This window comes from Haemaphysalis longicornis, unplaced genomic scaffold, assembly GCF_048455015.1.
Source record: "Haemaphysalis longicornis isolate Haplotype H1 unplaced genomic scaffold, Haemaphysalis longicornis Haplotype H1 scaffold_7, whole genome shotgun sequence".
NCBI classification, from domain to species: Eukaryota; Metazoa; Arthropoda; class Arachnida; order Ixodida; family Ixodidae; genus Haemaphysalis; species Haemaphysalis longicornis.
Window position 1 is genome coordinate 73,858,308 of NW_027526422.1, and position 71,547 is coordinate 73,929,854.

Consider the following 71,547-nt stretch of genomic DNA (forward strand, 5'->3'; position numbering starts at 1 on the left):
TCGAAGGTGAACGAGCGTAGCATCGTCGACACCGCAACCTGGAATCGGTAGGCGTCACAGGAGCGGACTGGTCGGAACTTCGGCGCCGAAAACTTGGGAAGTTACCCTCGTGCGACTAAACTTGTGCGCGTTAGTAATAGCAGAAGGAAAAGTTATTCATGAGAAGGGGCAGTCTGCAATCGAAGATAAAACCGTCGCCGCTGCTGCAGGGAAGCACGCTCGTCGTCGTCTTCTTAATTTTTCGCGTTATTTTCCGTCGTCCTTCCCGACAGCGTTCTGATGTGCGCAGGGTAACAATAGTGCACTAGAAACATTGCGAATCGTGGGAAGCAGCGAAAAGTATTTAGGAAGATGAAAGGTTCCTAGCAATGTCATTTCTGCAGCCTGCATCACCTGCGTTCGCCGATACTTCGGTTTTTTTTCGGCGAAGTCTCATCGGCAAACTCCAAACCTTTTTGTCTGCAAGTAGCGCCTAGGGAAGAGAAGTATGCGATTAAATTACCTCCCAAAATGGCAGAAACATTGGCCAAATATGTGTGCCTAAAGATTTAAGGCCACCGGTTATATTTTAAAATGAAAAAAAAAACTGCATTTGAAACCCAGCGAGTTCATGCAAACAAAAAAGGCAACCCGCCTTTCGTAATCACCGTGAGGGCAGGCCCACCGCTTAATTGCGTTCCTGGCACCCGGTTGGTATAATACGCGGCGGCAGAGCTCCGTTGGCTGCGCTACAGTTCCTCAACAGGGGCTTTAACGAGGAAGGCGTGAACGCAGAAACCTGGCTGTAGAGTACAGTAATTATGTAATAATCCCTTCTTTTCTGCATAATGACTCATGTTAATTCGATCCCCTGGTTGGGTATGCGCCAATACCAGAGGAACAACAACAAGAAAAACAATGCCTGGACCAATACTGTGTATTCCTACTGTTCCCTCTGGGTGCGATAGTGAACATTCAATTTGAAAACAGTCCTCCCTGCCGGAGAGGACGCTATCTGGCCTTTTAAACAGCTGCCTACAGGATGTTTCCGACTTTTGTGGTTGCGGCCGCAGATGCTTCTCTTAGGGACAAGAAGCATGGCATAGGTATCTTTTCACCTGAGCTTGAATGAACATTTTCTTTGCGCCCACCCGATTTCAAAGCATTATTCTGGGTAGAACTACAGCGCTCGCTCTTTGAAACCTCCGTGAGGACCATTCCCAGGTGCCCAGTGGACGGATTCTCTTTCTGTCTGATGCTCTCTATTTTCTCCATCCGTTACTCATCTTCGCCGAACGCTGCCCATTGTCATACCTGCGTAGGTAAGAGAAGCCACCTCGTCTGGTGATTCAGGTCATACAAAGCATGGACCTCGATGAAACTGCTTATTACGTGGGAGGCGTAGCGCCGAAGGGGCCAATCGTTGATGCTGTTTCCCCGATAGCCCACGTGGGTTGTAACTAGATTTGGAACCTGCCGTTCAGTGGAAAGCTTCCCGCCAGAGAGCACGTCCTGTTTCCCCCATGGGCCTGTGGCTACGCTGGCGCTGTGGGGGAATCACTATGCTCGCGTACCGGTATGCGAAGGTCTCTGCCGCTTGTTCTGCTGACACACGCGTCTGCAGTTTCTGCACTGTTTTGGAGCTGTTCTCGATCCCCCCTTGCTTTGCTCAGCATAAGGTACTTGATTTTATTTTTCAGCCATTGGCAATTCGAAAGGAAATACATACATAGAAATGGGGTTGATGATTCTTGTTTTATTCATAAGTAGCAACCGGCAGACCGAACATGATTGTACGAGCCATCCACCCGGCCAAGCTAGATGATGGGTGAAGCTGCGCACTTGTGTTTAACGAAAGGGTAAACAAACGTACTTCACAAGCATTGGCATATTTCATGGCAATGGCAGTGGAGTTGTGGTTACTATAGTAAGCACTAGTTCACCCTGTAGTGCGTAAATTCTTCGCAAAACAATGTACGCGCGTTTTGTTCGGCCTGCTCGCCTGACTGAAGCCGTTGTCACACTCACCAACTGTAATGGCAGGTCTGTTTCGTTCTTGCTTGCCTCATGCAAATTGTCGTATTATGAAATTCTCCATTCCCTTTGCGGGGGGACGCGTGGTTATGTAGACGTTAAAGATTGAGACTGTCACTCAACCGCACTTCGCATACCACGTGTATACATATGCAGTCTCGTTAATTCGAACTTAAATAATTTCAATAATTGGATAATTCGTAGTGTAGGATTTCGTACCGGCAATACTCCATAGAATCCTATATAAAAAAGGCCCTTTAGTTTGAACGCGAGGAGGTTCCTTTTCGGATTGTTCGTTCTACGCGCCAGCGAACCGACGGCTGGGCGCTTGACAAACAGCCAGAGAAACGCATCCGCTACCAACATCCCAGGCATCGCCGCGCCCAGAATGAAAAAAAAAAAGCAGAATGGAGGTAAAATCGGTAAAAACAAACTGATGCCCTTGTGGTGGAAGGTATGGAAAAAGCATTCTGTCCGGATTACGAAAATGCGGGTGGGTGTGCAGTGGTGTATGGTTGCACTGACAGATGGAGATCCTCTCTCATGTCATGAGCGCAGTATATGTAGTTGCCTGTTAGGATGAGGAAGATGAGGATGAAGACCGCTACCACTGTCCACACGAAAGGGGTGGGTGGAGGGAATGCCGCCTTTTTTTTACTTGAGGAGAAGGGGAAGAGGAGGGCTAGCGTTACATTCGCTCATTGGAGCAAAAAGTGCTGACTACCGTCTTGAAGGACGAAATGCAGACGTAAATCACGGGTTTTTTTTATGATCACATTGTCAATATGGCGACTGCTTCAACATCGCAGTGTAGTGTTGTTATTTTTCATTTTTTTTATACTAATTCGAAAAGCTTTCAAAATTGGACTTGGCCTCCCCGCTCAAACCTCTACCTGTCGTTTCTTCCAACTCGGAATCCACAACACCCTCGAAGACTCCTGGAAGCTCAACGCAACACTCACCAGACTCCTCCTTACCAGCACCGGCCGACACGTCCTCCAGGTTCTCGGATACCCGACCCCACCTGCTTCACAAGCCCTTCTGCGCATTCCATCTTCAATCCGGTCCCACATTACTGTATCCAAAATTCCTAACAATATGCACCCAGAATTCAACCAAGGTAGAAGGCTCTCCCGGGTTAAGCATCTGCGATCACAATTCCCCTTTCACCCCGATACTCGCTACACCGACGCCGCCCTCTACCCCACACGCCAGGCTCATGCTCTGGCGGTTGTAAACTCAGAAGGCACACTTCTCACCTCCCTCACAACTCTCTCGACATCAACCACCACTGCCGAAGAAATTGCCATAGCCATCGCCGCTACAACTGGCTCCGAATACCTTACAATAATTACAGATTCCCAGCAAGCCTGCCGTAACATTCAACGTGGACGCATCTCCCTTACTGCATTACGCATACTCGCATCAATCAATCCCATCCCCGACCTGTACATCGTCTGGACCCCTGGCCACTCGTCCCTCGAGGGAAATGAGGCGGCTCACGCCGATGCCCGCGCCCTTCCACACCGGGCATTTCCCTCAGGAACAGAACCTACGGTCCAGCCTCCTCCAACTCCCGCTGTTCCATCACGCTACCACGACATCCCGCACCATTATCGAAACCTTCGCCTCACTTTGCCTCAACCTCACCCTCAACTAACCAAGGAGTAAGCAGTCATCTGGCGCCGATTACAAACAAACACATATTACAACGCACCCATCCTCCACGCTATCTCCCCTACCCAATACACCCTCACCTGCCAATTCTGCCCCTCTCTTAATACTACCTACCACATGGTGTGGGCCTGTCAAAACACCCCATCGCTTACCCCCAATCCCAGACCTTCCCCAGAGCAGTCGGAAGGCCTGCTGACCAGCTCCCGTCACGCTGACCAGATCTTTCTGGTCACCCGTGCCAGGGCTGCATTTGCGCTACTATCACGTAGGAAGTTGGCACGTGTGAAATATGAATTTGTGTGGAAACGCGGAGTGATATGGTATTTTTTTTCCAAAATTCTTATTTTCTGGTTTTTTTTTTTCAAAATTCTGTCCAAGCATTTGTCTGCAGTTACGCCATTATAACGACAAAATGTGGAATTTCCGCGAAATATGCATTTTTATGGAAATTCAGGGCGTTACATATTTGGCAATTTTCGATGTTGTTTTTCTAATATTATTCTTTGACGGTTTTTCAACATTGTTTCACGAATTATCTGCATTTACGCTATTATAACGACAAAATGTGGAACTTCCGCGAAACATGCATTGTTGTGGAAATGCAGGGCGTTATACAGCAAGCCATTTTCGATGTTCTTTTTCTAATATTTTCTAATATTCTTCTTTTCGGGATTTTCAACATTGTTTCACGAATTAACTGCATTTACGCTACTATAACTACAAAATGTGGAACTTCCGCGAAATATGCATTTTTGCGGAAATGGAGGGCGTTACGCAGCTAGCCATTTTCGATGTTGTTTTTAAAATTTGCGCACTTACAATTAGATTAATCCTGTGCAGGTATTCTTACAAGGCGAGGTGAACCACGTGCAGTAGATTTTAGGGATCCTCTTTTATATTCACTCCAAAGCATTATAGTCGTGTTCCATCAAAAACAAAACCCGCCGCGAATGCTCAGTGGAAGGCATTGCGCTCCTGAGCTTGCGCTCCTGAGTTCTATTTCCTGCCGCAGCACAGAGCTAGCACATCAGGATGGCTAGGTTCCGCTGTCTCACCCTTCGAAAGGCGCTCCTCGGCGTTTTCTTTGCGCTGACTCACGGCCGGGCTACAGCGGTGTCATCCGGCTTCATTAAAGATCGCTCTCTCTCTCTCTCCGCCGATCTACCAGTAGGGACGGCTCTCTCCAAGCTACCTCTCTGTAATATATCAGTTAATAAATGTTCGCATCCTCCTCTTAGCCCTGCCGTGGCTGTACTCTGCTGCGTTCGAGACGAGGCCCCTGCGCATTTTAGGTAACGGCTGGCAGAATCTCTTGTTTCACTATTTGTAGAGCCACGTGTGTGAATCCAAGTGACTTCCCATGGGCAATTGTTGTGGGTGTCGTTTAAAGCTTCGGTTTCCAACCACCTTCACTGCGGGGGTTGGAGCCATTTTTTTTTCTTGGCAACTTGCTGACGATGAGCATCAGCACTGGCGTCACAAACGCCAGTGATATTTTAACGCATCATTAGCAATAATAAAAAAATTGTGGGCATAGTATGCAGATATGAAGTTCGCAATAAATCATTTGAACAATACATTTCGTGGTCCTATTTTGTGTAAAGCGAGACAAGAACCGGTGACCGACGAGGTCCATTTCTTCTTTCACTTTTCTTTCGAACCTTGCGGACTTCCGGCGTATGGTACGATGAATACATATACTAAGACGGCTATCGTCCCTGTAGCGAATAATCAATCAAAAGATCATTCATTCGCTTTCCCGAACAACAAGATGGCCTTTTTTCAACATATTGACGACGAAAATAATAACAATAATCACTAGCATTATTATCATGAGGGACGCGAAAATATATTTGCCATGGGCGTCATCCTATCTGGTTACGCCACTGGGCACAGCAACATAACATGAGCCCCCACGTGGCGGGTGACGCAATAAATATAAACGGTACCTGTGAAGCCCTGGCGAACCTTCCCATCATCTGGGTTTTTACCTTTTTGCGGGCACAAGTGTTGGTGTAAATAAATGCATCTCTATGACGTTGAGCATACTGTAAGCACCTCTGGGGAAGATGCAGGTCGAAGTTTTTGCCGCGTGCGCTGGCGGCCATGTCGAGCAGCAGCCTGGTGACCGGGTGGCTGTCGTCGTGGAAGGTGTCGTTGCGGCGCTCAGAGTAGAAACGCAACAGCGTCACGTCGCAAGAGGAGACCAATCGGATACGCTCGTAAGACTGGGGCAGGATGTTGAAGACGCAGATGACCAGGTTCTTCCCTATGGGCTTGCCTGCGGGAAACACCGGTCGGGAAAATCAGGAAATAGGCCGTAGCACTTTTTACTTCAGCTCACAACACATAACTTGTCGCAGATCTAGATTTTGAACTGGGCCTGTTTCGCCTTAGAACCGAACCGAACTTAGCGAAAAACATGACTTCGCCATCGCCAAAATGCAGCGCTGACACATGTTACGTCAACACAGCTGACGACAACGTGGAATTAATCTAGATTTCCATGCCTATCAGTTGCCTCTTTTACTTTCACTGCTAATTTGGGCATCGACCGTAATTATTAAACACAAGTTCCCTCTAAAAACGCTCCCAGTAGTTATTTATGCAAAATATTGTTACAGTGTGTCAGCAGTCAAAGAACAGTAATGTAATACATAGCCCCAAGCAGTGCTGACATGTGCTAGGAATCAACTGAGTAGTCGAAGAGGTTCGTGCTAGGTCCAACACGGTGCTCGCTTCCCTGTGCACACGTGTGTAAAATACACCTTCATTTTCATGTATTCCTCTTCGTAACAATATACAAATGTCCGCGCACACAGGTATAAATTCGACTTCAGCTCATCGTTCAATCAAGGGTGCGCCGAGCATGGCGCAAGTACGTCCTTGTCTCCACTACCAATTAACTGTACGACCCTTACAGTTAATTAGTAGTGGAGATTCATCCACAAGCCGAGGAGAACGCGGGGTACTCTGGATGACCGGTTGTTAGCAGAGATTTCTGCCACTTCGGCGAACGATTGATTATGACCAATGAACTGCTCACTGATCACAATGTTGATCAATAGTGATCATTGATGACCGCCACCACAGCCACTGTGCTATGAATAAGATGGCAGATTTTTCGCCACAGGCACGCAGGCTGCTGTTGAGATACGTTTTGGTGGAGGGCCACTGATGTTTCTGGTTCGACCAGCACGAGCCCTGACCATTTCGGCTGCCCCTGCATCTCCTCCCAGCGGCTCTCCTTGAAGGAGCCAGGCAGGAAGATAAGACGGTCCATTCGAAACACTTTAAAGAGAAAGGCCTAAAAGCGCGGAAGTCGCCAATTTTTTGGCCCGTCCGCCTGCCACCTTAAGGCGTTTGCCAGTCCTCCGTACTAAGTCATACACTTGCAACTAGTGGATCAGTGTGAGTCACTGGCAATTTTTAGATCACGTGGGTCACCTGTCGGTCACCAACTAGTGACCCACGAGTGAATCACTTGACCTATAGGGAGGGATCAAGCCGGACAGCGAATGCATAGGGAAAAAGGAGAAGGGAGGGTGTGATAGAGAAAGAAAGAGAGAGAGAGAGAGGAAAGGGGAGGAAGCAGGTAAAGCAAAAAGACAGGACAGATCCCTACTTTGAAGTTACGAGCTCAGCCCCAGATTTGTTCACGTGATGGGTGACAAAATACAAGCGCATCGCCTCAGCCGCAGGTATCTTGTCGTTATGTTATTGTTTATTAATTCATTTGAAGTGCTCACTAAAAGCGCCGTCGGCATGTGCCACTCTGCCACTCTGCCCTTCGGGCATAGACGAGCAATACGATCGAACGGTCTGCTGGTATATTCGCCCCGAGCGCGAACGCAGTCGGCCCCTGGCGGCGGCGGGACGAACCGCTCCTAGTGTGGATGGCGCTCTCGCGTCGTCTGCTTTTTCACGTTGCGTGCGGCGCAAGACGCGTGCTACACACGACGAAACTACCAATATGTGTGCTCATTTGGCAGTAAGCAATGACATAGTTACCTCTACTTGCGTATTTCCTCTAGAAACGCAATAATCAGTGGCCGTTGCGGGTTAATGCGCTGGTTTAATTCCACGAAACATATTCGCCCTGGTCACCGCTTGAGTGTGAAACGTGTTATAAACATTGCTTCCACACATTGCACTTTTCTTATTGTTGAGTGCAGTCGTCTGCCGTTTCGAGAACGTCGAAGGGTGCTTTTTGAAGGTGGCGTGGTGATTATTTAAAGGATAAAAGTTTAGTACGCGAAACGGGTAAGAACCGACAAGACCTGTGCATACGCGTGCAAATTCCACAACCTTGTAAAATTGCGCTGTGTCCTTATAGAAAGAAGAAACAAACAAAAACATTTACACTGCACACGACCCGTGCGCTATCGCCCATACATTACCGGACACGTATTTTACACCCGCAAGCGCCTGTGTGATCTGTCCTTCCCGTACCTTTTCTAAAATAAATACCATTTTTGGACAGTCGTCGTTTATACTGCGGAGGAGGAATAAACATTTATTCAACTGTATCAAGTTGCTAATTTTCAGTATTATTTAAAATACGTTTCTATGGATGGGCAAGAGTACTTAGGGGGGATTTTTCGGTAAAATTAAGCAGTTGAGTTTGCGTCTGTCATGTGGCATTTCGTGTGTCATTTTCATATATATTAAGTGCGAATGCACTTCTTAAGCGAGCCTGAATCGTCCGCCGCCGTCGTCCGCATAGCAACAGCTGCGGGTGCGCGCGCTCCTCGTCTTCCCTAGCAACGGGGGGAGATGGGCGCGCGCTACTCTCCTCCTCCTCTCTCCGCTCAGTGACTGCGGGTGTTGGGCGCCTCCTCTCCACTTCGGGCGGGAGAGCTCTCGCTCGCGTAGCGGGCGCTCCGCATTCCAACGCGTGAGGGCGCTCGTGTAGCCCTCGCCGTAACGGCGGGCGCTACTCTCCTCCTCCTCTCTCCGCTCAGTGACTGCGGGTGTTGGGCGCCTCCTCTCCACTTCGGGCGGGCGAGCGGGAGGGCATTCGCACTTACACACTCTCCCCCTCGGGGAAGTGCGAGGGAATTTTTCATTTTCAAATCTGACATGAATCCTTGTACAGAAACGTGTCTCACTCAGCATAACCAAATGCCTAATATGATCACGACTTAACCTCTTGAGGTGGACCTAAGTTTAAAGAAATAGGAGAAAACGCGTAATATAATGCACATTGTTGTCCACATGTGTGAGGGGTGTGCGCCATGACTCGCTGTTTTTTTTTTTAATATTTTCCCACAATGCTTGCTTTCAATACAATTTTGAAAAAGGCGAGCCACAATTCCTGGACAATCCCGGACCAAAAGGGGGTTAATCAGTTTCGAAAATACGTACTGCTTTTTCACCGACAGAACACGACGCCTAGTGTAGTTTCGATTGTAAGTAGTACTGATAACCACAGTTTGGCTTTATGCGTTACATGCGTTCTCTTCTCGTTGCTCTTGCAATGTTGGCAGGACCCCCCCCCCCCCCCCCTTCCCGAAAAAAAAAACTAAATGCACAGAATTTCATTTTTTCACCAATCCTCACGAATTAATAGCCAAGACGAAGGCGATATCCAGGTTACAAAACAAAGTAATTACCGGGAACCCGTTGCGCTGATTCGCAAGAAGAAATAAAAAGGAAGTGTTTTACTACATCTGCAACAGCGCAACTTCATTTATTGCCATCTTTAGGGTTCGAAGCGACCTTATACGCAAGAATGCAAACACATCTCGCTGTTGCAGGCACCTGTTAGATTTTAAAAGGAACGCAAATGGTCAACAGAGCAGCCGTAACGGAAAATTTGTGCTCACTGTGAGGTCCCAGAAGCTTGATTTGCACACTGTAAACCTGCTTGTCACTTTGCGAAGATCTAGCTAAACATGAGATGTTGATTGTACTGCGTGCGTTGACAATTCAATTCGCAAGTTCACTTGCGACGAAAGCCGTAAATAAGTGATCCGAAACCGTTATTCATCAAACCTTCCTTCAGAGTCGTTCAAATTTCATTTAAAAGACCCGTTAGAGGGGTTACATTTATATCTCTGCGCTGATCAAAATTCAGTAATTTTATGTTGCCTTTTGAACACACAAAAAATATCGTCAGCTCTTAGAAAGAATTTCGGCGCAGTTAAGTAGTGTTACCTTTACAGGGCATCCCACAAATGCAAGAATGCGTCATGCTACCAGTGAAAGCGATTGAGATTGCCGTTGTAAACTGAATTTCAGAGATCGAGGCTTCCTGATTGGTTTCTATTTATGCTTTTATTGAAGGCTCAAAGCCATAGTCTGAAAAGATCGAGCTTGCTACGAGCCACAGCGTACAAGTTCATTGTCACAATCACGGCCATTCTGAGATTCCCGATGAGTCGTCGCTTTTTTTGGCGTAATAATGAAAACTTACTGCCGCTTTCATGCTATACATTGAACGTTGAGGAACCGAACTACAGCATACCACTCTTGTTTGCACCTTTCGTGCGCACATACGGCGGGAAAAAGGCACGAAGCGCGCCCACAGTGTGCATTCTTACGGGCCGCTCAGCGGAGCATCCACACTAGCAGCGCGACGCTGTCGCCACCTACATGTCGAGCTCGCGGCGAATAGAGAGCAAATCGTTTATGTACAAACGGGCACTATACTCGGGCGCGTGTTGCCAACACAAAATTTACTAGCTTATTTGAATAATACATGAGCGTTTATTCCTTACGTATACAGGGATCTTTTTGTCCATGCTCAAACAATTTGATTTACATATGTTGCTGATCTTTTGCGTGTTTTCCCAGACACCTTCCGCCCTTGCTGTAAGCTGTAATGTAGTGCTTATGTGTCAGCTGCAGTGTAGTTTATTGTTGCGCCATCAAAGGGTCTCTCAGGAACGTCTCATTCACTCGCAAGCTTCTCTTGCAATCCCGCTCCCCGAATCAGTCGTGCCTCCCTCGTGAAGAACGAAGATTTTGCTGCTGAGTTGTTTCAGTGGAGAAACGTAAATCCTCACCGCTGCGTTGTGAACTGAAAGACACCCATCACACATTGGATTTGCTCACGGACCGCGCCATGTCTGCTTTTTCTGACTAGCTTGTGAGCAGAATTACTTCTTTAGGGGATTGGCGAAAACTCTTTCCCATTATATGCTTTATTCATATACGATAGTGTGCTTATGCAAACCTATGCCCGCCGTTATCACTTGATTTGATTGATTGATTTGATTGTGGTGTTTAACTTAACGCACCGACGCTACGCAGGCGATGAGGCGTTCCGTAGTGGAGTGCTCCGGATAATTTTTACCACGTGGGGATATTTAACTTGCAAAATCTCGAACCCAAGGGCGTTTTTGCTTTTCGCCTCCATCAGAAAAGCGGCCGCCTTGGGCGGAAATCGAACTCGCGTCCTTAGGCTCAGCAGGCGCCGTTATCACTTGACCTGTGCTTCACGCGGCAGTGCTCTGTGCTGCCGAAGAGGCTATTTTGCTCCCTTCGGTGCTTGGTTAACACTTATAATTGTCGGCAGATGCGGCAATGTGGTTGCATCATCTGTAAACTCCTCCTCTCTACCCTTAATTGTAGCACCCCTCAACCTGTTTGTTCTCCTCATTGAGCATGCGCATGGGGTTGCGCCAGAAGAGTTTTCTGCGCGAAGGAGATCGCCAAAGTTGGCTTTCGCGTAGCAATACAAGTTTGGCTCCAAAAAACTCCAAACGCTGCCACGTATAAGACGACCCACATCCACATCACCCGATGCACGCCATGCCTCGCAAAGGAAACAACCGGATTATTTCATTTTTAAATGCAGAGCATTTCTTTAACTCGCACTGTCACCCGTCGTACCTCGGCGTTGTCCGCTCTCAACAACAGGTGCGGGCGCGCATGCGCGTGGGCCGGCGCTGAAAGAGGCGTTGCAGCAGCAGGTGCTACCTCCTCTCTCTCTACTGCGCGCGCTAAGGCAGCAGCGAAGCGTCAGTGTCGAGCGGCCGATCCCGAGCGTCGAGAACGAGAGGCCGCCGCCAGTCGTCAGCGTCGAGCTGCGGATCCATCGAATCGAGAGCGAGACACGGCTTCGAAACGTCAGCGGCGAGCGGCGGACCCCGCGTTACGAGAACGAGATGCCGCGGTCGGCCTTCTTGACGTAGTCCACGACGTACGCCGCGCACGCGTAGTGGTCGAGGATGATCTGCAGGTCCATGTTGGAGTCGAGAACCCTTCCGATCCACGGGTTGAACGCGTTTACGCGCTTCTCGGCGGGGGTCCTCGCGTGAAGCACGCACGGACGCGACGCGCCAGCCCGCAGAATCTCCGAGTACTCCTCCGCGGACCGCACGTCGAAGGCGCGCAGGAACTCGTCCAAGCTCGCAAACTCCCCGTGCTCCAACGCCTCGTGCACTTCGTCGTACTTGGCCCTCAAGCGCCGTCGACGCACCCGTACGACAACAACAACTACAACTACCACCGCCAACTACCACAACCTACGCCACGTGACCACCCCCAATGCTCTGCATTTACTCGTGTCCCTCGCGTGGGGGCATGCGACGGAGGCACTTTTTTTCCTTTCATCTGTCATTTCATTTCTATTTCGTTTTGGTGAAACAGCTGAGAGGCACTACACGTAGGCGAACAAATATGCCAACTACCACCGTAGGTGAGAAACTTGCCATTAGCAAGTTGCGCTCGCGTTAGCGATTTCTTCCCTGTGTGTATCATGTTTTGTTCACTTAGTTTGTCACGACATCGCCTCCTGTATAGGCGATGGTCACGATGGATGTATACCAGCTTACCCAGATGGCTACCCTTCTGAACAGCATCGTACCTATGCCACCATTTCTCAATGCAAAGAAAACTTGCGGCTTGCTTGGGCTCATAAGGTCGGAGATTTAGTAAATAGAAACATAGGCAAGTAGAAATACAAGTCGCGTTGAACTTCCGAAAGCTGCTGCCTGCGAAGTCGATCCGATCACGCGCTCACCTCGTGACGCTGCGCACAGTTGGTATTATAACCCATGGCGAGACGGCACATGCTATGCCCATTATACAAAGGGGCTGCCTCAATCAATCAATCAATCAATCAATCAATCAATCAATCAATCAATCAATCAATCAATCAATCAATCAATCAATCAATTCACAAATCACTCAATCAACAGATCAATCAATCCATCAATTAACCAACTACGCTACTCTTAAGGCTCTGACAACCACCACATCTAGACCATAGAGCTCCCTTGAAGCAAGGCGCACAGGGAAGGCACAGAAAGAAAAGCCCAGAAAGGAATCCGCAACAACCCGCCTGCCCGCAAACAACCTTGAACTGGGAGGGCGATAGTTCTAGACAGCGCCATTTCATTCCTTGGCGTAAAACAAACACACAGTGGCACGTATTTGCAGCCCCACCTATGAAGAACAGCGTCACAATAATTGCGATCCCGACATCCCCGGTGAGCATGGTTTTCGAAGCAGCTCTGGAAACAGTGGTTGTGCCGAAGCAGTGGTAGAGCCGATACCAACGGCCGGTGCGGTAACGAATGTTTTTCCGCCTGCATTGCGGAAGGAGGGGTATGGGATTATTTCAGCGCATCATGACGAGCGCATATATAGCTTCGCACATTGCACTCTTGGTTCGCTATTGTGTCTTTGCCCCGGAATATAGAAACTAGTTACTTACAGTAATGCAGGCTATAGTGTGAACGTAGAGGCAACCCTACTCCGAAGACAGCGCTCTTTACAAAGTGAGATTACCGCAAAAGTATTCCTTGTAGGGTCTCAAATGGTGTAGACAGAAGGGTCTTACCCAGAGATCACCGCTGGGTTTAACCGTTAATGAATAAATAGACAAAGAAAACATTTGTCGCCCATCCAGACACTTAGGTCCACGTCGGCTAAAAAGTGGAGGCTGATGCTTTGCTGTATTCAAGGCAGGCCCGCTTCAAAGTAGTCTGGAATGCCCCCGGAAACTTGGAAATGAAGGATCCCCCGCCCGCAACAGACGTTCGTGTCACCCACGAGGCTCTCGGCATTAAGGGTAGACCAGTCATTGCCATCCACAGCATGCTTAAGTGATCGAACTCGCGCTTTTCAAAATGCGAAGCTATATACCGAGCTTCCCCATATCATTGCTACCATTACGCGCGCAATGCACGGTTTTTCGATTTCTCAGCAGTTTTCTTTTAGGGGCCAAGCCCCTAAGGTGCTCAGGTTAGCAGCGTCTCATGTCGTACTATCATGCAGTCACGGTGTGCTAAAACACCTGGAAAATCTTTTTCCAACGCTCCGCGCTAGAACGTTTCATCTCCGTGGAAAAAAACGCGTAGTAAAAGAACACACCGGGTCACCCATTTTCCAACGCCTCGCGCTAGAACGCTTCGCGGTTCAAAGACACAGGACTTACGGCAAAACTGTATACCTCTACGACCTAACGGTTTCATCTCCGTGGGAAAAAACGCCCGGGCACCAATAATACACACACTGCATTCTTCGCTCCTCCCTAGGCTTCAAGTTACGGTTTCATCTCCGTGGGAAACGACGCTAAGGCGCTAATAATAGACATACACTTCATGCTCTTCGCTTCTCCTCAGGTTTCTTCTTACGTTTCATACCCGTGGGTAAAACGCCAAGGTGCCATTAGTACACTTATACGCTGCATTTCTCGCCCTTCCCAAAAGGGTACCACGTTGTCATGTTGGTGGTCAGATACATAGGAAGGAACAGCGCACATTTTGACGAGGGACAGACAGAATGACACACCACAGCGCTTGTGGTGTGTAATTCTGTCTGTCCCTCGTCAAAATGTGCGCTATTCCTTCCTATGTATCGCCCTTGCCCATGTTTCACGTTATGGTTTCACACCCGTGGGCAAAAACTAGAAGGCGCAAATACTACAATTATAGACTGCATGTTCTTTGCCATGACTCAGGTGTCACGTTATGGTTTCATATCCGTGGGTAAAAGCGCCATTGCGGCAAGGATATAGTTGCACACTCCCAAGCTTTCAAGTTACGGTTTAATATCTTTGGGTAAACACGCAAAGGCGCCAAGGATACACTTATACACTACATGATTCGCCCCTCCGTGAGTGTCACGTTAGTGGAGATGGCCAGGAATTTTTCGCTGGAAAGCCCCTTAGGAGCTCGGGCTGTAGGCGTCTCCTGTAGTCGTCGTCGTGCCATGTAGTCACGGTACTAAAATACCGGGACACTCGTTTTGCAATGCCTTGCGCTAGAACACTTCATGCTTGAAAGACACGAAAATTTTACAGCAAACTGCATACCTCTATACCCCAATCCGTTCGTCTACGTGGGCAAAAACGCAAAGGCGCCAAGAATACACTTATACACCGCATGCTTCGCCCCTCCCCCGGCTTCAGATTAGGGGAGAGGAGACGGCCCGGGATTTCAGGTGTTGCAGAGAGTATGATTGCACTGAATAGGCCCTCCAAACGGGCAGCGACACTAGACGGACGTATTTTGCACCTCTTATCGCGGTGCAACTGGACACCTTTTTATTGAGCTTCAAGATGTAAATAATTGCATTTCCCTACGTGCTCTGTGTCGTCCTTCTTCCATTGGGCATCCCCCTCAAAATGCCCCTCATGCAGAAAAACAAATCTGGTCACTCTGGCAGTGCGCTGCTGACGCAAGTCTGCGCAGTACTGTAGTACCCTGTCTGCGCATTATATCATGCCCCCCCCCCCAAAAAAAAAAAAAAAAAGATGTAATCTGCAAGGCCACACTACTAGTCGGGAAACTTATTTGGCTATCTCATAGCAAAAGATGTAAGGCTCCATGGGACAGTGCTGGATACAATAGTGGGTTGAATAACTTACTTGTGCTTCTATCAGTTTCCATGGTGCTAAATTAAACGCACTGTCGTGGTTGTTGTTCCTCGGTGGACGGCTTGTACGAGAACTAAGCCTAAGGTTTTCTTCTTCTTCTACGCCCCTTTTTTGGTCGCATGGCCTTCCATTTGAAATAAAGGATTGTTGTTGTTGTGGTGGTGGTGGTGGTAAACTTTATTCACAAAGGTAGAAGAGGAGGGGGTGGAGTCAAGGGTGGAATCCTATTTCCAGGACTCCAGTGGCGAAAGCCCCTAGCTTGGCTCTTTCCAGCAGTTCTCGCTGACTGGAGAGGTTCGAGCTGGACAGTGCCGCTTCCCAGGACTCTATTGATGTCTTGTAGTTGTTCTGTTGCCATATGGTCGGGCAGTTCCATATAGTGTGGAAGAGGTCTGCCTTCTGATGGCATTTCTGGCATTCTTCGTTATATTTATCCGGAAACATGAGCGCTAATCTAGATTTATGTGGGTAGGTATTTGCCTGAATTTTCCTAAGATTTCTGGCCTCCTCTGCGTCTAGTAGAAGATGAGGTGTCGGCATTCTTTTTCTAGTTAGTCGGCATAACCGGAGTCGGTCGGTAGCCGCACTGTATGGAGGAAGGGCGTATGAATGCTCAGACTCCCCGCGGTCCATGATTTGCCTCGCGAGGGAGTCCGCTTTTTCATTTCCTTCCAGTCCCTGATGGGCCGGGGTCCATATTATTTTGTGTTTGCCTTTCGGTGTCAGAGGCATTATATTCTTTGCTGTTTTAGGAATTATTACGCAAATTATGTTTCTAATTGCTCTCGTGGAGTCAGTAATTATGGTGAGATTTTTCTTTTTGTGCTCGCCCCACCTTATGGCCATTAGGATGGCGGTGGTTTCGGCTTCTTGTATGTTCTGTTTGTTGCTCATTAGGAAGTCTAGAGCTTTCCCGTCGCAGTTGACTACCACCGCTGAGGCGTTGCCACGGCTGTTAGTTGCCGCGTCGGTGTAGACTGCGTCCGGGTCTTTGCCGTATGTCTTCCTTATGTATCTTGTTCGTGCTAGTCTTCCGCCTTTGGGTATGGAACGTAACCACTCAGGGGATCGGCCAATCAACAGAAGGCAGTGAAAATGAGTAGAATTCCTATTTAATTACGAGCGCTTAGAAGAGATAATTTAGACCGGTTGGAAAGAGTTTTGGATCCATAAACGACAGGAAAAAAACTCTGAATAAATTCAGAGGATACTCTACTAATGCGTAGCATTCTTATGCCAACTGTCTTGAGTGGGAGGTTTCTCCATCCAATTTTTTTTTTCTAAATCCAATTACGTTATTGTAACGATTTCGGGTGGAATTTTCGCGAAACCTTTGTTGAGCCAAGGAGTCGAAAAATGAAGCTCTCCAAACAGAAGCAGAGGGTTTATTTTCGTGGCACCCAGTGGTGTCTTCGTCGTTCGATTCCGCGAGGAGCCAGCCTCGTGCCGCGAGAGCGAGCTGTGAGCGCGAGCTATCCCTCAGCATCTCCGTCGCATCTAGGTTTATTCTTCGTCCTCTTCATGCATCGGAGAAGCATGGCGATGATAATTTTCCACACCTTCATTTTCGTGGAAATTCAGGCCGTTACACGGTTTGCCATTTCCTGTAATTGTTTTATAGTTTTGTTGTTTTTTTAGTTTTTCAGAATTTTATTTCACCAATTATGTCAATTTAGGCTATTATAAAAATTCCAAGTGGAACTTTCCCGAAATCTGCATTAATGTGGAAATGGCATGCGGTATACGTTTTGACATTCTCCGTGTTTTTTAAATATTTTTCTTAATTTGTTTTTCGGTATTTCGTCTGAAAAATTACTTCCATTTACGTTAATACAACGATTACATTTTGAATTTTTCCGAAATCTGCATTATTGTGGAAATACAGGGTGTTGCACGGTTCGCCATTTTCTGTAATTATTTTATATTTTTCTTATTTCTCGCACTAGGTAGAAACCTCATTTCATTATTCTGTTGGGAGAATGCTGAAGGCACTTTTGTAGAGCCGTTGGTTTCGGGCGTTCGGTGGAGAGTCACTCACCTGCTTCAACTGTCTGTCCGCGTCTGCACTAGCGTTACTTTGGTGCAATCATGACGATTGCCTTAAATAATGCGCCTTTAATATTTCGCTTTTTAATTGCTTGGAGTCGCTTCCTCACGTCCAAGGGGTGGAGGAGAGGGGGGAGTGAAAGTTCGTTCAATAAAACAGTTCCTGTGCTGCTGGATACCTCACCTATTCTTTCCTAACTGTTTAGTTTCATCCTGGCTAGCTCTACCAGCTGGTAGACATCTTCTGAGAATATATACTGCCATTGTGTTATTCTTGGGTTCAAGGTATGGCTGAGAATTATGTACACGTCCTATATCGATCACGTGCTTGATAGTTACTACGGCGCAATAAAACAGGGTAGAAGAAGAAGCCCTCATAACAACACAGTGCCGAACTTCCAACGAGATTTTATTGAAAAAGAACGCTGCTTATATACAAATAAAAATTTAAGAGATTGTGACGTCAAACTACATCCCATTTCTAGGAAGGATACTTATTATCTGAAAGCGATATGGACAGAGTACTAACGCAGTTATCCCCCGGCTGCCTGATAAAATGAGCTTCAAGAGTTTCGCGCTCAAGCTTTCCGCTTGCCTTCCTAAAAAAACTTCTGGTGGAACAAGGATTTTTTGGTGGCTTGAGCGCACAATTATTGAAGCTAGGAAAGAGTGGTTGTGTATCTACTGTGTTAGGGCCGTGTGCAGAAAGCGCTAGGAGAGCTGTTTGACCATCAACACATCGGGCATGAATACCGGGTGCCTTCGAGTGCAAAATTCATTCGTTTTGGAGCAGCGAACCAATGCTGCCACTCTTCATTATCCTCGAACATAATGGCTATTGTTGCTGTATTGCTTCGACTAATCTCTTGCCATACAGTAAACCACTTCAGTCTGCCTTCGTTTTCTTGTCTTCGTCACTAGACAGCTACCTTTGCTGGTCGCTCACTACCACGATAACAGACGCATGACGGAGGCGACGGAGCCCGGTTCGGGGACGCCTTCCAGAATGTGACAGGATATATGAGATTTTTAGAGACAACGGGATTGTATTGCGAAAAAATTGTTTATTTGCGAGCACTCGGGAAATGGCGAAATTATGCCTCGATAATGCATTGCTTGGTGTTGATTATAACTGTATATCAAACTTTTCAAGGCATTTCCAAACTTTTAAAATAATTGGCTTCGTGCCAGTATGCAGTCCTTATCTAAGGTTCATCTGTTCAAATGCGATTACTATAATGGCGGAGTATGCGCGCCCACGGGCTAAATGTCACCCCTCTAAAATCTGCCACGTCACCTAGTGTAGGACGCGACACCTGTCCCCAGCCGCCATTGGCGAATCGGTTGCGCATTGGAACGCATGCGCGAATTTCGTCGAGTGGCGCAGCGCCAGGTTGACGCGCGCCGCCGCGGGAAGGCGGCGCTCCGTCTCGAACTGGTATAACTGGTACACGGCATCGCTTAGTTCGCAGTTGTCCAGTGCGTAGTACATGAAAAATAGCTGGTCGGAAGTGGCGGTGGGAAAAGTGGACAGACGGAAGTCGTGGTGCCAAATCCGCCGCACAGCCAGGAGCCGCCGGAAGGCTAAGAACCCAAGCTGGAGTGCCAGCACCTGCAAGGAACCGCAGAGGGTGAGCAAAAGAAGAAAAATTCCCCGCATTTCCCCGAAGGGAAGAATGTGAAAGTGCGAGTGCACGAGTTGAATTTGCGCGGTTCGGTAATGTTCGCGAAAGAGAGATCACACACACACACACAACTACAAAGAAAGAAAGATGCATTTATTCACAGACACCTATTTGTGTTGTCGTTGTACTTGATTGCTAGAGCGGATCTCAGCTTTGAAATTTCGTGTCAGTACTCCTTTAAGCAGGTGCATTAGCCCTTCTCACGCCCGATTCTTGGCCAATCCCCCACGTGGGTATGTGCCATGTCAGCGGCCAGGCAGCGCGCGCCCATCTCCCCCCGTTGCCAAGGAAGACGAGGAGATTCCTGGCCAATCCCCCACGTGGGTATGTGCTATGTCAGCGGCCAGGCTGTGCGCGCCCATCTCCACGTGCGCGGACATCGCCGGTGGACGCAGGTTCAGGGTCGCTTAAGAAGTGCATTGCACTTAAAACCTTTATGTAAACGGGCGTCAGCACTGCGCCACAGCTCATTTTGGCCGCGTCTAGAGTGTCGTCCGACGGTATTACAGGCGCTCTATTATATCGACGTCCACCGGCGTTTTACAACAACATTGCCGCGTCTGGCACAACATCGCTCTACATAACGTAAAGCTAGCCAACCTAACCTAAACATCACATAACATGACCTAACACACACAGATAAATCATTTAAAACACCAAAACAAACCGAAGCCGTAAAATTGTAGTTCAATTTAAAAATGAAAAAAACAATAACCGAGTCAAGAGCCGGATTCGAACCACTGTCATTGGATTAAAAAGCTAAGGCGGACCCTGTACACTACAAGGACAGACGCTTTGGCCGGAGCTAGCCTGGTCTTCAATATGCTAATGCAGGAGCTAGGAGAATCGGCAACCCCCCAACCATCATAGTCGCCTTCGAAGGAGAACGGGTACCAAGACAAGTGTATTACGGTTCAGGATCCTTACAGTGCAGCTTATACCGGAAGCACTTCGATTTCTGCACGATGTGTGGTGAAGACGGGCACCGGAGAGATGTCTGCCCAACACCGAACGTGCGGATGTGTTTCAACTGCGGCATGAACAATCCAAAGGAGGGACATGACGAGGTATGTCAGTCCAAGTGCAAGTCGTGTAACGGCCCCCACCCCACCGGGAGCAACGGTTGCAAGAACAGATACAAGACACCTTACGTGGTGACCAAAAGAAGATGGGCAAGGAAGGAAGCTGAAGAAGATCGGCGCAGGAAAGAGCAGGAGGACCTTGCCCCTAACTGTTTCCCAGAACTTGAAAGTGCTTCAACTAAGAATCAGGGAAGGCAACCATGCTCGTTGAGCAGAAGATCGGAATGAGGTACAAGTAACAGGAGAGACCTAAGCAGGGGCAGATATAAATCGAAGGACAGAGTGTGCTGGAGCCAGGTTGTTCAAAACGATGCTGGGAAAGGGGAATCTACGAAGCGGTCCGCCATACCGAACAACCACAAGGTAAGTCAAGACAAGGCGACACAAAATGAAGTGGATGTACTCCGCAAAGAGAACGCGCAGTTACGCAAACCAATGGAAAGCATGCCTGAACAGATCAAAATGATCAGTCAGCAGCTACAAGCTCAACAAGTACAACAGGGAGGTCAGATACAACAACTGCAGCAAGGGCAACAAGAAAAGCTACTACAACAGCCGCATCAAGTGCTGGAGGAGCAGCAAGCTGAGCCGATGAATGAAGACGTGGGGACTAACGGAAAGGAGCACCAACAAGCAGCAGGGGCCTCGGAACCATTACCCAAGAGAAGGGCTATCGAAAGCCTAAAGGAACGCAAACTAGTAGACAGGGTGAACAAGTTAGAAGACATGGTGGCAAGCCTAGTACAGTCGTTCAACAGCTTCAAGAAAGAGATCCCCGAAGATTTCGTGGAAACAGTCAGGCAAAGTGTGGAAACGATCATACAACGGAAGGTTACGCCGGCCCTGCAGCAGAATATCAGCACGACCGTCCAGCAATACGTGCCGCCAGTGGTACAGCAGCACATGACTGCAGCCGTACAGCAAATAAGAGTCGATTTAGGCATCAGTCCTGCTGCCGTACCACAGATAAGAGATGAGGTACACCTTAGCATGCCACCATGGACAGGAACACCCCAAGCACAGTAGATGACAAGACCCTGGTCATCTGGCAATGGAACTGCCACGGTTTTCATTTCAAGAAGGCGATACTCCAGGTCCAAATCATGCAGTCAACCAGAAAACCAGACATACTATTACTACAGGAGACCCTACATGAGGACGTACGGTTACCGGGATACAGGGGGCACGCCTGTTCTCCGAGTGGAGCAATCAACGGCTCAGGAAGGGGATTATGTACCTCGATAACGAAAGGAATATCGTATGAAGGAAGGGATAGTCTGAAGAAATCATCGGCTGAGCACATCATCACAGAAGTTGTCGTCGGAAAGAAGAGGAAGCAGAGTATATACATCCTCAACCTATACAGCAGCCCGAGCAACCACAGACAGCGATTCAAAACTCTCATGAGTAAGGTCAACAAAATAGCAGGACACAATGCCAACCTCATTGTTTGCGGTGACTTCAATGCTCAGCACAGGGAGTGGGGATACGATGAGAGTCCGATCAAGGGAAGATACCTCCTGGAGGCCACCCAGGAAGAAAGCCTCATCCTAATCACGCACCCCGCACAACCAACGCGAACCGGCTCCATAAGAGACAGAGACACAACGTCAGACCTTACTTTTGTCAGGGTTACCAGCAATAGCAGACTTCCAACATGGTCCAATACAGGCCTCGATCTCGGCAGCGACCATTACATCCTAGAAATAAAGGTCCCCGTCGAAGAGAAGCCGCTCGAGAAGCGAATACACATGCTGACAAATATTGGGATCTCTATCGCACCCTATTACCGGGGAAAGAAGAAGAAATCCAGGACATAGGCGCGTGGACAAGTAAAATATTGGAAAGCGCCAAGGCCGCAACTAAGGAAATCGAGACGGTACCGGAAATTGAGAAAATCGACAACCACCTAGCACACATGATAGAAGCGAAGCTATCAATCTGCAAGAGGTGGAAACAGCAACGTAACAACAGAAAGTTCAGGCGGAAGGTCGCCGACCTCAACCGCGCAATCCAAAAACACTGCACTGCGCTCTGCCGGCAACAGTGGACAGATATCTGCAATGCAGCAGACGGTCAACTACATGTGGGTAAGACGTGGGCGTTACTGCATCATCTGCTGGACGAGACCAAAACCAAGTCTCGCCAACGTGACAATTTAAGCAAAGTGTTGAACAAGGCAATAAGATAGATAGGGCAGGAACAGATGTACAAGCAGATTTAACAAATATCTACCGGACAACTCCGAGGAAAGCCACCCCGACTACTTGGAACCCACCAACGGCAAGCTAGACAGGGACATTGAAGTCTGGGAGGTTCGCATGCCGGTTCAGGAATTGAACTGCCACTCAGCAGCCGACCCCGACCGAGTAACAAACACGGTGCTCAAACACCTCAGCGAACCGGCGATAGCCAGCCTTACGGCCCTGTTCAACAGGTACTGGAAAGAAGACAAACTACCAAAACAATGGAAAACAGCAAAGACCATTCTAATCCCAAAGTCAGGCAAGCCACTCGGCATCGAGAACGTACGCCCAATCTCCCTGACATCGTGCTTGGGGAAGGTGCTGGAACACGTCCTCATGAATCGATGGCAAACGTACCTAGAGGAGAACGACCTATATACGGACTCTATGCTCGGTTTCAGAACCAAATTGAGTACTCAAGACGCTGATACAAATCAAGGCGGAAATCATTGACAACAAGACCAAGGACAATCAGGCCATACTTGGACTGGATTTGCACAGTGCCTTCGACAAAGGGAAGCACTCTGCAATCCTTTCCCAGATATGCGCCCTGCGGATGGGAACACGGACGTACAACTACGTAGGCGACTTCCTCTCGGAGCGCACCGCACAGATACAAGCAGGTGACCAAACCCTCGAAGAAAGGAAGCTAGGAAGTGTAGGAACTCCCCAAGGGTCGCTGATTTCACCGTTACTCTTCAACCTTGTAATGATTGGCGTCTCATGACGACTGGAAACAGTATATTATTACACTATGTGTGCAACAGTATATATTACACTATGGGTGCAAGGCGGATGCGACGGACACATCGAACCCTTCCTGCAACAAGCTGTAGAATCCATAGATGATCAACTGCAAGTCACGGGCCTTGTCTGCGCCCCAAGTAAATCAGAACAACTGATTATTACACCGATAACACTGCTCAAGCAAGACAGCAACATCAAGCTACGAACTAACACCGGGCAAAGGGTGGCTGAGTTCACAAAGATCAGAGTTCTGGGCTTCCTGATTGAGAGGGACCGTAGAAACAAGGATACAGTCACCCGTCTCATTAGTAAAGTCGCGGCAGCTATACAGCTTATTAAGCGAGTAGCAAATAAAAGATCTGGTATGCAAGAGGACAGTCTGTACGGCTGATCCAATCCTTCACAATCAGCCACATTGCTTACGCCGCGGCTTTCCACGAATGGGTACTACATTAACGTAACCGTCTGAACGCTGCCATCGAAAGACGTACAAAGAAAGCAGCTATTGGTGTCCTCCATATGGCGAACACCGAGAAGCTCTTGGAGTTCGGTATCCACAACACGCTAGAAGAACTCAGTGAAGCCCAGAGAGTAGCACATCTCGAGCGCCTCAAGGGATCCAAGACTGGCAGATCTATCCTTGCCAAACTAGACTGCAAACGGTATCAAACACTCGGCACCTCAACAAGCAAGAATATATTCCGGCTGATATCAGGAATGCAACCAGGGTCCATCCTATCCCCCGCAAACATAGACCCTACTCACAACAGGGAAAGAAGAGTGGCTAGGGCAAAAGTCATGCTTGAACAACATTCTAACGTGCCCGGTATCAGATTTGTGGACGCAGCCGAGTACAGTGACCATAGAGGCTTCCCGGCTGTGGTCATTGATGCAAAGACCGGGGAAACAATAACAGCAGCCAGCATCACAACACGCTAAGCACAGAATGCTGAGGAGCTGGCCATCGCCATGGCCATCGCCAACCCGGAAACAACAGTGCTATGTGACTCAATGGGTGCAGTGCGTAACTTTGCCAAAGGCCGAATGTGCAGTGGAGCAGTGCGGGTGCTCACCGCGGTGAACCTTCACAAACGAAGGACAACAGTAAAGTGGTTGCCCGCCCATGCAGGGGACGATGTGTCACAGACAACGGCCAACCACAACGAGACGGCTAATACTGTACAGCGAAAATTAGCAGGCCGCGCGATAGTAATGCATTTGTCTGCAGAGTGGTGGGTGGAGACCAAAGATAGGTTCGACACATTTCAAGGTGCAACCAAGTATTACAGAAACAAAGGAAGGGTGATGGCATGGCCACACCCCTAGCTAACTAGGGCGCAAGCATCAATATTCAGACAACTGCAGACGAATGCATTACTTACCCCGGTCATAATACGGCACATATATAACCAGAACTGCACCCAGACGACACGTGAGTGTTGTGCAACAACGCCAGAGCGACTGCTGCCCATTGATTGTGGGACTGTGAGGTTAGACCAGTAGAGGCTTCAACCAGGACCGACCTCCCGCCGTGGTATCAAAACGTCACGCGAAGTTACAGCAACAAGGACCAACTTTCAGCTGTCCAGCAGATCCTGTCAACTCTCGAACGGCAGCACCGGAGTGAAAGCTGCGGGGCGTCATCCTTCCTCCGGGGAACAGGGCGACCACCACCATAGTGAGTAGCGATGGTGCCCGTCTAGTAGAGTGGCCAAAAGACCGACGAGTGGCTCCGGCCAGGCGTAATGCCAACACTACGTCAGTTGCCGGCACTTAAAGTCTTTTTCACTGACTCACTCAGGCACTATAGCCATGCCTGCAGCGATCAGCTACAAGTGTCATCGGACGGAACTCATGACACTGCGTCTCACTTTTTCTATTGATCTTCCGCGAAAGAGCTGATCACTGCCTGGTTTCGCTCGGTGTAGACCTACTAAGGGAGTGAATGAGTCCAGAAATAGTTTTCAGAGTTACACATATGTAGGTACCCGGCATGGTGGTAACAACGTCCAAAGGTGTTCCTGCCGTCGTTAGGGGATGACGTAAAAATAACCACGACAGTGTATGGCTGCAGGTGGTGGCGCCGGCAGTGAAAGCCGTCCGAAAAGCGGCGGCTTTCAAGCTGTACCCCGTCATATTGCTGTGGCGTCTCTACAATATCCGTAAAGCACACTTCGCACTATGCGAGTTGCAACGGCGACCGATGTCAATAGGGGGGAACACAAGCACATAACGAAGTCGTTAGAAAGAAGTTGATGTCTATGTTGTGCACAGGGGCATCCATGACGCCAAAATGTCGAAAAATGTGTACACAGCAGCGAGCGGCTACCTAAACTGCTTACGCTTCTGAGTAAGTTCCTATCAGCTGCTACCTGACGTGTATTCAACATTCTGTGTTCTCACACGGCCGCCCGGTGCAAACCGAACGGCGGTGATTTTTGGAGTGCAGTAGTGAATACGGGGGGTAACAATAACAAAAGAGAAAACAGCAGCATCGATCAGAAGGCAAACACGTGTGGAAGGCATTCTTGTTCACATTATGCTAAAGAAATGGCGTAAGCAGGTTGTGCCACAGGTGGTCTATCCGTTTGTCGGAAGGGTATTCAAAAGATAAAAAATGATACAGGAGAACAGCAAGGGTTCGATTTGAGGTTTTAAATTGGAATGTTCGGGGGAAACATGGACTCTGCACACCTACCACAGAAGTGACAGATAGTCTCTGGGAGAAGCTTCGCCCGGCAGTGGACACAAACGGGCGGTGGTGATGGTGGTGGTGGTTCTAAGCTGGTGCAAATCAACTGGCCATCGCGGAGGGGGTTTTTGCACGAGTCGCATGAGCAAATCACGTCGATTTAAAAACTGTCAATAAAATGGTAGATGTTGTTAATGGCAGAAATTAGGGATGGACAAAAATCCGTAATGGCGCAGTCTTATGAAAACTACATGGGTGCATGATATTTTTCTTAATTAAGCTTCTGGAATATATTAGTACCGCTTTTGCCCGAGCGATGTCGCCGAGTTGTGTTGCGGAGTTTGGTGGCCCGTAGTTTCTTTTTTATATTTTACTGATGCTGAGGTCATGATGTGGCGATGGAAACAAGACTACAATTTTTTTTTTCATGAGTGCGCTTCTCTGCTCTAACCAATGTGCGAAAGCCAGCAGAACAAACACCAAGCATTGCAATTACTCCTTTAAAGTAGGCTTCAGTATTTTGCAGGAATGCCTTGGTGAGAAGGGATTTCGCATTGTGCCAAAGAGGCATTCTTCTATTAAAATATGCAAAACATGCAAATCGGCCACAGAGAAGACTGTACTGGACACAGTTCCTGGCCGGTATATTCCGGAAACGTCGTTCGGGCACGCTGATCTGGGGAACGCGTGTTTTTCGCCATATTAGCCATCTAACACCTAAGTAATGCTCATGCGTTAAAAAACATGTCAGAGTGCTTTTTATCAGAGAAAGATGGTCAAAACGCGGCAGTTTATCACATGCAACCTTAGTCAGCTGCGCCCGTGTCGGAATGGCGTTATCGGATGGACGTCGCCTTCAGAACGCCAAGCCTGGACAAAGGTTCGATTTCGACTTCTGGAAGCGTCCTTTTTTTCTTTTCTGAAGAAAGGTTTGCTATTTATAATCATCATCATATTCATTATGTGCCCTCCTAATGTGTCAAGTTGGCCATTGTGTAAAGTTGTGACGCTCCACGCCATAAGTCAGACATAAAAAGCTTCGCTTTAACAAAGGAAAACAATGAATAAGGAGCTATACATTTGTTTTGCAAACGCATGAACATTTACTTCATTTTGCTCGGTTGCATGTATGTCCGCGTGCACAAAGGGGCACTCATACACACGCGCGCTCACATTGGCGCATATAGCAACATACATCTGCACTGAACTTGCCCGCAACTTTGCAGACAGGTACCGGGGCCACATGCATGTGCACATGACATATAAAGTGTGTGCACATAAAAACGTGGATACATAAAAAGGCACAACAGAGCCCCAGTGAGATCAAGCACGCATTCAAAATTTCACGCGCACACACACACACATACACACACACGCACGCACGCACGCTCATGCACACTCACGCACACTCTCGCACACACAGGGTGTCTCTACCTGTTCGAGAAGTGCGTTCCGAACACGGTCCGGTTTTAGGCCGTGTGGGAAGCGGTTGCCCACGTCTTGCGTCAGGCACCCGATCACGCTGTCGAGCGTGCGCTCCGCGACTTCGGTGAAGTAGAGCGGAATCTCGAGCTCGTACACGGTGCCCTCGTATAGGAGCTGAGCAAGGGCCGCGTACAGCCGCACCGCTAGGCGTGACAGGTGGAAGGCGAAGACGGAGCCGTTGCTTGGGACAGATCCGTTGACCACGCCGACGGGAATCTGCACAAGCTGCATGCAGAGCCGGTGCCGTGGCCACACCGACACAGGGGAGCCCGTGCTCAGCTTCAGCCGAGCCTGGTGGAACTGGAAAAGCAGAAGCGGAAGAGGAACAGATGCTCACTTTGGGGATGCGATGAATCTCGGCGGATGGTATACGGATGACTGAATAATAATCAACTTGTTGCGCAAATGCGGCATGCCATGGCTCCTGCTTCTTGGACAAAGATTCCCTCCAAAAATCGCCACACAAGAGAAATTCTGCCACTAATTCTGTTAGATTACGGGAATCAGAGGGTATCATCACTAAACACATGAGCCCAGTCCGCCCCAAGTATCACACATGCAATTTTGAAGTGAATGGCGCTGCGTTAGGTCTGTGCAGAAATGCGGGTGAGACCGATTCAACCGATTCAACACCGATTCAACCATGGTAGTAACGGAAGAACAGCTATCTTTTCGAAAAAAAACATTCCACGACGAAGGCATCATGTAGACACAAAATATAGCTGAATTGAATACTGTTGCCACCGCAGTATCAAGACGAACAGTCAATCGGAAAACACCACATGTCCGAAACCTACATTATGCCATCCAGGGTGCCCCTCCCCTTTGCCTATAGGAAGACTCAAAAGTCATCATTACAGTCGTCACTAGGCATGCACGGCCGTAAGGAAACCCAGTCCTCCCCACTGCTGCGTGCGATCATGAGTAATTAAGCGCACCTGGTCTAGCTGTTCTTTTTGACGCAGTTGGATGGCCGCAACGTAAGCGCCCAGTGCGTTGGACGTGGGCACATCCTTGGGACTTCCGCATTCACCCAGGGGCCAGGCTGGGAAAAAGCGCGCAATGCGGTGATTGTGCATTTTGTAGCGCACTAGCAGCGACGTCAGGTTGTCCATCCAGGTGACGTCATGCGTAAAGCCCACAAACAGTGTCTCCAGCTGCGACAACCACATGTCGCGGTGCACGTCCTTGTGCACCTCTTTGGACGCTTCCGCTATACATGCAGGGTACGCCTGGCTCACGGCTCGCAGGCAGAGGACCTCGCGGCTTCCCTTTTCGGCTCTTCCCAGAGTATGCACCGAGTGGAGCACCCGCAAGGACGTCAGCCCCTCTGGCAGGAATGGGGACAGGGCTACGAGGGCCAGGAGACCCAGGTAGTTGAGAGTCGCCCGGGGAGGGTTGCTCTCCACCGTTTGGTCCAAATCTATCCGCACCAGGCGACCGCGCTTTACCAGAATGCGCCTATCGCTGTCGAGCACCTTGACATTCTCGAAGACGAGTTTCAGAAATGCCTGCACGCCCGTTCCCAAGGCGTCGAGACGCTCGACCTCGAATTCAAGTGGTGAGCTTCCGAGGTCTTCGAGCTCGAGACGCGCGAGTGCAAGCATGGTCATCCTGACGTCATTGGCTGCTACGTTGGAAGCTCTGGCATCTCCAGCGCTGAAAGCCCTGGCTGCTTCCTGTGTTGCTTCGCGAAACAGTGTCATGACGCGCTGCTGAGATACGTCATTGGACAAGAGTACGGCTCTCGTAGGCAAAATTGATTTCGGAGCGATCAACTCGATGATATTCTCGTCGAAGTTCCTTGGATCGAGGCCGATCTCGACGCCGATCAGAGAGGGAACGCCCAGTACGCGCATCAGCTTTGCGGCAAAACGCCATACGTCGGCCGAGGAGATGCCGGCGTCGTCCGTGAGCGGCCATTGGTGGCCCCAGCTACGAAAGAGATCGTTGGCGGCGTCCAGGAGCTCGGCATCGGTGTTACCTCCTTTCACGCAGAGATCGTAGAGAACACGTGCTGGGGAAACTTTTGAGTTCCTTGCGTCTGCGACGTACGACAGTAACTGAGCTTCTATCGACGCCTGTATTAGGGTGTCAGTGGAAACAGCCGCTCCGGGGTAATTCTGCGAGAACTGTGACGCGGCCGTCCGCCAGGCCTCACATACATGCTCATAAAAATTTTCGCACGGCTTCTTTGAGGACTGAGTCGTTAACGAGCGCAAGTGGTCCCCTTCTTTTTTACAATAATCAGTGTCGCAGTAGAAGATTCCTCTCAGCGGCTCCTCCGTAGTTGTCCTTGTATAGGTTGGGGTGTTGATTGGGTGTCGTGTCATAGTAGTTGTCGCGGTAGTCGGTGGCCAAGTACAATTTGTCGTCCCATTGCCGTCCGGTGTATATACACCATGCTTTACCACTACCGTAAGAACGATAAAGATAATCCAAATGATGCAGAGACACGCAAGCAAAATTACAATTCGGCTCTCGGGGTACAGTTCCACAGTACTCAACGCCAACTCTTGCATATCCTTTTCTGTCTCCTCTGCCTCCCGGTCGGCCTTCCCAAAGTCCACGTCCACCAGTACCGCTGCAGGCTTTATTATCGTTGGTGCAACCATCGGCGTTTCAGTCGGTGACCCTGTCGGGTGTCTTCCTGGGGCAGAGTGCCGACGGTCGGCGGTTGCTTCGGGAAAAGCCCCTGACTCTGGGTGCCTCTGCTCGCTTGCGGTCTCGGCGACGATTTCCCCAGACTCCTGGGCATCCTCGACAGATTCTTCGTCCTCCAAGTTTGTTTCGGTGGCCTGCAGAAAGGGAATCCCAGAACGTACATAAAGCGTTTTTATTTCTTACATCAGAAAATAAATGACCACCTGAAATATACCGTATGCCTTGTCTCTTCGGCGACTCCATCGACTGCGTCGTTGCATTATATTGTAGCTATGGTGTACATTCATTTTTCAAAGGAATCTACAGTGTACATTCTACTTTCTATTAAATTCCCCCTGTCGCCATTTACACTAAGTAAATAAAGGCCTCTGCGAAATAAAGGCCGTGCATGTACTTTTCCCTACCTTCGGGAAACCCAATCGTACTGGCTCCAGCTGATGTGGCAGCAGGCTTAACACCGGAGATGGTGATCTCTGTCCTCGAAGGCAGTGACGGAAGGGGCGAATTGGAGATAATATTTGAAGTGAAGATTTTGTGTATAACTATTTACATTAATCTTGCTCAGTACACCAAGTATAAAATATTAAAGCCATCGGAACACTTAGCTCTACTCACGTGCTGTGAAGGTGAATGCCTGGCAAAATCTATTAACAACGTCTAAGCGAAATCACGTTTGCATTGCTTTCTTCGCTTTCGTTTGTTTTTAATCGGCGCGCATTATGTCAACCGCCTTCTTTCCTGCTTCACCGTGTAGGCGCCCCTCTTTTCACTTTCGTTTCTTTGAATTACGAAAGAAATTAGGTCAGCAAGCATACTGCCACGCGCCAAATCTTCCGGACAATGGAGGGTTTGCTCGGCTGGTGTGTACCTGTTTTACTCATGAGCCATGACGTTCAGCAATAAGGCAGCACGCTGTACTCTACTGCTTTTACAATTGTAATTCAGAGTTGTGGGAGTTTTGTAATGCGAGCTCGTGTCCCCTCGGAGCTCGTGATTCTATGCCAATCCTACGAATTTCATGCGCCGGGAAGAAAGGAATAACAGAAGCGACAACGTATTCGTTTCTATGCAGGCAACAGGCGGAGATAGCATAGTTGGCTATCCACCTCCGCACGTTGCCAACGCACAAAAAAAGTTCTGTCATTGTTATTGTTCCTTTCTTCATGACACGTGCACACTTGGGAGATTGGTCAGCAATCGTTGTCTTTCAGGGGGGTTGTGCCCACTTAACAAAAATTAAAACTACATATGGCAGCGTGCGGAAATAGCAAAGTTGGACGCGGGGTATAAAAACGTTTTTATTTAGGTTTCACGTTGGTGTGCTAATCAATGTATCGACCAAAGCTACTCAATCAATCAAATCTAATCAAAGTATCAAGTACCAAAGTGTAGGGAAGGGTGCATGAAAGAGTAGGAAAGAGTGTGTTAGAGTAGCTTTGATACTCACCTTGTAATTTATTTGAGCACGTGAGCGTGTGTGATTGATTTTCTCTCGCCTTCCTTTTCTGTACTCCTGTTTTTTTAATATTCATTGCTGACTGCCTCGGGGTTCCCCAAGGCCGCCATGTGCCGACCGGGTGTATACCTCCACGTGTGCGTCGTGTGCGTGCACCATGCCTTCTGTTATCTTTTTTTCATGACCTCTCCCCCCCCCCCTTTTTTTTATTATTTTCTTTCTTCTTCTTGTATAGTAATGTACTCTAATTTCCTGTCGCAGCCTAATGTCTGCCTTTGTGTGCGCTTCAACGCATGTGTGTGGCCAGATGGGCGCTATATGATTGCACGGTATTATCTTGTTTTTATAATCCATGACTTCATGTAGTGCCAACAAAACCATAGAGGACACAGGGAGGCGATACACGAAGTCATGGATTACCGCTACCAACTAGTCCAAACCAAAACTCTAATAAGCTTCTTTCGACGCCCGTCTTGCCTCCTGTTGCGACGGGAGGCCGAAACTGGCAATTACCTTTTTGAGTCGATGCTTTTTATCTTTCTCTCATGTTCGGTTTTTTTTGTTATTTTTTCAATTTTTTCTTCTCTCTTCCACTTGTCTCATTTTTTGCGGCCCTCCAACCGAACTTTCCTACCCTTGCGAACTAGTAAGAACTTTCCCTGCCCTTTCCCTGCCCTCTCCCTTGCTGCATTTTGATATATAACACTCAAATCAGCTGACCCTGTACTAAACGAAGTCCTCTTCCTGAAACGTAGTTAACTTTCATGTTTTAAAAGTTTTTCTCGTGTGTCCCTGTTTTCACTTGCCTTCCTTCTTTTCTCGCGCTCTTTGTTATGAGTTTTTTGGATCTCAATTTGTGTATTTATATATATATATATATATATATATATATATATATATATATATATATATATATATATATATCACAAAAGAAAACTTCGAACACGTTAGAAACCAGATGGTTACCAACGTTTCAGCAAAGTGACTTGCCTTCGTCAGGGCAACCACTCGCCTGGCTGGCATGATTTATATAGGAGTAGGTCCCTAAGTGAGAGCAGAGAAGGAAGCAGAATTGACAAACCAGTAGTAAAGCCCGCTTATATCGAACAGCGCGAGGATTTGAAAAATAGTTCGATATCACAAAAATTCGATAAAGAAAGTGAAGCAAAAAAACTGACATCAGAGCAATCCTGCCGACGGAGTCGCGAGCTAACATTGATACGACACTTTCTCGGAAAGAAAGCAATCATTTATTAGGGCGGAAGAACTGCGTGAGTGTAGCCACCTGCTTCTTTGAGCGCAACGCGTTGCTGGTGGCTGCTTGTCCTACGTTATCTAAACAGTCGACAGGCACAAGACCGCTGACCTTAAAGGAGCCATGAAGAGAAAACACAAGTTTGGTTCATTCGAAAGATTGCCTCGTTAGAACCATAACGACACCACTTATAACGCAAACATCGCTCAAATAAGCTACATAATTAGGAAAAAAGGAAATGACCATGCGACCCACCAGATCATTTTCCGCAACAGAACCTGTGATGTCACTTGGGAATGCTCTGCGATTGGCGGAGGCCGGCAAAAGCAAACGCATGTTAGGCAGGGCTTACAGTTTGAGTAGCGAGCTAAATGCCCGTGAAACATACTGCACATTCTTTTTATGACAAAGAACGGTGGAGTAAACGGTTGAAGGTCCGAACGAACTCGCACGCGTGTGCGCCAATGCGTACGAAACTAGCGCCGGCCGAGCTCGACATCTCGCCGTCGCGCAGACGAATTTTCGGGTTCGAGGCTCTTCGGGGCCAACGAACCGTTCCAGCACGCACAGCCGCGACCTTGCTTCGTATCGTAATCCCTTCACAGGAGGTTGGCCGTCATATCGTCAACCAGCAAAGGTAAAAATAGAAACGAGGGGAGTAAGGAACAGCAAGAAGCGACGAGATAGTGCCAGTCGTCGCGTAAGTTTCGAATGGTGTTGGCTTGCTGCTGTCGTTACGAGCTCGTTTCCAGTTTACAACCACTGAAAACTTCAGTTTTTTCGAGTACTTTACAATGAAATTTCGTTGCTGCGTTTTGAAATGCCCATGTAGTACGGGCAAATCATCGAGGGAGTGCGACATCCCCGCCGGTGAGGAGATCTCCTTTCATGCGCTGCCCAACGACGAACCTAGGCGAAGCAAGTGGCTACGTTTTGTCAACTTTGCAAACGGAGGAGAAAGAGAGCTAAAGGAAGTACGAGTGTGCTCGCTTCATTTCCGAGGAAGTGATTACGGCAGGGACCCTTACGTTAGCTCACTCCTGGGACATGCTGGCGCTCGTCGCAGACTTCGTCAAATCGCTTTGACCTCGGGGAAAAAAATGCCGTAAACACCGCGCATTGACGCTCGTATATTTCTTGTCGAAGCAGAGAGCTCGCGCGAACGGCTTTCCATACACGACACCGGCCAACTGGCATAAGTGATACTGCTACTGAAATTGAACTATTATTAACCGTAATCAAAATACGGCACATACGTACCAGTCTATATTCGTCCGTCGCGACGGGGCTGACGAGGCAGCGGTGCCGACGGCTGGGCGTTCGTCTGTTGTGGCTATCGCGGAATGGTCGCTTTCCCGTCCACCGCGTATCCCACAACTCCTGCCGCTCGTGCACTTAGAAGCATTGAGCGTTTTAGTGGTGTGAGGTTGTTAAATGCAAGCCCGAGCTCCTCGGCGAGAGTTTTGTTCTCCGGATCAGGCGATTCCATGACTAGGGCTGCGGGTGCACTAGGTTTTACTAGTATTTTTAAAATGGCCGCCGTCTCGATCGGCTCCCGCGTGTGGGTGCTATATGGAGTCGACATACTAAGTATCTGTTTCATGGACCGGCTCTATGACGCCATTGTACACGTCACGGAATGTTCAATTTTAGCGGGAGATTTAAAATTTTGGCTTAAATTGCCTTATTTCTCAGTGAATAAAGCATCATTTGCTTCCGGGAAAGCGCTTGGGGTACTATGAAACACCTAATCTTTCGAATAAAACAAACTTTTGTTTTCTCTTCATGGCTCCTTTAATGACACTGCAGTATCGCATTAGCAGGGCCACGGCAGCGACGGCTTCGCTCATGCTCGGAAGCGATACGGAGTCCTCGGTGTCTTCGACAGAGTGGACACAAGCATGGATACAAGCGAATAACGGCGAACCCAGCGAACCATGCGTGTGCGCCCAGCGAGTGGCGCGGACTGAAGATCGGTAACACCGCAGCCCGCCGCGCCCAACGGGGCGCTTTCGGAACCAACGGCATGCATTCGCGTAGCTGGTCCAGAGTTACTGGATATAAGTAACTCTGGATATCAGTATATCTGTAGTTGGCCCACTCTGCCACGGCCGGTTTGGACACGCTCGAGCTCACGCGGAAGTCGCAAGCGACACCCGCGCCACCGCTGTGCGCCGATGTATTGCGCGAAAGCCTGCCCCATGCCTATAAGGACAGCGCAAAATCCGGTTCGATATAACCATTGTGAACAAATCGCGTTCGAAATAAAAAGTTTAAAATGCATGTAGTTTTTACCAGAATTATACAAGGGTTCGATATAGGCAATCATTCGATATATCCGTGTTCGATATAAGCGGGCTTTACTGTATGTAGGATGAGATATTGAGGGGGAAAGAGGTTGTATAGTTTGAGCCGCGAAGTCGGTAAGAGGGAAGTCAGCTGGAGGTTGATATTCCGGGAAATTCTCGGATAGAAAGGATGCGAGGGTGCCTGTTGTCCCGCTTCACGGCCTACCGAAAGGTTCTCAGAAACGCCGGAAGCAGAACAGGTGGTCAGAGGAGTTTTTCTCAGAAGCTAACTGCAAGCATAAGGTCAAAAGAAAAGGTAAAGAAGGGGGAGAAAAACTGTGTCCAGGAAAAAAGGAAACAAAAAAAACACAAGCAAAAAGGGAGGAAAGATCCCACACACACACACCTCAAATGGCACGTGTCGCGAACAGCAAAATTTGCTGTTGATGTTCCAAAAACGGATATTTCGGAGAGATTAGGGAGAAATACGTTCATGATGCCCCACCCCTACGCCTTCTCCGTCTTCAGTGCCGTAAAATTCGAGACTGTGTGGACGTATGCCACCCTTTGATGCTACCGAGCCCACATGCAATGTCTCACCGCTGGGTAGCCATTGCTGGAGGGGTGATTGCGGAATTGAATGATTGTGGCTGGATATAAAATGAAATATCAATTCATGGAAAGCATCTGACGCATACGCACTACAAATATTTAGTCGATTATTATCAGGTAATTTTGGCATCACTTTTCGCACCAAGTTTCAAAGGCCCTGTATAGCTGCCTTGCTTTTTGTCCTCATGTCCAAAGTGCGCCTCAGTACGCCAAAACCGCTAGTATAGGCGTGAGAAGCGACGAGAACACACACAGACACACAGACACACACACACACAGACACACACACACACGCACACGCACGCACGCATGCACGCACACACACACGCACACACACGCACACACACGCACACACACGCACGCACGCACGCACACGCACCCGCGCAAGCACGCACGCACGCACCTTAGCACACACACACACACACGCGCGCGCGCACCCGCGCAAGCACGCACACACCCCTATACAGATACACGAACAGTACACACTTTCCTGTACGAAACCAGACATTCTGAAATGTGGCATCCTGTGAGGCAACAGGAAGCAGTTTTCGTCACCAATGATGTCCCGACTGTAAAGACCCCTCTGGTTGATAGATCGTGTCCAATTGTTTACATGACCACTGAACGCCGCACTACTCAACTGTGTCTATCGTGACTTCCAACCTATATCGAAGGAGTACTCTTTTTGTTGTTTGCGGATTTGTCCAACGTCAGTTCGCAATCGAATTTGCAGCTCGGGCAGCCAGTAAGCCATTTGTAATTGGTTTTAATAAACACTCATAAGCGTAGCCTAGTCATCGGGAGGCCGATAGCTCGCCCGGGAAAAGCTACAACGAAATCTGTGGCCTCGCAACTGCGCACTCGTTGCACTGAGCTGCAGCTCATCAGGAAGCAGTCTTTCAATAAAGAAAACAACGTTTCATCAATGCTGAATTCATAAATCCTGTTGAATCTTCACGGTGGCGCTGTTAGCTTCCTTACTGCCTGGAAATCAAAGATCGTCACGAAGGCGGGCGAATTTCACAAGAAACGCCGCCTCGCTTTGCTGAAAACAAGAGCCATCGACAGACGTTCAGTTTGAAATGAAGTGAAACTATGACTTGCCCTTACTGCCCATCAGGTGACATGCTGTCGAATTAAGGCTTCTTCAAATTAGATATTAAACGTAACAATTAAAAAATCTGCGGAAGTTTGCAGAATTGTCCACAAACGCTCATCATTCTTATGCCGCTGGATTGGAGTGCGAGTTCTTTACAGCCATTTTTTTTTTCAAATTTATGTTCAACCAATGATGTCCATTAAAGCTATTATAACGATCACAAGTCCAACTTTCGCCAAATTTGCATTTTAGTGGAAATGCAGGGCGTTGCACTGTCCTTGCTGTGCAGGTACTCAGCAAAGAATGCTACGCATTAAAACAGTGTCAATAGCACAGACTTTGTGTCGATTGTGTGCATCTGTATCGACGAACTCTTCCGTCTCTGCTAGACATTTCCCTCTGCTCGCCACCTTTTACCCGAATACCGAACGTTCACGTAGCGCTCTTACTTTGCGTGCGGCGGTGGTCGACTTCTGAGGGACTGGCTTCGCATGGGCGACCTCTTTTTCAGACAGGCTGGAACGCAGAGTTCTTGTTTTTTGGGCAACCATAACGGGTTTGGACTTTTTCTCCGTGGCTTTTCGTGATCCATGCTTGGCCGTAGCCTCCTTGTCTTCTTCTGGTTCCTCTTCCGGTTCCTCCTCTGGTTCCTTTTCTTCTTCTTTTTCTTCTGCTTCATCCGCCTCCCCCTTTTCGGCTTTCTCTGTCTTTTCCCAAGGGACTGGCGCCGACTCGTCGGTGGCCCTGAATGAAAAAAACCACGTGACTTCACTAATCACAGAAAGGAAACGTTGATGCTGTAAAAGGCAGCGGCCACTGGCCGTAGACCCCCCGCGATTGGGGGAGAATGAAAACACCGTCTTTGAGATCATAAAAATGGACGTTAAGTAGCATTGTCTTGTCACACATAATTTTCTAATCCCCACACCGCCCCATGCGTCGTTGACAGCCGGGAGAGGGCGGCTGGCGTAGCCCAGGTGGTGGCGCAGGCCTGGCGTAACGTGGGAGTAGTGGTTTCGACTTGGAGTTGTTCCTACGACATACGGCCGACTATTTGTTGATTTAGGTCTTTGGTCTATTGGTTAAAATTCATAGTTGGGGTTTTCGAGCTATTTCAGAAGCCTTATTACGAGGAAACGCGTATGGCATAGCTATTCTCTTCGCCATTGCTTAGCCCATGGCCACTCCAAAATACGCAGCATGTGTGTGTCCAGTTAAAAAGAAGTCCGTGAATATTTAGCCAAGCCACGACTTCTCACTCCGTGCATCTATTCGGCAGAAAGACAAAACCAATACTATTTCCCCGAAACATGCCTCCCCTTTTGTTTAAGCCTGTGTCATTTCTGCGAGTGTGTGGCCACACCAGGCTGTCTTATCTATGCTCGAACCGAAACGCGCGTTTCCTTCTGTTTCTTTTGCATGCCGAACAAGCTATGTTATTTGATAGGGAGAGTATTTCGCCCGGTAGTCACTAGACTAATTGTTCTTCTTGAATCGTTCACGTTCTCAATCTAATTCGATGGTTGCAGAAACCTTAACGTGAGGAAATAAACGCTCGCAGTGCAGACGCCGCATCATTCTTTCCGACAACGATTGTCGGTGTACGTCCTTCAGTTGACTTCTTCCTGGACGCTTGCGTATGTTTTACCCTCTTTGCGGAGCCTCAGTTCGCCACAAAAAATGTGCTTTACTGGAATAACTCTGCATAGTCCTTGATTACGGGACACCCTAAGCAAACGTCGACTAAATCTTTGTTATAATATTGGAAACATACCCTGGTGTGTCAACACATCAACGGGTTCAACGCACATGGAGAATCAGCAAGAACGCCTAGATTCACTCAAAATCCGGATTCATCCTAATTAATGTTTGTTGGGGCAAACCCTAAAATTACTTTCTACACATCATTAAAGGCCAACTGCACTCACATTTTGGGCAATGTAAAAATAATGCCGCCTAGTACACATAAAAATTTCTTTTGCAGTGCGCAGCCAGAAGTGGCGAAGACCGGAGATGCCGAGCAGAACGCGTTCCGCTCCCCGCTAGAAGACGACGCTCGCTTTCCTAGCGCAACTCGCAACCGCAGCTCCGCGGTGGCGAGAGTCGCGGCCGGCCGCCTCCTCTCCACGGCCGCGGCGGGGAGATACGGAACTGAAACTAAAGCGCGGCAAACTGTTCGTATGGAGACGCAGTGAAACATCCCCCTCGCGAGGGGCACGATCAAATGCAGAGCATTTCCGGGGGCGCACGACGTTAAGTAGTTTGCGTTACGTTAATGTTGTTGCACTTGTGGCAACTGCTGACGAGAGAGCGCTCGTCAGCAGTAAAATTGGCAGCCTCGGCGCACGTTGAGTCCGAGAGAGGGGAGAGAGTGTCCTTGAAACGTGCCTGGGCGCGCTATCGAATGTTGATCGCGCCGATAGCGAAACATCTGAGCCGGGCATGTCGAGGCGAGCGATGCGGACAACTACGGACGCCAAGAGCGGGTGACATCGTGAGGTGAAGAAATTCTCTGCATTTAAAAGTGCGAAATGCAAAATATTGCATTTCAAACACCGACGCGCGCGACGAAAACGGGTCGCGACATTGGCGTTTCCGGAACGTAAACTGAATAAAAAAGGCGGCCATTAACGGCGGCCATTAACGGCGGCCGGACGTGACGGAAGCGGGCGTGTCAGAACTGGCGGCCGCTCAGAGCCGCCTTCAAATGCGCTTGGTAGCGTCGCGTTTCGCAGTGTTATTTCCACAGAAGAACTTCCACTAAGGTTTGTCCAGGAAAGGCGCAATTCCAACATCGCGTTGCTATCAATCGAGAGGAAGTAGACCGTCCGGCAGCTATTTTTTTACATCGGAATAACTGCCGGAGTAGCAATTCTTGGCATTGCGAGTAAAAAAGCGGGCCCTGACTTACAAAGCTGCTTGTTCAAAAAAATATTGAAAAGCAGCTTTCGTTATCCGGCACCTCGGCTGTCACATCACTCTTTTTGAAGGGAACAAAGCGCCCGCGGGAGATTTTTTCTATACATTACGTGAAATGAGCCTTTTGAATATCGGCCCAGTACTTTTCGCCTTGCTGCACATCAAAAATGAAATTATAAAAGTGGTCTGAAACTATAAGCCAGCTCCCGCAGCTAAATGATGCACTACACGAAAAAGTTATGTGCCGCTGTTTTCTACTTTCACCAGAGACATGTGCTGTTGAAAACATTTTACTCTCAGGTAAACTAAATCTAACGCCCTACAAAAGAAAACACTTCACTTGGGAATGAGAAAGAAAATCTAGTTTATTGCTTAGGAGAGGAGCAGTTTCGTTAGCTTTCGCACTTCGCGAAGACGACGGCCGATATTTGTGTGGTTGTATTTGTTACTAGGAGAGGCTGATTTTGGTTCACTTTGCGAGTGAAGCAACACGCACACAAATGTTTATATCCGCGAGTGGAACAACCCTAGTTTGGTTTCAATTCAAACTTTGCAAAGGTCTAAAGGATGGAGGTGGCGTTGGGCGAGCCCAAATATGCCAAATATTGGGTGCCGATTGCAAGTGGTCAAGTATTTATAGAATATCTTTTTGTCTGTGATAGATGGAACAGGAATGACAAATGTAAGGCCAGTGTGCGTATCGCGCCATTTTTTTCTTTTAGTAGAAATATTATTTTCAAGTAGAAAAGTTTTGCTAATAGTTTGTAGACTTCTAATCTTTCATTACTTTGAAAAAAAAAAGGCGGATATTGCTGCGTATGCAGTTACTTCTAAACATGTGATGGCGACGGCGGTACAACGCGGTGGTGTATCAGAGAACCCGGGCGAACGCATCCCTGCGCCCGGCGCAGCGCCGTGCAAGTCGCCGGAGACGCGCGAGCTTCACGGGACAGGTTCCCCTACCTCCGTCACAAGCCGCTCGGAAATTGTTTCGGCGACTCTCCGCCAGGTGCAAACGTCATTTGCTGGGAGGTACTTTGAAAGGCAGCACCTAGCGTGCTCTGTTATTACGAAGCTTAGGATTTCCCCATGGTGATTTTAAGAGCATAGACTACATATTTGGATCAAATTTGGGTAAAGAAAAAATTGAGTGCAGTTGGTCTTTGAGCTTTATGTACATGAGAAAAATGTAGGTTGACATCTGAAGGCGCATGCGAGTTAATCAACAATTATCGAAGGAAACATTTTAGCCTTTTTACTTCCTTCAGGGGGCCGTAATTTTCTTATAAAGCCGGCTATACTGACCTCTAGCGCCGTGATTGGAATCTTCTTCAGAAATTTCTACTCAGGTCCAGCAGCTTGGCTGGGTGTTGATATCACCTGTTAGGCGTTTTCTCTACGGTGGGCGAGTGATTGCAAATAAGCCCGGCTTGTCCTTTCAGAGGATTCTTATGGCAAAGCCTAAGTTTTTCCGTGTTTTTACGCATAATATTTTTCATGAACACTAATTCGATATATCTCCGGCGGGAACATATAATGAGGAATGCATAGAAAGCGCAATTTACCGGCAAATTCCCATTCACCTCCAGTTTGTTTTTTTCTCTTTATGTAGGAAACGCGTTAATTCGAACCTAATTAATTACAATTTGCGGCGAATTTCAACTGTGTGATTTGGTGAGGGCAATTCTCCATAGAGGTAGATGTATAAAAACTGCCGTTAATTTAAACGCGAGCAGGTTCCACCACGGGTAATTCGATCTATGAGTCACCGCGCCGGCGGCTTGGCCATTTCCGAACGGCCGTAGAAACACACCAGCTTCCTACACGCGGGGTTGCATCAATACGAAAGCGCTAGAATAATGAAAGGCGCAGATAAATAATAAAAAGTTATTTTTGCGGACTACGTCAGTGAGCGCTTGAATGTGGTGAGGTGGCAGGTGAGAACTTCATTACACAGGTCAGAAGCACAGAACTTGTCGCTGACGGTGACGTCTAGGCGGCAGAGGACAGCACCAGCGCGGCTGTCCGCTCGGAAGGGGTGGCTGATGGAATGTCGACCGTCCTATCTGCAGCGTTTAAGAAGGCGACGGGGAGACCTTCTGTTATGTTCGGGCTCCTCATTTAATTAAGGAAAGCCGCCGGTGGCTCATGTTCGGCGTCGCGTACGCTGGTTGCGGCTATTCCGTGTCCCTTTCATGTAGCCGCACGGACGCCAAGTTCGGAGCCGCGGAGAGCGTGTGTTGTTCCCGTCCTTTTGTGTGTCAAAGGACGGGGGTGCTTAGCCTGAGTACCTCTGTCGCGCCGGAGGTGGCTGGGTCATTCGGCATAACAAGCTGACGGGAGGCCAGATGATCGTATCTCTTAGTGTTGAAAGCGCGCGCGGTGCAAGTTTGGAAAATCTTCGACTCCGGCGGCGGGCGCTCTTCGTCGACGGGTCGTTCGCCTCGACGATGGTCGCCTCGGCTGGCAGCGTCTCTCCCCGTGGTCTGTTCAGGTGGCCGGCGGCGCCCCTTTGTCTGAGAGGGAATTAGCAACCCTCGTTGTCCCGCGACGCGGGCGTCGCGGGAGGCGCCGCGCGGAGGGAGGTCAGCCGCGCGAGGACCGCTCCGGGCCCTCGGCTTGGCTGTTGTTTGTGCAGATGCGCGCCCGCTGAACGTAATGGATGGTTCACTTTAGGCCGCAGATGGCCTGTATTTTCTGGCCGGGTGCAACAGCGTGCGTAGGAAACGCACTATGAGTGTGTAAGAGAGAGTGTTAGGTCACGTGACCGCAGGTGGGGACATGTGTGTGATTGGCTGGTTCCTGTGGCCAATCAATGGTTTCTATTAATTGTTTGAAAGGTTTTTTCTCTCTTTCTTGTACGCCCCCTTCTTGGAGGCGGGGTTTTTCGTATCAAAACCGGAGTGTTGGGTTTTGTCGAGGGTCGGTCGAGAGGGGATCTAGTTCAGGATAGATCTCGGCCGAACAGGCTGCTGCTGTCAGAGTGACAATGTAGCCGTTACTCTGACGTGATGTAAACGTGGAGTCATGTAAATAATGTAAATAAACCTAATATCCAGCAAGGAAGGCAGTCCTCATCCCTCACCCGCTCCAAGCATCGGTCGTCGGTCATCGGAGCGAGTCGAGATCGTCCTCTCGGCTCGCACATCAAAAGAACATCACTATTTCGCCTCCATCAGTTCGCCAAGAAGATGGAGAGGCGAAATTTAACTGGCGCAGTCGACAGGATGACCACGACCATGGGCTGGAGCTGGTGGGGCATTGCGGAGAGACTCCTTCAACGCAAGGTTCGGCTCCGACCAACTACGAGCCAGACTCCAAGCATCGACGGGGCGCACCTCAGCGGGAGGCCTCGTGAGCGTCGGCTCAGTGCGGCAGCAGCCGGGATTCAATGGCAATGGGGCGACACCTCAGCGGGAGGCCTCGTGGGCTTCGGCCCAGGGCGGCGTAAGCCGCGGTTCAATGGGGCGACAACCTCAGCGGGAGGCCTCGTGGGCTTCGGCCCAGGGCGGCGAAAGCCGCGGTTCAACGAGGCGACACCTCAGCGGGAGGCCTCGTGGGCTCTGGCCCAGGGCGGCGGAAGCCGCGGTTCAACGGGGCGACACCTCAGCGGGAGGCCTCGTGGGCTTCGGCCCAGGGCGGCGTAAGCCGCGGTTCAACGGGGCGACACCTCAGCGGGAGGCCTCGTGGGCTTCGGCCCAGGGCGGCGTAAGCCGCGGTTCAACGGGGCGACACCTCAGCGGGACGCCTCGTGGGCTTCGGCCCAGGGCGGCGTAAGCCGCGGTTCAACGGGGCGACACCTCAGCGGGAGGCCTCGTGGGCTTCGGCCCAGGGCGGCGAAAGCCGCGGTTCAACGGGGCGACACCTCAGCGGGAGGCCTCGTGGGCTCTGGCCCAGGGCGGTGGAAGCCGCGGTTGAACGGGGCGACACCTCAGCGGGAGGCCTCGTGGGCTCTGGCCCAGGGAGCGCGGCCCCATCCCAGCGGCGAGAGCGGCGCATCGGGTCCACGAGCTGCTGCACCAGCGACACTGCGACCCGACCGAACCCGGAGCGAGCACAGGTGGGCCCTGATTTGTTTTCTCCGGGTTCACCATGGCCACTATGCTAACGGGATGTCGCGGCACCGACCGGAAGGTTAGTGCCATTGTGCTCGAGATCGAGGAGTTGAGAGCTGAATTAGCTCCCAAAAATGCCCAGCACGCTTTGGAAAAAGCAAGGCTGGCGGGTAGCAGGGGCGCGGGTAGCCCGTCCGTGTGGACGGGTGAGGAGCTCAGTGCTCAGTTAGCGCAAGGAAGAGCGGAGATCACTTACGAAAAAGCGAAGCTTCGCAGGATTGGTAGACTCGAAGACGATACCAATGTTTTTACAGTTTTTGTTCCCTCGTGGGCGCTTCGAGCGCCACGGCATGAGGAGAGTGGGAATGTAGTGGAGGTGGCCGAAGCCACCCCAGTTGTTGTGCAACACGTTAGCGTCCCCACTGCTACAGATGAGATCATAGAATCTCGCGAGACGGAAGTCTTAGCTGCAGCAATTCTTCCGGTGGCGTCGGGAAATGTTGCCGTGGTCGCGCAGGGAATTGTCGAGAGCAGCACCGCCCCATGCGCCGAGGATGAGCTAATGCAGAGATCGAGCGAAGCTGCAGAAAGCATGCTCATCTCGGAGGAGGCAGAGGAGGCGCACGGGTCATGCAAGGGCAGCGGAACGGCGCGCCTAATCGTTGAGCTTCCGTGTGCAAAGCAGGAATGTGCAGGCGGCCCGCGGCGTCTTGCGCGTAGGCCGATTCTGACGGGCCCGAGAACGCGGGACGCGGGGGCAGGTGTGGCGGCGCAGGTGCGACATCGGCGTGCGCGCTACCGCCGAGTAGGGTGTTCCTTTTCTCCCGGGAGCAGAGGACACCGTGAGCCAAACCAGGGTTCGTGTAGAATCAGCTGGTGGCGCACAAAACGGAATCAGCTTCCGTGCGACGGTCGGTGTGTGCCACCGTGGAAGGAGGTGTGCGCGCTGAATAGTATGCAGTACGAGACAGGGACGGTTCAGCGTTGTTTGCCGCACACTTAGTTGTTAGCGTTTTGCGTTTTTTTTCTGTTGTTTTTTTTATGTGTAGGGTTCGCCCAGACGAGCGTTATTGTTAGTTTTACCTGTATTGTAGTTCTTCCCCTTGTTGTTAGTTCTTTTTGTTTGTGCATGTGTTGGTTGCGTTCAGCTGTCGTAAGGTGTGTGATTAGCGAGTAGCGCAGCTTGGCGGTTTTAACTCTGTCTTCTTGGGAAGTAGAGCCGCGGTTACAGCACTGTGGGGAGTTTACCTTTAGGGTACAATGGCGAGTGCCTTCCTTTATTTGCGCTCGTTGGCATATGGTCATGGTGGGCCATGGAATGTGCAGGTAGGGCCCACTTGTGGCGCTTGGGTGCGAACTAGTGTCTGAAGTACTGAAAAGTGAACCTTCAGTACATAGAATGTGGACGGCAAGTGAACCGCAACCGGGACGAACAATCTGTGTCGCATTCTGGAAGAACTGGCGTCCGCGAGTGCGTGAAGAGACGCTGAACTTCCTTAGACGTTTTTTTTTTTTTCATTTGTACATGACTAGCCTCATTTTGAGCGTTTGGGTTTTGTTCGGGTGTTGTTTTTTTTTCTTTCATTAGAGTGAAAGAATGTTCCTGCATGCGCGTAACGTTTAAGAGTGGATGGGGTCATTCATTCAGTTGTCAAGTTTGAACATTTATACCCTCCGTGGGGTTGGTTGCCTTTAATGGTAGAGGGTGCCATGAGTTTGTTCTCACGGGCCCTGTAGTTGAGTGCTTTCTTTTATCGTTTGATGTTGCACATGCAACGGCTAGGCCAAGGCACTAAGTGTGCCGTGTGGTATCTGTTTTTTTGGTGCAGTTGGCCGGCGCGTTGTGCTGGTTGGGTTGGTGTGTACCGGGTTAATTTTTTTTAATTGTTGTATTGTAGTGTATTTTGTAGTGTACTCGCGTAACGGCTTGAGCGCGTTTTGTTTAGTTCTTGCTCTGCAGTAAGACATAACGTGCAGTGAAAGTTAATGTTGTACGTACAGCTAGTGTACGGACAACATTCTTAGTGCGGAGGTGTTATGTTCGGGCTCCTCATTTAATTAAGGAAAGCCGCCGGTGGCTCATGTTCGGCGTCGCGTACGCTGATTGCGGCTATTCCGTGTCCCTTTCATGTAGCCGCACGGACGCCAAGTACGGAGCCGCGGAGAGCGTGTTTTGTGCCCGTCCTATTGTGTGTCAAAAGACGGGGGGTGCTTAGCCTGAGTACCTCTGTCACGTCGAAGGTGGCAGGGCCATTCGGCATAACAAGCTGACGGGAGGCCAGATGATCGTATCTCTTAATGTTGAAAGCGCACGCGGTGTAAGTTTGGAAAATCTTCGACTCCGGTGGCGGGCGCTCTTCGTCGACGGGTCGTTCGCCTCGACGATGGTCGCCTCGGCTGGCAGCGTCTCTCCCCGTGGTCTGTTCAGGTGGCCGGCGGCGCCCCTTCGTCTGGGAGGGAATTAGCAACCCTCGTTGTCCCGCGACGCGGGCGTCGCGGGAGGCGCCGCGCGGAGGGAGGTCAGCCGCGCGAGGACCGCTCCGGGCCCTCGGCTTGGCTGTTGTTTGTGCAGATGCCGTCCGCTGAACGTAATGGATGGTTCACTTTAGGCCGCAGATGGCCTGTATTTTCTGGCCGGGTGCAACAGCGTGCGTAGGAAACGCACTATGAGTGTGTAAGAGAGAGTGTTAGGTCACGTGACCGCAGGTGGGGACATGTGTGTGATTGGCTGGTTCCTGTGGCCAATCAATGGTTTCTATTAATTGTTTGAAAGGTTTTTTTCTCTCTTTCTTGTACGCCCCCTTCTTGGAGGCGGGGTTTTTCGTATCAAAACCGGAGTGTTGGGTTTTGTCGAAGGTCGGTCGAGAGGGGATCTAGTTCAGGATAGATCTCGGCCGAACAGGCTGCTGCTGTCAGAGTGACAATGTAGCCGTCACTCTGACGTGATGTAAACGTGGAGTCATGTAAATAATGTAAATAAACCTAATATCCAGCAAGGAAGGCAGTCCTCATCCCTCACCCGCTCCAAGCATCGGTCGTCGGTCATCGGAGCGAGTCGAGATTGTCCTCTCGGCTCGCGCATCAAAAGAACATCACTATTTCGTCTCCATCAGTTCGCCAAGAAGATGGAGAGGCGGAATTTAACTCCTTCCCCTATATTTACTTGCTCGGTGGGGCAAGAAGTTATGGCTGTTGCCTTCTGGGTCAATGGGGTTGTTATTAGTCACTTTCAATAGTTTGACCTTCATTAAATCGAATGCGGTTCGAACGCGGTTTATTCAATTGCGGTTTGAATATGATTCGAATGCGGTTAATTCAAATGCTCGTTAATTGGTATGCGGTTCTAATTAACTAGCTCTTGCTTATTGTATACGCAATCTTCTAGAAAGTGATGCAAACGCCTGAATTTTACCAGCATGTTCAACAACCATGACAAGTCGTTACGTTAACGTTAAATCTGCCCCCTAATAATCTACCTAGTCGTCATCATCATCCTTACTATGATCGTTATCGTAAAGCGCGAAACAGCAGCGTAAGCATGACAAGCACTGGCAGGATTGGAACCGGTTGAATGTGTAATCCGCATAAGAACAAAGCATTTTGTTTATCTCAGTTGTTATAAGCTGCCGCAGCCCATGTACTGATCGACATTTATTTTTAAAAACATGCATACAGCCACCTGTCGTAACTTAGCCTTTCAATTGTGGCCTGACCATTTTCCTGTTTTATAACAACAGTCGGTCCTACTTCACGCCGATGCTTTTATTTGAAATGTAAAAGTAGCGTCCTCGACTCATACCACTTATTGACGTTTCAGCATTTAGAAAGCACCCTGGCCGAGTACAGCAGAGAGGAAACTAACAGAGCCAAAGGACAATTTTTCTTCTCAGCAAGGCATCCATTGTGGATGCAGTGCCGCACATTTCGACAAACCCACGCCTATGATATTTACTCTAGGACGCTGACGTCATGAGGCACGGTGGTAGTGCGATCTCCCAGTTCTTGTGAGGAGACGGCGGCGCCTTCAGTCCGTTTGAAGTCCTGAGTGGTGGTCGGTTCAAGGCTCCTGAAGGGCCGATCGGTACTCGGCACCCCGTCGCCGTGAGTTGCACTGGTGCTGGTGGTTCGACCACGAGGTGGGGACCAAGAGAAGTTGAGGTACACGCTACCGCCAGAGGTCGAGCCGGGCATCCCGGATGACCGGTGCAAGCTTCCGCTCCCCTGAATGGAGCAGAGGCGCACAAAGAAAGGAGGAGCAAGGAGATAAAAGGGACAGAACGACTGCGACAAGCGCACATTTCTCAGTGCCTCTACGCGGGTCCTTCGTTGATTAGTCACTTCTTCAGGTGGACAGGTTGATAAAGCTACCGATTCTTTCGCCTACGCTGGGCACCGCCTGCTTGTCCATGAGGAGATCCGGTGGTCACATGACCGTTACCTATGAGATCTGTGCCAGCGGGCTCGGTACATTAAATGACGTCTTCCTAGAATGGGGATCGGAGGTAGTATGTTGCCAGGCGCCCAAGTACATACGCGTATTGTGGACGGACCGTTTCGAAGCAAACTGGCATGTGTCACGGTCAGTCTTCGTCTAAGTGGGCTTCAGCATCACGGAATCAGTGGTTTTTGTTTTCAAGTCGCACCATTTCTCTCCCCGAACCACTGCGCCCTGTTAATGCGTAGCATTCTTTGCCGAGTACCCCTACAGCCAGGACCGTGTAACGGCCTGCATTTCCGCAAAAATGCAGATATTGCGGGAGTTCCACCTGTGATTGCTTTAATGGCGCAAATTAAGATATCAGGTCGGACGAAATTTTGAAAAACTATAAAGTCAGAAAAAATAAAAGAATATTAGAAATGGCGAAACCTGTAACGCCCTGCATTTCCACAAATGCAGATTTCGCGATAGTTCCACCTGTAATCGTTGTAACACCGTAAATGGAGATAATTGGTCAGAATTTCCAAATGTAATCGTTGTAATAACGTAATTATAGAGATAAGAGGTCGAACGAAATTTTTGAAAAACTAAAAAAAAGAAAAATATTTAAAAATACAAATAATGTCTCAATGTATGCCGCATGCCATTTCCATAATATGCCAGATTTTGCGAAAGTTCCGCCTGGAATCGTTATAGGCGCGTAATTGGACATAATTGGTCGAACAAAATTCTCAAAAACTAAAAAAATAAAAATTATATAAAACAATACCGAAAAATTGCGAACCGTGTAACGCCCTGGATTTCCACTATAATGCAGATTTCTGAAAAGTTCCGAATGTAATCTTTTTAATAACGTAAATGGAGATAATTGATCAGACGAAATTTTGAAAAACTAAAAAATAAGAAAACCATTAAGAAATTACGGAAAATATCAAAACGTGTCTGCACGGCATTTCCGCAATAATGCAGATTTCGCGAAAGCTCAACCTGTAATCGTTAATAGCGTAAATGGACATACTTGGACTAATGAAATTTCGGAAAAGTAAAAAAAAAAGTAAAAATATAAACTAATTACGGAAAGTGGCGGACCTTGCAATGCACTGTATTTTTAGAGTAATGCAGATTTCGCGAATTTTCTAAATGTAATCGTTATGATAACGTGAACGTAGATAGTTGGTCGAATTAAATTTTGAAAACTAAAGAACAAGAAAAATATTGAAATATTACGAAAAATGGCAAAACGTATAGCGCATGGCATTTCCACAATAATGCAGATTTCGCCAAAGTGTCACCAGTAATCGTTATAGCTGCGTAAATGGAGATAATCGGCGGACAGGATTTAGAAAAAACAAATAAACTGGCTGGAAAGAACTCACAATAAAGACAGGCGGCATAAGAATGCTACGCATTAGTAGATAGTTCTCTTATTTTCTGAACAATTTTTTTTTTCTATAATGGGACCACACGATGAGATTGCAGCGCTGCTGTAATTAAACATAAAATTTGGATGTCCAAAACCTTCGAAAAGGACTAACCGGAAGGAACAATATGCTTTTTCCATGATGGCAAGGCTCATTCGTGGGCAATGGCATGCTTTATCCCTCTAATCATCGTGTTATCTACACGGAACTGGCAGACAAACCATACGTCCAAGCTGAACACAGAGCCTTGCCATTTAACCCCTCCTCCTCAAATTAACAACGCAAATACATTAGCAACTGTTATTCAAGGGATTCCAAAAGGGGTTCCAACGGGGCGAAAAGAATTGGTCAGCGGTACCAATCAATCAGTCGACGTCTCCTACATTACGATATTCCAACAGAGTAAAACATACCCACAGATATACGTTGATCAGGCCTTGGTAAGGCAGCTTAGAGGTGTTTAACTAAATAAATTTTTCCAGGACAGTAATGAAAGCAATCGAGAGGAGTAGATTCATTCAATCTATTACGATCTGTTAAATTTATTATATAAATCAACTCAATCAGGCAATAACAACTTCAGCCGATGCTGAAAATCGCAGCACACCTCTTTATAATCGTCATCTAATAGCAGCGTAGCAGCTGCCTCTGGTGCATTTATAATAATAAACTGCACTTCTTAACACGAAAGTGTTGTATTCGCATATACACCAAGATTTTGATTACGTCATAACCGTCACGGAAATGACGCCAGCACAAAGAGCACCGGAGAAACGCCAGAAAAGGTTCATTGCCGCGGATGGTGCTGCCGTCATGGAGAGGTGAAGCGAAGTAGTGCATCATGATGCTAGCAAGCGCCGGCAGTTGGCGTAAGCTGCATCGTAGCGACGCCGACAGGCGAATGGCGCGAACCCCGACTAGGTACTTTGATGCGAAGAGAAACGCCAGCGGGTAGCGGAACGCGATCGCGCGTACACGGTTCACGCTACAAATTCTACCCCTCGCGTTCCAGAAGCTGTGCTCGTCGCAATATAGCCGTCTCCCGCACGCCACGGAGCAGGACCTAAGTGGTCGCACATTTCCTGAAGCGACCTGCTAGCAGGAAGTGGCTCGCCAATCACACCGACAAGACAGCCGCCATCCCGCAAATCATGATCTTTTCGCTGCAGGTTTCGTTGCACATTTCACTTCTGTGCGTTACCGATTCCTATAACCGAGGAATCAACCACAGTTTTTTTTTTTTTGCATTGTGTCTGCCGCCGTGTGTTTACCGCCGGTTCCTGGAGCCCACAGCGTCGAGCACGGATGTGAAAAACGAAATGGGTTCGTTTGTTTGAAACTCTTCGGTTCAAGATTGCGGGGATCGAGGTATACGTTGTTGCACTCTGGGCTGCACAACCCAACTGCAGTAACGGAAAAAGAAGGCTACAAAACAGCGAGTGAACGAGATAGATAGATAAATTATTTTATTAGGAAGGGGAGGACCGAAGGTCGCTGGAGGGGGAAGAGGGGGAATAGGGAGGGAGGTAGACACCCACTAAAGCACGCTCGCCAGGCCACTGGCAACGCCAAACTCGGCTAAGGTCACCAGGTGTTGAGGATGTTCGAGAATGTCCCTATGTAATGCTTCCATATTTGAATTTTGAAAAACACTATGGTTTAGTCTATGAAGATCAAAACGAGAAAGCTCAGCCGCCTAGTGCCACGAGCTTGACGTCTGGCTGCTCTCGAAAGCTTTGGCACACTGACGCTCGGGAGTTCGCAAACTCCACGACTAGGAACCGTATACGATGTCGCTGTTAAAATAGGCTTTCGAAAAAAAAGAACTGAACAGTTACTTCAAGTATGAGTACGGGCCCGTAACACCCTAATGACTGCCATACAAGGAATCCAATTGCTTCTCACGGGACCACCAAACGTTAAATAATCATAAATGCGGCATTCATTCAAATAATGACGAAGGGTAGTGTCGTGCTTGGTAAATAATAGCTTAGTCACGCATCCTACTTCCACAGAATTTCACGATTCTTGACTGGCGCCCTTACTTCTAAGCAGTCTACTTTCCTGTGCCTGTTGCCACATATCGCCATCCCCTCAGATTCGATCCACTCAGAGAAAGATAATGGGCCTCCTCGATTATCAGTCCCGGATCGTCCGCGGACTGCCCGAGACGCGATCCGCCGCAAGACTTTTCCATGTATTCCTATGGAACTTCTGGTCCGAATGCAGTCATCGGACTGCCCGCGGACCGTTCAGGAGGGGTAAATCGAGGATGCCCAATGTTTGTCTCCTCTTGTCACCGACATTGGCGCGAATTGCTTTCTTCATTACACAGTAGCAGCTACCATCTGTAAACAACCAGCTCCAGTGGCTACTATTGACCAATGAACTTACATGAACGCTGAAATGTAGCGGCTGGTACCAGCCGTGTGTCGTCGACAGATCGCTCTTCAGAAAGGCAGTTTCAGCCTTGCCTTCGACGATCCTGCGCAGAAACGATTAGCTGCAATTTTGTCAGCCCAATTTAGAATTGCGAAGGCCGGTAAGAACAAAAATCTCCGCAGAAGTGGCGTCCTTTTTGCCATACTTTGTCTTCCTAATTTATTCACCTAGAGATTTAAAGTGCCCAAACCCAGTACCCCATCGGCACTGTTAAATCCAGTAAATTGGAAACACCGGAGCACGTAGCTTTTGGTAGATACTTCCTTATATGGGTTATACGCGGGAAATTTAATTTTTAGAAGCAGAAGGTGCCCAGACAAAAGCAAAGCTCGCACTCACATGTGTAGCACCGTCATTGGCGGCCTAACAAGCCATAACGTAGCGGAATAGTTTCGCCTAAACCCGGGCCTTTTTTGCACCATAGTTAGTGCGTATAGCTGTCGAGCTTCCCATAGAAAAAATGCCGAACCGTTTAGAATAACGCGACACCTGGGGCGGAGCGGAGCATGCAGTGTATAAGTGTATTCAAGATTGTAAGTCTCTCTTGCCACAAAGCGCGCGCTGATTGGCGCCGGAGAAGCGCCGGTGGGAGGAGTAATCGTGCGCCTGCTGAAGCCCCGCCCTCTGTAGGATTGAACTGGACTTTAACAATTAAATGAGAGACACACTGGCCGAAAGTTGTCTTCGTGTCACACGCCGCAGTACGCGTTCCAGCGCGAGGTGCTGGAAAACGAGTGTACTGATGTGTTCTTTTAGTACGCGTTACGTTCTAGCTAGAGGAGTTGGAAAACGAGTGTTCCGGTCTTTCAGTAGCGTGACTACATTAGACCACTGAGACGCCGACAGCCCGAGCCCCTAACAAGCCGGCATTGACGCGTTCGATAGGTGCAGGCCTGTAGTATTTCTTATTTTATATATGCTTACCCAACGAAATATCGGACTGAGATATTATTATTATTATTATGATTCTTTATTCGGAAGGGGAGACTCAAGGTCTAGTCAGGGATGGGGAAGGCGGTAAAGAAGGTGATATAAAACCAGCTCATGAAGACTGTTCATAAGTAATTACTTCTGGAAGGTTATTGGCACGAAGTGGAAGATACAGTTGTTCGCGCACTTAAAGGGACCCTGCAACAGTTTTGTCAACTTTTTTGAAATCTTAAATGCCTGCAGAACGCTGGCACGCAACACACCCAGTAATCAGATTAGGGGGTCGCAAAGTGCCCAAGCCAAAAATTACTGCTCTATGCCCATCAAATAACTTGGAAACTCGCTCAAAAATGTTTCTCTTTTTGCCGGTCTTGATGTTTTTCGACTACATGAATTAATTCCTTAAGGCTATGTAGCGGCTGTTGCTCGGTTTTCCTTGAGTTGCAGCAATGGCCGCTTTTCGATATCAACTTTAAAAGTAAAGCCACAAAAACAAAAAGAAACTGGAGGCGTATCTGGTGCAAAGAGCAAATCACGGAGGGCCGCTCCGTGCTGATGATAACACAAGCTTTGGCAGTGCTTCCACACGTGAAGGAAAGAGTGAAAGCGTTTATCGAAAGTTTTGCAGGGTCCCTTTAAAGAGCTACGCTTAAGCTAGGTCGTAAAAAAATTACATACCATCAAGGACTCACTGATCATTGCCCTACATTTTTCTCTTCCTCACCTTGCACGACGTTCCGTCTGCTCTTGGCGAAAAGTTCAGCCTTATATTTTAAAACACAACCAACAGCAACAAAGCGCTGAAGTTATTCTTGGCGCCTCCACGAAACCGGGTTTGTCGATTCTCTTCTTGTATTGGTGTCTGGTCAAGGAACAACTAAGGCGGCCTGCCATGAAGTCACTGGTTTGGCTCTATGGTCTTGTTGATTGCGTTTGCGTTTGCTGATCTCAGCTTTAATCGTTCAGGTTCAATATGTACCAGCTCGCCCAACTGTCAACCTTCCCGACATCATGCTCAGTTTGTCTCTTACAGGTACTTTAAGGTACTTACTCCGGCTGGGATGTAAGGGACACCTGTTACACAAAGAAAAAAAGCCACAAGAAATGAGAGTCAATCAGATCAAATGGTCATCACCCATGGAGTGCGACCCCAAACAATACTTCTGCGTAACTGGAATGGGACGTTTGTTGGGAACACGCGTTTTGTAGCCATCATGGCGGAAGTTTCACTAGTGCCCTGCCCTCTACCGGTGTTTAGCTAACGGTGTTATCTCATGAATGCTTGGCTCACAGTCTACATTATTCTCATCAACAATTAAATGCTTGTTTCTTGCATCTGAACCCGTATCATAGCGTGGATTTGTTCATTAAATCTGTAGAGGGTTTAGACGAACGATACAAGTACCCTAGGCTCCTGAAAATACGGACTTGCTCTCTAGCGTCTTTCAACCCTGAGGAAATGTTCTTGTTTCGGGAGTACAGCGGCGTGGACATTTTCTGAAGTCGTGGTTGTTCAACTATAATATCGGGTTTTTTCTTAATGGGGAATTTCCACCCCATAAGAACTTTACTGGGCGCATCTACTTAAACAATCGTTCATTGTTCAAAAGCGAAGTAGTCTCTTGAAACTTAACTCCCTTGAAGACAAAGAAGTGGGTACAGGAGATGAGGAAAGAGAATGATGAAGAACGGTGGCGGTGAGCGGGCGTGTTTCGTTCGTAGTCTTACGTTCACAATACGTATTTTTTGCCCTTAACGCATGCGTTATTGTCGGGAGATAATCTCGACTCGCTTTTCCAGGGACCCCAAAGTCGTTTATATCCATTAAACCACCCTACCGCGTTGTACGTAGTACTTATATCGAACCAGCTATGCATGGCTTTATAGATTTTACGGCATAGCAGTGTTCAATGCAAAGTCCCCCCGTCTCCCCCCAAAAAAACTCCCAACTGTCTTCGCTTCGAGGGCTGTGCAGTAGCTCTTGGAAATAAATTCGATCTCAATGTTCCATTTTTTAATACGTGTTTTGTACATTTTTTATGGCGTAACCATTACTAGCCAAGCTGCTTTTCCCGAGGCGATGCCACGTTGACGTGCGCCCGTTGTCATCGCTTGCGATTGCCGTCAAACAGTACCTACGGATGCTAAAACTGCAGCCGTTCGAACAGTTGTAGTCGGCATGACGCCGACACATAAATTTCATAACGCCGCTCCAAGAATGCGGGCTTTCGCCATCGACTGCCAACAGTTTCTCTACTTTGCAAACACAGCCCTGATACTACTTTGCCCCGGAAACGCAGCTCGCATAGTCTGGTCGCTTTCTAACGTACTTGCAATGTAAAGAATAAGCTACCATGGTGGCTCAATGAATAAGACGTTGTGTGTACCGAGCCGAAGGACACGGGTTCGATTCGGGCGGAGATGACTGCTTTTCTAATGGAGCGAAAAGCGAATATGATCGTGTTTTTAGATTTTGGCGGACGCTCCGAACCCCAAGGGGTCAAATAAATCTAAAGCCCTCCACTACGGCGCGCCCCCTAGTATTGTATTGGTTCATTGTATTCTTGTATTGTATTGTTTTGGGCCTCATTAGCTTTATTGTATTGGTTCTGGGCGTCCCGCACCAAAATTTTACAAAATGATTTGCGACGTCGTTCTTGTAAATGAAACGTTTTGCGGTCACACACGCGTTCGTCAGTTTGTGTTACGCAAATTTTAGGATTAAACTCACGACGGGCTTTATCAATGGCGCCCTGCCCATAGCAGCCGGCGACAATGCGAGCCAGCGCGCCGTAAAAATGCTGTCTAGGAGGAACGGCGTGCCCCGTCAAATATTGCTGAATTTAATCCTCGACCTGGCCAGCTTTGCTTTGCTCTCAGGGCGATTTGCTACGGCTCGTATAAAATATAGCGTTCGTAACAATTAATGTCGACCGTTCCAGACAGTACGTATATTACCGGTCAGCGCCCAGAATATACTGCTGAGTCCAGACCGGCCGCTTCTCGGCTATGCCAACTTCAACGTACGCAGGAAACCCCACAGCTATCATATCTGCATGCTAGAATGGAATTATTTATTTTCGAGCATCTCCGCTAATTTTAAACATGCGCAAAGTTTAACGACCTCTGCTTTACGTCGCGTGGCTTTCTTTCTACGTGAAGCTCGTCTATTCATGTGGAAAATTTCCCGGGAAGGCTAATTTGTAAAAGCAGCTGCAACTTGTTCATCTGTGTGTGGAAGCGCCGTAGTTCCTGCGCTAAAACGAAGTTTTTCCAGCAAAAATAGCACTCACAGACGAACACCTCTTCAAAGGGTGCGATGTTTGCATCACAACTGGATCAACCCTTCTTCCAGAAGCTACTTCGGGGTGGCTCACAATCCCAACAAATGGCGAAGTTGCCACGACAGCCGCCCGCAGTCAATGCCGGCAGTGAGAACCGCGGTTATTTCGGGATGTATTTTCGAACTACTACGCCGTACCGACGCGGTGACCACCTGGTTAAAGAACATTGTAGTTTGCAGCCGCTGGTCTTCCCAGCTGCATACAACAAGCAAAAGTGCGGTGCAAAAAAGTTGGGCAGTATCTTTCAGCATAGCCTTTCTCAAAAGCATTTTTTGGCAAGGTTTGCCACCGTGCCTACTATCGATGACCGGCAAGATCGAGGTTGTCGGCTATAGACTACATGGACATCGAGCGCTATAGCCTACAACCTCGAAATCACACTCATCCTAGCTACTTTTTTTTCAGAAACACTATCCATGCTGTTGCGACAGTGCCATAAAAGAAGCTTATGGCCAACAAGGACTGCCGGCGAAACTTCTTACAGACGCTCGTTTCTTTTATTGTTTTGTTTTGTTATACTCGTGCTATGACACGCGTCGAAAACGATCATCTTGACCGCGCTGAGTGTTAAAAGTTCTGATTTTTTTGTGTCTGATGCACTATACACCACCGCGCGCACCAAGTGCTTCTTCATGTTTATTTTTGCTGATTCGTGCTATGGAACCAACCGTGCTCATGAATATTTGTATTTTATTCTTTCTGGTATACGCGCGCTATGAAATGATTGGAACGGCACGGAACACGTTAGCACAGAGTATGCACCTGCGGACGGTTTTTTCCGGGCAATACCCGGGTAGGTGCGCATTCAGTGGAGGCCAGCTGGGTGCGTGCTTTCTCCAATATAGCAAAGTACGAAAACTCAATTTGCGCATACCGACGAGTGCACAGAAGCTGTGCACTGCCCTCAGGGTGAATCGGCAATGACAGCGCGCTTCGGACCTAGAAAAAGACTACGGTGCGATGCCAAGCAAATGCGTATTCAGCGGAAAAAAGGAGGATCGATTTCAACGCTACCCGGTGCAGAGGTGTGGCAAAAAAACAAGGCCTAACAATTAATAACAAATTCGGCACGCGGAATCATCGTGCGTGGGCAGTTTCGTATAAATTAAGTCGGTATTATTAAAAACCAAATTTTGCTCCCACGTGCCACTGACACGCGTTTTGGGGATATTTTTTCCTCTCTGGTGTGTGTGGTTTGACTGTGTTCGCCACGCTTGGCCCACACTGCCACGCAAATAGTGCGAACCGCCGTAGCACAAGCTCCTTGCCGCCCGGCTCCTCCGCTCACTCACGTGAGTGGTTGTCTGTGCAGGCCCGAACAGAGCGCCGTCGGGGTGGTGGCTGCGAGGAGCGTTGGAAGAAGGGCGATCGCTCAGCAGAGGGCAACAAAACACGAGAAAAAGGAAACGGCTACTGAACAACGTTGTTAGAAGCGGTGTCAAGCAGAGCAGGAGTGCATAGGGCTTGACCTGACTGCCGCCGCATTTGTAACCACAGGAAAGTAGCGCCCGGAAACGAACAGATGCTAAAGGGAAATCCGTCTATGTAATCGCGTGCCGTCGTGGGCGCCGGCATAGCAACTAGCAGCGTCCCTCTCCAACTTGGCTTGGCCGGCCACAGGGCTTCTTTTCGCTCTTGAAGCCAAAATAGAAAAAAAAACAGGGTAACTTTATTGTCTGGTAAATGTTGACCGAAGCCTGTAAAAAAATCTCTTAGTTCACTTTTCTACCGAAACGACAACTTCGGCTCATGCTTTATAATAATATTGTTACTCTTTACAGGTAGAGGTAACTTTTCAGCCTGTTCATGAGTCATACCAAGGATGAATGGAACACTTCCGCCTGTTGTACTGTGGCACGCCCGCTGAAGCCCGACTCGCCTATGCACTGGCGCCGGATTTCCCTCTACTGTGCATGAGACTCTATGCATGACAATATGCAAATATGACTTGTTTAGTTCGGAGCTCGGTCAAGAATTCCGGATTTGGTATCATCAGTAGCCATGCATTTGCAAGCGACAACTAGCCTACACATCTCCCTTACCTTACCCAAAACTACAGAAATGTTGAGAATGGGCTTTCCGCTTCGAATACACCCTCAATTTGCTGTCTCTAAGATTTCACCCCCGGCGTAGCGTTTTCTGGGCTCGAAAAAACTGAGCACCATAACAAAGAATTATATTTGACGATAGCACCGCCGTCCACAACTGTTAATATATTCATAACGTCTCTCTCGGTATACTGGTCTTGAAATGTTCGCAAACGCGGTATGTAAATCTACCTGATTGATTAGATGCCATGGTTACCTATTGACTATAAGGAGAATAATCCTTCGTGTGATACCAGCATTATATACAGTGCTGTTTCCAGGGGAACAGCTTGACTATAGTTATACTCACGTGTACTCCTCGGTGACTCGTGTTTCGTGTAAATCGAAAAAAGGCGTCGACATGGATCTGCAAAACATCCAAAATAAAAATACCTGATCACCTGAGTGCCTTCTTTTCCCTGGAACCATGTGGTTAAGTTTAAAATTAAATGGGCACTGAAGTAGGAATACAGTTTGGCTTACATCGGTAGATAGCTGAGCCAGGAATACAAGTATACCACTGGTGACCGAATCCCGCTCGTGCCGATCGGCTCGTCAGGCTGTTTCTAGATAACGAGAACAACTCTTGTTTTCTATGTACGACTATCCGGGAACTGCGAATCCTGCACTCGGCAAACCTGACCTGGAAGGCGAAGACATCAACGGAAGAGATCTGGCGTTCCCTCGTTGCCGTCATCGGCCACCCGATCGGCCAAGCCGCATCCTACTGGGAATGATTCCTAGATTTTCAGGATTATATCTTTTACCCCAGGATTCACCACCGACCGCCATATCCCTACTCTCCGCATGGGGTGTGGTAAGTTTTTCGTTCAACAAACGTATCAATCAATCAATCAACGTGGTAATAAATGCAGTTTAGTCGTGTAAAATAAATTCGACACAGCCATCGTGGACGCAGTACACTTCAGGCATGCAAAATGAATACTTCGCGTACAGCACCAATGCATTTTTACTGCACCATTGTTCATGCGTGCTTGCGCACACGGACTTTAACCGTTGAAGTGAGCTTGAGATACTTTTAAAGCAAACTGGCGAGCACGACTGCGCTACGTAGATGTAACTTCAACCTCAACCGACTCTCAGCCCATCTCACAATCGACCTCATATCACTATCGGGAACAAAAATTAGTTATATTAATTATTAACAATTTACATCTACCCTGCTCGCGATGACGTAGTGCACTGCAATGAAAGCGGAACCCAAACTTCATCTACAGTGCCCCTCCGCTTGGGCTCCAACGGATGATCTCTGACGGGCGCTATGCCTCACTACAAAATTTCTGTGGTAAAAAAATGTTGCTTTTTAGTAAGGACTGTAAAGACTGAAAACACTGTTCGACTGCACCTTTGTAAATCCGGTAAATTTGAAAAGGTAAATAGAGCCCATGCTCGTAACTATGTCTTGTGCTCAGAGATCCAACGTGTAAAATTACAAAGGAATCAATGAAAATGTGGATGAATTGTGCAAACTTTGGGGTAAACATTTGAAGGAGTTCCTCTGAAATATGCTCCATCATATTCAGATATTCACGTCACAAAAGAACGGAAGAGTGCCCCGCACCTCGATTGAAGGCATCATCTTCAGATGTGTTTTCATCCATCTCGGACTCACCTCGTATGGTCAAAACGTTTTAACCGAAAGTACCGCACTGCACAACACGCATTGAGGGAAAGACTGCAGCCCATCACGGGGCTGAGCGTCCCCACATAACGCACCTTCAATACCTCGGAGAAACTAAGATGCCGCACCTGCACCTCCCACCCTTCCTTCACACCGCACCACCATGGAATTTTTCATATCTCGCATCAAGGGGCTTCCAGTACCTCTAGAAATCAAACCCCAGCAATATTCACCGCAGCAATAAACCGGAGTTGAGCACTTCAAGACCACTCCTCATGGCTAAGGTGAAATTTTGTGCTAGTTCGTTACAAGTATGATGTAGACGCCACCCTCGTCTAACCTTATCTCCATGACCGCATCCATCGGACCCCGCAATTAAGGAGTACAAACCATACGGGAGTCCCCTTGCCCACCACGGCCGGGGCTCGAGCGATCGCCCAGGTCATTTACCCCTCACAAGATGGACCCATTCTAGCAGCGCAGAACAGCCATGCCGCGGTCTACGATTTTGGCAGCACGCCACCGACGCTGGACATTTCACACGTACATGCACCAACTCCCCCGACCACCCAGTTCCTTTCCTAGATGGGCCGGGCCACCAGGACGTATATTAGAATATAGAGAGGGAAGCATGTAAGCCTGTTTGGAAAGCGGGGGGAGTGGAAGTGAGACGGTGTAATGGCGTTAAGGCAAAATATCTCGATGTGCGCCCCTCAGTAGTCTGCTGGGCCGGACATGTGGGCTACGTTGGCGTTGGAAGAATACTCGACGCTCTATAGACAGCTCACGTTCTTGAACAACCGTGTAAAAGCTGTTAGGGTTGAATGGGGGAATGTTAAAAAAGCCCGGGCCATCGCTTGCGGCCCTTTACACTGGCCGCACGATTACATCCCGACGGACGTGCGCGCTAACCATCAAAACACGGAAGAGTGGAACTGAAAGCGCTCCACCCCTCTAGCGCCTTCGTCTACCTACATCCCCGCACTTTGTACGCCTCTAAGCCTCCTCCATCCGCAAAGTTCAAACCAGCTGTTTAATGCGCCACCTTTTCCACCATCGTATGCTGAACCGCTCCTACCTCCACACTGCAGGCAGTTTCCCCTACATTCACCACATGGATTGGACCTGCCTTCCCTCGCGCTACGCAATGTCCTGTCCTCCAGATGCCTCCGACTCTCTCCCCGTTGATGTCCCTCAAGCGACAACCAGCCTACATATCTACCCATACCTTATACTAAACTACGGAAATGTTGAGAATGGCCTTTCCTCTTCGAGTATACTCTTATTGAGTTGTCTAATTAAGATTTCACCCCCGGTCTAGCCTTTTCTGGAAATACTACTCCAGCGACCCCGATGTGCACATAACATGTGTTGGACAGAGAGACGCATTAACTGCCCCTGGCTAGTGTCGCCCCTTGATGTCGTAGCCTGAACACCACCGTTACCACCCTATGGAACAAACTCCGAGGATCCGGATATGAATCGTGCAACCAAGTCATACATAGCTTACTCTTTTTCAGTTTACCTACATCTCTAACCACACTCTCACTCCTGTGGCAACAGTATCCGAACTCACTTTACTGGCTGATCGAACCAAGCCTTCCAACTCTACTCAACACCCGTTCGTGTGGCAGCGTTGGGGCTCTTCGAAGGCTTAGGTCGTCCTGATGAGCTTGGCTATTTTTCTAACCCCGCGACAATATCTGCTCCGCTTAATATTACAAAGGCGTTATATCTTTCCTCATATCACATGGGAATTGATATTTAATAATGTTTTCGAACGCGTCACAGTCGGAGCGATGTTTTCGAACGCGTCACAGCCAGCGCTGACGCTCGAATTGTGCAGGTAAATATTTGGATCAAACTACGTATATCCTGCTTCCCCATCTTTTGTCAGACACATGGAACACAATATACAAGTTGAAAGCTGCCATTAAAGATCGATAGTGCAGGGTATCTGAATAAAAAATCGGTGGAAATACAATCATTTTGGAGCTCGTAATTCGCACACAACCCGCCGCGTTGGCTCAGTGGCAAAGGCGTTGTACTGCTGAGTCCAAGGACGCGGGTTCGATGCCGTCCGCGGTGGCTGCTTTTCTGATGGAAGCGAAAAGCGACAACGCCCGCGTGCTCGAGATTTTGACGCACGATAGAGATCCTCAGGCGGTATAAATTTATCTGGAGCCCTCCACTACGGCGCGCGCCTCATAGCCCGTGTGTAGCGTCAGCGCGTTAAACCCCACAATCGGAATCAGAATCAGATAGGCGGCACACGTAACGCATTTCTGAGAAGTCAAAATGCATTCAACTGCATTTGTTTCGCCCCAGGGTGACAAACCTGGTGATTAAAAGTACATTTCCTGGCACTAATTACCTGTCAATAACTTCAAATATAGCACCCTTTTTATTGGCAGGTGTAAAGTTTGATACGTTTTGCGAATAACTCACCGTGACGGAAGTCGATAGCTGCGATACGAGGATGACGCGTCGTGAGAAAGCCACGAAGGTGCGCCACTCCCGGTGGCCTCATTGCGTCTGCGTCCGAGAGGTGGCAAAAAATGGAAGAGGCAAAGCGATATCAATGAGGAATAAATACGCGCGGACGTGGTCACTGTTCCTATTGAAGCGAAGCTTTCTAGGCCTCACTGATGGCGTTAACGTCAGAAAAAACTCTCTGCAGGAAAGACACTTTACACACACTGCACGAAAGCCCACTTTGCACAACGGGTGTCACAAAGCTACTCAACCATACACCACTTACAATCACGATGGGGTGACTTTGCGCACCGAACGGACGTCTCGTAATGTGCAAAATGCAATTTGGCAGTAAGCGCGGTTAGCGACGCTGAAGATGACGAAATAGATTCTCTTAAGAGGGTTGTACTTTGCCTTTGTAGTTTGATGGTGTGGAGCTGGACGATGGCTTCGGACTTTGGCTGAGTTGAAGGGAACTTTGACAGTTTTGGTCTTGGACTTTGGCTGAGTTGAAGTGGACTTCGATTTTGACTCAGGTTGCACGGGGGAAACCTTCGCATTTTAAACATCTTACCCTTAAAAAAGGGGCTTTGGCTTTCGTATTGGGACTCGGCAAACTAGGGCTCATTGTTGTGGAGTTACTGTGTACGTACGATGACTACTAAATGACCCCTCGAAATTGTTTGGGTGGGGTGTACTTACGTGCGGTACTCCGCTTTTGCTCAGCCCTGATATAGACTGACGTCGCATCTCAGGAAGAGTACAAATAATGGGCGAACCCCGATACTCAGGGAAAGCTTGCCATCTACAAGCACACATTTCGTCAGAAAGGAACGCGCTTATCTCGAGCGATATTGTTCTGAGAAGGTGGAATAGGAGTGCGTATTGAAAGTGAACCAATAATTCCTAACCAAGAAAAAGAATTTCGTGGTACTGGCTTATCTGACCAGCAAAACATCTCTCTGCTTTACTGGTATTCTACTGAAGAAACTTGATTCAAACTCGATTCCGACTGTGCATGTTCAGAGAAGATGGCCCGAGCAGAATACAGACCTCACCAAACTGTCTTCGTGCCCTTTGCAAATGCACCCTCAGTCCCATAATTGAAGTGCGCTCTGAATCGTAAATAACGGAGGTGAATGTTGGCGAGAGACGCATGATGTGATAGTTCAAGTTCAGCGCTGTGACCAGTCTGTCGTTGTGTATAACGAATATCAAGCCCTTTTATTATATGAAGTTTTTTCACAAATATAAGGTCCTTATTACTTTTGATGAACTACGTTGCTGGCTTGGTTACAAAAATATAACCCGAATTACCGGACAAAGTCTCGTAATGCCCGAAAACAGATGGCTTAATAAAACTTGCTTCTCGGGTAGTTGGTTCATTGTCATAGCAAGGGAGGTTAGCACTTCGAAGAACAAGACACACCACAGAAAATGAGCAGGACGGGCGGTCCAACTGCTTTATTTTTTGTGCTCGTCCTGTTCATTTTCTGTCGCGCGGCTTGTTCTTGGAAGCGCTAACCTCCCTTGTGGTGACAGAAAACAAAAAAATTAAAGCCATTCCACTCAATGCGAAAGCTGTCGTAAGTGTAAAGCAGTGATTCGCCATAATGGGCAGTACTGCCGTTATCTGCTTACTGCTACTACCCCATGATATTTAAATTTCCCGCCTTCACAGTGCTCGCGCGCCCCCTTCCTGAAACTGCGCCAGCGGGAGTTCTGGATTGCATTTGGTTGAATTGGATTGGCTTGGGTTGGATAGGATTGGATTGGATTTGGATTGGATTTGGATTAGATGATAAGAGGCAGTAAGCATGATAATCAGCTAATCCTAGACAACCAGGAAAGCTAAGAATAACCAGGTGAACCTTAGCTCCCGCAAAGTATATCCTGGCATAGCCGCTTGGCTTTCGAAGCCTCTGGGTTACGCCGCGACGAAGGAACCGTGACAGGCTACACCGTAACGCCTTGGCGATATGCCTGGTTCCAGCGAGCGAGCGGACGACAAGGCGAGTGCCTAAAGTGCTCCGCACTTAAAACAAAGGAACATGGGTGTAGACACCTCCGGATGGGAGTGGTTGGTTGCCTGAGAAAAACAAATGGTTTGTGTACCGCAATATTTCGACAGGGCAGCGTATCAGATCGTAGCCACATTCGCTTTATTAATTAAGCTGCCAGGGACATATTCAGTTCCTCCATGCGCGGTTGCCACCCCTTGGACGAAAGAAAAGTTGGAAACTGAGCCCGAACTCGATGCTTTTGTGGCCTGCAGGTGCCGCCACAGTAGTTTAATTTGCAACCTTTGCCGCTGCGCTGCTCCCTGCTCAATCTGTACAAGAGGGCGACGACACTTTCAGAGTTATTTATACGTGGCTTGAGGAGAATAGTGAATTTGGAAAAGGTGATAGTAGTCGGCATTCCTGTTCATGCAAACGACAGCCGTTCTCTCCTGGCGTTCCACTGCCGTGATGCTATCGAAAGCGGTTTACCCGGACGGAATGTCGACGACGCTTCGGCACGTGGAAGGCACTTCATAAGATGTCCAGGACACCGGTCCCACCAACAGCTCACCGTCGGGGCCGTGACGAATCAGAGGGCTGTGGTCGTTGAGGGGCGAGGAAAAGAATAGGGTGAGGCGACAGGGAAAATTTTAAGCCACGTAACAAACGTGATAGTCGCAAATGCTTTGTGCGGCGGGGCTGTGCTAGGCTAGGTTCCCATACAATTCGGTTCGGGGGTCCTCTCATTAAAACTCCCGAGGTTCCACATGCGTTTGCAGCATGAGGCGTCCCATGGCCCGCACTTTATCTCGGCAGTAGCGAATGGGAATAAAACAGTGGCGTGTCGTGCCGTAGACAGGTCTAAACCCTCGAAAACTGCAAAGAGGAAGGGGATCGCGATGAAAATTGTGTCAAAAGCCTTCCCCGCTTCCCTTCAATGAAGCAAGATAATTCGGCAATTTCAAAGCGCATGCGTTGCACAGAAACCTTAACACCGGACTCTTTAGACGGACATAGTACCAGGCAGGTCTAACTACTCTACTTTGCGTTCATGTGAAGAATATTTAAGGCCATTCCACCACTGTACAATGCGCGTGCCTTCGATGGAAAGTGTATGCCTAGTTAACATGGGCTGCATGCTATAGACAGTGAATGCGCTACCGCCAATGCCACTTTCGGCGGTACTAGCCCGTCGCGTAAAGTTTATTTGACGGTATTCAAAGCCACCCGGCCTCGTAAGATACAACACGATTGCCGAGCAGTATATGCGCGCAGTCGTGTCACTACCCGCAAGTTCCTTAAGGTTTGCTTAACACGTGAACATGCAGGGCGGGAAAAAAACAGTGCGACATAATTTCCACAGTATTATGGTCCTACTTGAAGACGCTGGCTTCCCCAATTTAAAGTACAATACAGGGGAGATTTTTTTCGTTTTTAAAGGTGTGATCTCATGCTTCACAGCAAAATGCAAAGTGTCAAACAAAACGTATACCCATGAACTTAGCCGCCGTGAGTGCATGATAACCAGCGGCGGCTTGAAAAAAATTCCCAGCCTTGTTAAAAAAAAGCTGGTAAAACGGTAGTGTAGGTTGTATTTACTAAATCCTTACGAACTTTACTACTTCCCAGAACGGTACGTTGGTCCTGGCACTAACTGCGGAACCGTGACCTGCCGCTTGTTTGATACTAAGACTCACTGACAGTAACAAAATTATATGAATTAGTGAATGTAATAACTACAGCACTTTTCCTAGCCCAAATCGCCATTTAAAATGTTTGTTTTTCAAATCCGCATGCTCACATAAATATGCTTACATTAAAATTCATATCTCTAAAATTATTGCTAAAATATTTGGTTTTCGTGGCAAGCCCACCAACTCTATTAAAACGACTTTCTGCTGCTGGGTACAAAAGTAAGAAGAGCCAATGTATTTATAAGGTAACTAAATTGTACTCGCTCGCCTCGTGCATTCCTTTGGTGTTCTGGTTGAATTTATTTATTGGTTGTCTAAGTGTGATACGAGCGTGTTGAATGTGTCTTTTTCGCGCTGAATTCTCAGCCGATACACATTGTCGCGCGTAGCTTTCCTGGGTTGTGCATAGCCAGTTAGCAAAATGTACTAAGTAGCTAGTTTATGCTGGGACAAGTAACTGGTTAGTGTTGTGTTAGTAAGTGTCGCGACCTTTTTTTTAGAGTGAACAGTTTCGGCGTGATCATCGGCTTCGGCGATTCACACACATCGACGAGCCCCAGGAGGCTCATTATCCCAACAGTAGTGAGAAGCACGTGCTTTGCGCTTATTTGTTAGGAGGCCATAAGAACAACATTTTATTAAGAAGGAACTTCTGTAGCGTGAAAGATTTGGACACTGGAACAAAAGATCCCGTTCAGACCACTAACCAGCATGTACATCCTGGTCTGTAATTAAGATCACCAGCTCCCCTCGTGCAAGAAGACCCCGCCCAGTTGTGCTGAACACACCGAGCTCCCAAAACATCGGGAGCACCACTGTCTAGATGCCCGAGTTACCAACTCAATGGTGCAATCACCGCAACTTTTGGGCAACAAAGTCTCTACTTCTATTACTACTAGACGGATGCCACCCTGGAACTGCTAGGAAATAAAGCTCTTTGGTTGCCGCTGAACCGCTATCGGCCAGTTGGATCAGCCTCACTGCCCTCCTGCTTCCTGGTCAAACGAACGGCAGTGAAGACGTACGGCCTCGTCGATGCCAAGTGCTCTGAAGTAGCATGTGGTTTCACAGAGATAATCAGGAAACAATTCATGTGGACTCAACTTTTCAGGGAACGGACAATTGCCCATGGGTGCTGCTCTCGACATTGGAAGTAAGCCCGAGCACCAGATCAGACAAATGAAATGCCCGTTTATTTATTTATTTATTTATTTTTCTTGCAGCGCCAAGATCGCATTATAGCGGGGGGGGGGGGGGGGGGGGGAATTGTACATGTGGTCATATACATGTGGCAAGCAGGCTAAAACACATCGCTGAACATCGTCATAAATATACAAATAAAAACAGAACTGCAAGTCTAAAAGATACTTACTAAAAAGCGTGTCAGTGGTGCAATCAACTATAGCACTTGGCAACTTATTCAACAAATTATGGTGTGAGGAAAGGACGAATCTTTGAAAACATTTGTACGGCAAGGTATTTTATGAATTTTCCAACTATGGTCAACCCGTCTAGATACAAAATGTGGGGTAAAGAGAAAGATGTCAGGGTGAATGCAAGTTTTTTTAAAAATAGATACGATAAAGCAAATTAAGTTTGTCACGCTGCCTGTGTTCTTTTAGGGGTTCCCAGTTAAGTTGTTTTTTAAGTAATGCAATAGGGAGGCGAAGCTAAAGTTTGCCGGGCGAGGGAAGCGCTTCCCTCTCCCCGGAGGGGGAGTACGCCGGGCCGGCGGCCTATTCGGCACGTGCTTTTTTCGCTGCGCGCGTGCTGCATTTCTTGCGCTAGGAAGAGGGCTGGGTAAAATTTTCTTTCGACTTATGAAAGCATACACATTAGCACGTGTCCAGCAAGTTCGGTTTACACGTAGAGTAGTTACTGAGTTCATTTTTGTCGACGTTTGTCTTGTCGTCTGCTACAGACCCGCCGCTCGACCGGCAGACTGCCCCGACGATTTTAAGGGGGGAAACGCGTTGTTCGGCGGTCGTCGGTTGCTCTTTTCTTCTGCAAGGCGACAGCTGTTCAGCTGGTCACAGCGTACTTTTCTCTTGTTTGTTACTCCCTTCGCGTGCTCGCGCTTCTGACATCCGGACTTTCTGGACTGCAGAAACACTGACGCTTGCAAGAAATGTAAGATAAACGTGATTGATTATGGTTAATAGGTTATTTCTTACTCTTGAAACAATCCGCTGCATCTTATAAAAACGCATTAGAAAGGCACACGCTAATAAGGGGTGCGTTGACAGCGCCGCATTTCCATTTTACTTCTCCTTGAAGAAATTTTTGTTTGCAATTTGTCACCCGCTTGGAGTACAAGTTAGCGTGACAGTTCGCGGAAACAACAGAACAGCTTGTGGCGTATAACTTTTAATTACTATAATATACAGAATTTGATGTATACCTCTTCTAATTACCAGTATTGCTAAATGTGGGAACAAAGCGAACAACGCAGCAATCCCGTCCAGAACACAAGTCACAATGACAAGACGGACCAGAGCTACTACACCCGGGTAAATCGCTAGAAACTATTTTTTTTACCCATGCAAAATGTCAACCTATTGTGTTATATATGGACGATATCGAACGGCATCAGCTAAACAACTCCGAAGTTCATTTATTATAGCGGAAAACAATCATTGGCAGCATGCATTAAAAAAAGTGTAGAGGGGAGGACTCGTTAGAACACTAGTTTGCATTTTCAAAGCCGGATAATGTAAACTGAAAGCACACAGATACAAACAAAAAATGTGTCAACTTATTTCACCTTTCGAACCGCAGTGATCCATGCCTACTATCTATCCTTTTGGTGCGCTTTCGCGGGGAATATGCAGAATTTAACGAATGGATCCTCTTCTTTCGCCTTGTTACTGTCGTGGCAGCTGACCATGCAACAATATGGGGGGTTTGCTTCACTTTCAGTTAATCTTTTCCTTTCGGGCGAGTGAGGAGTGTTCCCGCCGCCCTTTGTACGTGCTGGCTTAAGTGGCTCGCACAGCAGGCGGTCGCTTTCTTCGCATTCGTGAGTAGGGGGCTGGATGCCTCAGGCGGTGCGGGAGACAGCGCGAGCTGCGCGTGCACTTGCCAGACGCGGAGGAGCGGGCCGGGAGGCGTCTGCTTCACAAGAGCACTCTTTATCCTGTGAAACCGCCGGGGCGCTCGGCCGTTCGAGCGGCGCGTAGCAGACGACGCGTCTCTAGCAGACGACAAGACATGCACCGGCAAAAATGGACCCAGTAGCTACTCTACGTATAAACCGAACTTGCTGGACACGTGCTAATGTGTATGCTTTCATAAGTCGAAAGAAAATTTTACCCAGCCCTCTTCCTAGCGCGAGAAATGCAGCACGCGCGCAGCGAAAAAAGCACGTGCCGAATAGGGCGCTGGACCGGCGTACTCCCCCTCCGGGGAGAGTGCAGCGCCACCCGGCGATCGTTCCGGAGCCTATACAGGATCGGAAATTGTAATCACCCGTGGCAAAACGGGCGGCACGGATTTCTATACGTTCTAACATTTCGCATAAGTAGGCGAGTTGCGGGTCCCAAGCGGCTCAGGCGTACTCCATGATGGACCTTACGTGGGTGAAATAAAGTTATTTCAGTTTAGGAAAGGCAGCCCTAAAATTGCGCCGAAGAAAGCTAAGCGTACGGGAGGCAGAAGAACAAACATGTTCAACCTGTCTTTTCCAGAATAGGTTGGATGAGAAGTAAATACCGAGGTATTTAAAATGTGTAACTGTGTTAAGGGGCACATTGTCAAGGACATATTTCGACAAAATGAGTTTACGACTCCACGACAAAGTAATGCGCTGACATTTCATTGCATTCGACGTCATTTTTCATTTTTTAGCCAGCGCTGAATTGAATGTAGATCGTTTTGAAGATGGAATGTATCGTGCCAGCTAGTTATACGGTTATAAATGACACAGTCGTCAGCATACAGACGCACTTTGCAGTTAAGATCAGCTACAATGTCGTTGATCAAAGCGAGAAAAAGCAGTGGCTCCAAAATAGACCCCTGCGGAGCACCGGAAGAGACACTCACTGCATCAGATTGACACCCATGAAAAAAACACGCTACGTGCGATTTCCCAAATAAACCCATGTCCACTGCATTACATTGCAGCATAAGCCACGAAAACATAGTTTGTGTAGAAGCAAGGCATGAGGAACACAATCGAAGGCCTTCTTAAAATCTAAAAATACACAATATCTTTGTTTGTTTTGGTCTTTGGTCAAATGAGGGTACAGGTCCAATACTTTGAACAAAAGGATAATTCTTAGTCTTGGTTCATTACAGACATTTTTATATCACTCCATGGCTCCGTTGTGTTTCATCCAAAATATTACGGCAATCATTTAGAGCCCACATGTATAAACAAGCCAGGTTTCGAGTTGCGGGGTTCTGACGCGAGCAGTCGATGATTATATACACGATCTAACATTGGTTTGGATGCCGGAGCTTGTGGGCCTGCTCTCTACGGCATGCCCAGGAATGAGGCACACTGCGGTTGCGTGAAAGAACTCTTTACTCACATCCTCCAACGCGCTGTCGCCCGTCCGGGCATACACACACACACCATCCAAGAAGCACTCTGCGTCCCGAGTCCCTGTCTCCGCGCGCGGCTCTTCTGCACCACCGCCCGCTCCTACCCGTCCACTCGCCATCCCTCGGGCACCGGCGAGGAGGGCAAGGGAAGGAAGCTCGCGACGAGGTGCTCCGGGCAACACCCTCTAGGCTAGAAGGTGCGCCAAGGCGCTCCCCACATCTCTCCCCCCCTCAAACACGGGGTACGGGTCCGTCAATTAAGATCGTCCTCGGGTTCCTAGCGCACGTGGAACCGCTGGTCGGCGCCCGGGGCCGCCCTGTGCACCTGTGGGTGGGCCGGCACCCGCCGAAGTGTGGCAGCATGGCGCTCTGTCGCCATCGTCACCACGTAGGCGTCCGCAGGAGCGCATTCTCGGGTGCCGGCGCAGGATTCCACCGAACGGCCAGGCTCCTCTCGACAGCGCCCCGGCTTCCCGATCTCCGCTGCTCGGCGCCGGAACCGTAGGCGCCGCGATGAGCCCGGGGCAAACCCGGTTGACGGGCTCTCGTAGAGGCTCGAAGCCCCCGAACGAGCTGTAGGCTTTGCGCCAACTTTCGCATCCACGCCAGGGTTACAGCTCCGCGAGGAGCTCAGCAGGCCTCCAACCCATGAAGAGGACTCCGCCGTCGACC

At 48.6% G+C, this 71,547-nt stretch overlaps 2 protein-coding genes across 2 annotated transcripts; both read right to left on the bottom strand.

Moving 5' to 3' along the window:
* Positions 1-17,328: 17,328 nt before the first annotated feature.
* On the bottom strand, positions 17,329-57,984 carry LOC144144476 (uncharacterized). The gene is made up of 6 exons (XM_077675935.1): positions 57,722-57,984; positions 52,108-52,198; positions 47,807-48,075; positions 37,330-37,624; positions 27,456-27,806; positions 17,329-19,181 (listed from the first exon to the last, which is right to left on the bottom strand). Exons 3-6 carry the CDS (start codon positions 48,043-48,045, stop codon positions 18,867-18,869), a joined length of 1,200 nt encoding a protein of 399 aa, XP_077532061.1. The 5' UTR covers positions 48,046-48,075; positions 52,108-52,198; positions 57,722-57,984; the 3' UTR covers positions 17,329-18,866.
* Positions 28,373-32,649, bottom strand: LOC144144744 (uncharacterized). The gene is made up of 2 exons (XM_077676261.1): positions 32,617-32,649; positions 28,373-30,304 (listed from the first exon to the last, which is right to left on the bottom strand). The coding sequence occupies exons 1-2, from the start codon at positions 32,647-32,649 to the stop codon at positions 28,373-28,375; spliced, it is 1,965 nt and encodes a 654-aa protein (XP_077532387.1).
* Positions 57,985-71,547: the final 13,563 nt, after the last annotated feature.

Coding starts and splice junctions, on each gene's coding strand:
- LOC144144744 (XM_077676261.1), bottom strand. CDS start 32,649: ATGCCAGCCAGGCGAGTGGTTGCCCTGACGAAG. Junction 30,305..32,616: donor GAGTGGTTGCCCTGACGAAG/GCAAGTCACTTT, acceptor CCCTTTCTGCAG/GCCACCGAAACAAACTTGGA.
- LOC144144476 (XM_077675935.1), bottom strand. CDS start 48,045: ATGCCCGGCTCGACCTCTGGCGGTAGCGTGTACCTCAACTTCTCTTGG. Junction 27,807..37,329: donor CGACCACCGCCGCACGCAAA/GTAAGAGCGCTA, acceptor CTGCTTTTCCAG/TTCCACCAGGCTCGGCTGAA. Junction 19,182..27,455: donor GGAACGCACTTCTCGAACAG/GTAGAGACACCC, acceptor GGTTCCTTGCAG/GTGCTGGCACTCCAGCTTGG.